The following is a 72,089-nucleotide window of genomic DNA, read 5'->3' on the forward strand; positions in this document are numbered from 1 at the left end:
TTACCTGGACTATGGGACATTTCAGTTTCAATGGAAAGAAGGATGGATGAGTGCCTGTATAAGCCAAAGTTGTGCAGAAAAGGGTATCCTAATTCAATCTTGCTGTATTTGTGGTAGTTCAGAAAGAGAAGTAGTAGGCTTGGCTTCTTTCAACCAAGTCCGTGATATGTCCTTCAAAAAAGATTAATTGTGTTCCAAAAAAAGGATTGTCAGGAGTCCACAGATCTCCCTAATCCACATAAGCCAAAAGACAGATGCAAAAGATGTTTTAATGAACCAGCACTGATCCCCACTGCTGCTAACCTGGTCCTTACTGCTCACGTAAAGATGTAAAACCATGACATCTCTTTGGCTTCTGAAAGTCTCCTCTCCTCTTGAGTAATAATTGTTGTTTGATTGGTGTATTGATTGGAGACCTGTTACGTGGTGGCCCATCATATACTTATCTGCTAATATTATGTAAATAGAGAGTGATTTGGCTTCTTATCCAGTAATCAATAGCTCAATAATGCAGTAGCTGATCTTTTTTAAGCATGCAGTGTTGAATGGAGTTGTACTAATAAACTACACAACTCCAGTCAGTTTTCCAAGGTACTAACCTAGAGTAAAAATACCACACATCAGAAATCATACAGCATGAAATAGGGTGTTCCAGTATATTGAATAATTTCTCAGTACAGCATCAATGACATTTAGAATAGTGAAAAGGCAAGAAAAAATAAATTTTATGCTCCTTTGGCCTGCACACATTGAGTTTGACAGTCTGTTTATATCCCTTTCTGCACTCTATCGAGTTCCTAAAGAAATAGCAACATGTGAAGTACAGACAATGGACAAACAAGCAAAACCAGTTATTTGAGTAGTCTGTTTAAAGATGATTTTAAACTAAATCCAGTTTGGTTTTGTTCATCAGCACAGTTGTGTTCATTTCTTCTACTAAAGATTTAAGCTGCTTTATTGGCAAGACCTGTGAAGAGCAGATTTCAAGAATTCATGGAAGCCAGGTGTTAAACTGTCTGTTTACTACCATGTTGTAAATCAACAATCACTGTGCTATGCTGATTAATTAAGAAAGCCTGGGCCATACAGGGTAGCTGGTTTTTTGGGTAGATGAGGAGGCTGGAGGATGTTGTGAGAACCAGAATCTGTCACATTAAGTAGAAGTGTGCACATATAAGTTCACTCCATGGTGCTGTGGCTGATCTATAGGAACCCTGACTCCCTGCTAAATGCATGCCAAGCACACTGGGCTGGGAGTCAGGTGAGATGGGCTTTGGTACTTGTTTGATGACTATTCTGTGCTGTGGCCTCGTGGGAGTCACTCCACCTTTCTTTTTGATGTGTTATTTATTGCTTTATACCACATAATCTTTACGGCAAAGACCATGTCTTGCATTCAGGAAAGGACTAGGATACCTGAAACACCATATTGCAGAGAAGAAATTCTGGAGGCATCCAGCCTGTCCTGGAGGAAAAACAGGGTCAGTCTCAGAACAGAAATGGAGACTCACTGATAGTACTGCCGTGATCCTGCTCCGTTCTCAGAGCCCATATACTTTGAATTATGTCTCCTGTATTTGTCGGAACCCAGGACATCTCTCTGGATGTCCTGGATGTCCCAAAGCCCTGGCAGGGGCTCAGAGACCCTGGCAGGAAGCCAAAGACACCTGGAAATTCGATCTTAATTCATGGAGCAAATTGCCAACCTGATATGAAGGATTATAGGTCACAAAAGTTTAAGTAGCATAGTAGTAGCAATCACAGGGAGAAGGGAAAACTTTTGGAGCGCTGTACAGGGGGGTTTTGAACCTTGTACAGGGGGGTTTGGAATTCTGTACATGGGGGTCAGGAGTCCCAAGATGGAGGGATTTGGGCGTGCCCTGTCCTTCTTCTTTCTTCTCCTTGGCATCCATGTTCAGGATGATGTTGGCATGTGTGGATTGGTTCATGATGAAGGTCCACTTGCCAACAAGGGTGAAAAGTATTGGAAATTGAAGGTAAATATTTTATACGTAGTTTTCACTATAAAAGAGACAACCCCCCGTGGGCGGGGGAGAGTGCCCTTGGCTGTCTTGCTGATCAGACCTTGGCTGGACAGACAGAAAAAACTTTGTAGATAAGGAACAATAAACTCAACTGAAGACCGAAAAGCAAGAGTCCAGACTCCTTCTTCGAAAGCGCGGCCTGCCCAGAACCACCTTTTCCCGTGTTGGGGCAGAGACAAGTAACAGCCGACCCGGACATGTATTAGCCCAGGAGAAGACACAGACTTTCTGTGAGGTTCTTGCTGTAGGTTTGTGTGCAGACTGGGTCAAAGGAGATCCCAGTCTCAGCAGAGGCCTTGTGTGAATATGGGAACACAGACATCAAGCTGTAGTGGGATTTTTGTCTGATTCCTCAGGGGCTTTAGCAGGAACGAAGTGCTTGACAGCTGCTGAGTCTGGGCCATTTTTAGTCAAGCAGGATGTAGAGACAATTTGGATCAGGAGGCAAGATATCTAATGACTGCAAAACCCTCTAGGGAAGGAAGAGGAAGAATATTTCTGGATGGGGCACTTTTATTTGGATCTAGATTTTCCTCCTGGGGACCTGATTTACAATTCTCCTTAGGTGCCTTTTATATTAACTGTTTTTCTTGACTCAAGATTAATTTAAATTCTGACTTGTCTTTTATTTTAGTTCTGTGTTCTATTTTTGGTTTAAAGACACTGCTTCATAGCTATAACAAAACCTTATGTGCTACAGTTCTCCTGCAGTGATTAAAAAACCAGTATGTTATGTCAGTAAAAGCAAGAGGTAGATGCTGTAAGAAAAAAGTAACAATCTAACAGCAAATATTTAATTGCTCTTTTCTTTTAGACTTTTGAACTTTCAGAAAAAGTATGTTGTGGAATTGAGAAGCTTGGAAATTGACTTCTTGCTATAAGCATAAGGAAGCTTGATATGCCTCCCATGCTCTCAGTCAGGATACACAAAAAATGTTAGGAGAACATTGATTGAGATCCCTTCAGAGAGCTGTAATGGAGTTACTCTTTTGGAAGTCCTGGACTTAGTAGTTGATAGGTTGAGATCAGTGTCAGGTTTGAATTTCAGCTTTTTCAGTTAACCTAAGCAAGCATGTTGGTTTTGTCTGTGATTTCCTGTTACCTTCCACCAGGCAGAAAATTTGGGAAATTAATGTGGTTTTCCATTTTTATGAATAGTTGCAAAATCACCTACAGAGACTTTTTGTCTACATCTCCAAAGGCTGTAGCAAAGGTTATTTCCTATCCAGATTTTCCTGCACAGCTGACCCTTGTTCAGAAAACAATTTAAATATCTTATTTGGTGGGAGTAGAAAAGAGGATGCCAAAGTAATTTATGCTGGACAAAAGGGAAAGAAAATGGAATTATGACAGACAATATAGATAGAAAGAAGGAATTAATAGATCTGTGAATATGTGTGTAATTTTTTTACTTGGCTCTGCCTTTAATTGCTTGTGACATCAGCACAGAGAACTGGATCTGAGGTTCCTTCAGGCAAAGATGGTTCACCTGGCACACTTGTCATCACTAAGATTAGTCTCTCCAAATAAAAGAGCAAAGGTACTGTGCTTGCTTCCATGTGTCGAGCACACCTCTGGGAAGCCCCAAATCTCAGGCTCTATGGAGAGCTGAGCACATTCTTGTTGACTGGAACTGGGGCTGCTAGGAGAGCCTGCTCTGTGCTGAGCCCTGGTATCCCCCAGCTGCCTCCAAGGCAGTTCTGCAGCTGTGCATCCCCAAGTGCTGCAGCTGTGCATCCCCGTGTGCTGCAGCTGTGCATCCCCGAGTGCTGCAGGAAGGAGTGGGGAGCTGCACCATTTCATATGGTTGACAGCTGAGAGCTGCCTAAGCAATCAGGATGAATCTGTTACTCAGGCTACATGTGAATCTGCATTGATTTGTCTGACAGATTTTAATACATTGCTCATGCCTTCATGCACAAACAAATGTACAGGCAAGATTTTCTTTATTTTGTGTTTATATGTCTCTTAATCTCCATTTTTTATTTTGTATTTCCTTTTATGATTTTCTTGTCATAATTACTTTTTAAATGTCTTCTGTTTTACTAAATAATAAAGAAATAAATTTGTTTTCTGAAGAATTCCCTGTGCTGCACCTCCCTGCCACACCCCAAATCCCAGCTTTTGTTAGAAAACTCTCCTTTCAAGGTATTTGCAATACTAAAAGTGTTGTATTACATAAATAAAACTGAAAGAAAGCAGAATCAATACAAGGGGGAGAAAGGTAATCTTAGACAAACAAAATCTCACTTGATGAAATTACTTTCACTGGTCAGGAAGAATGAAGCTTCATTAGGATAGGAAAATATGTACAGGTTCATATTTCATCTTCTGTTTTCATCTTTGGTGTCTTTGTTCTTCCTTTTATGGTTGCATTTCAAGCAGAACACTTTGATTTATATCAGATTTCCTGCACAAGGCTCTTGCCTTTCCTCTTCTTGACCTCTTGGTATACATTTCTGCTATGAGATCTGGAAGGAACCAGAGCTGGTTCCTGACTTCCTGAAGTTGCTGCATGTGAAGAGTGATTTTAATACAATTGTTGTTTGAAGAATGGTTGAAGAAATATTTTTCCTGCTTGCTGGAAAAGATGTCTGATGGGCTGATGTCTGGCATCTTGAGTGCCTCCCTACAAATTTGATAGGAGTGCACAAATCCAATATTATACCCATCATAGATCCTGGATGAGTTGTTACCTTCCAGGGCAGAGAGGATTTTTAAGTCTTCAGCTTCTTCCTCCCCATTTCAGGGCTGACTTCTGCCATCAGCTGAAACCTCCCAGCTTTCACAAGCCCAGCCCCTGAATGTGCTTTTCTGAATGTGCATAGAGTAGAATCACAGAATACTCCGAGCAGGAAGGGACTCAAAAGAGGATCATAGAGTCCAGCTGCTGGTTCTGCACAGGACATGCATTAAACTGGGGGAGGAGAGGCTGCCTTTTACATTGCACTTGAGCACAAGACAGTGTGTTTTGAGCCTGCTGGCTCAAAAGAAGTTCAGCTCAACATTGCTGCAAAGGAGACTTCCCAACTTGAAAATCTAATTTTTAATTTCTATGTTAAATCAAAGAATTATCTTAACAATTATACTGCTCTAATTTCATTATTTGAAATTCTGCATTTCTTGATGCCTGAACATTTTCATCCCTGTATGAAGGATGTAAAAAAAATGTAAAACATGTGTTTTGAATGGATAATTCTTACAGCTGCTGGAGTATGGATTGCCACCTTGTATCCACGATTTACAGTAGAAAAAAAAAAACCTACAAGGCACAGAACAATACAGTAATTAACTGGATGCTCTCCAGAGGCTGTCATACAGTTACACTATCATAGCACATGCCTGTGTGGAAATTAATTTCCTACCAAGCATCAAACACTATTCACTCTATCAGGTAATTTACACAGCCTTTTTACACCTGCATAAAGACCAAGTTTTAGTTACTCTTTTTTCCAGTAGTCACTCCTATCAGAACATATCTTTCACTAAAAGAAGCCATTGGTCAATCATGCCTAACTAGCTTGCCTTACATTCTAGAAGTGACAATTTTTTAGTTGTCATTTTAAAGTGTTAAGTGTTATCAATAAGAATAAATATATTTGCATTACTAAAACATATTTATGAATTAAAGTACTGATACAAACATCAATCACTTATACTGATGAATGAAAACTTTGAAAAGTGTTTCTCAAAGGAAAGGAACTGTGCCCTATGTCTGCCAGCACTCCTTAATGACAATGACCATGCAAAGCATCTGCTTCACTTTATAGCATCTCCATAAAGAAAACTGGAAAGTATTAACATAGAAACATTATTAACACAGAATTTTGTGTGGCCCAGTTACCTAATTTGCATTTTTATCTGCAAATAGCTCTGAAAATCCTCTCTGATAGATGAGTACATTTTTTGCTATTTCTACTACTAAGCTCAAAAAAGGAGGCCATGCTCTGCTTCTTTCATGTCTTGAGTTGCTATCCCCTCATTTTTTATATAATTTTCAAGCCAGAGGCGCAGACAACAGCTGATATGGCTTATCTACAATTATTTTTCCTATTTTAGTATCTTGGAAAAAGCAATTCAGTTCAATCAAGGGATCTCTCTTAATTGTGTTTTCCACAATGAATTAAATTTGCTTTTTCATGGCTTTTATCACATATCAAGAGGTTTTTGGAATGAACTACCACTCTGTCCTCCCCATCCCCCTACTATATACTATGTTTTGCAGCCAGTGCCCATACCATGGTGAGGCCTAAGTTTGTTTGTTTAAGAGATAAGTTTGGTTAGCTTTAGCTCCTCTCAGTGCTTGATGCAGTATCTGCATTGAAGGCACTGAAGACATTTGGTTTCCTGTACTAGTTTAGCTCTCTGTTAGAAATGTCAGATCCAGAACGTTACTAAGATGGTTGCAGGCCACAACGCTCCTTTGAAAAGCTTGTACCAGCCTAACTTAAGTTTGGATAAAAATGAGGATTAAGTTATGAAACAATGTGATCTCTTAGTGTGGGAAAATGATGGTGAAATTTCCTTAGTGTTTCCTACAAAAATAAAATATTTTTACTTGTAATTTCATGTCAGTACAGATTTCATGGCCTTGATACAAGGCCTTGTAGATACAAGACCTTGTAGATTCAAGTTTGAAATGCTGTCCATCTGAGAAATTTGTAACAGTGTTTTGCAGGTGAGGGGGTACTAAATCTCTCACTGTCCATGTGGTTAGCCTGTGCACTTGTGCCTTTACAAACAACACTGTCCAGGGTCTGAGTATCTGAGAAGCAAGCTACTAGCATACCATGAACATACTGTTAAAAAAAAAATACTTCAAATAATAGAAGAAAACTACCTAGAAATGTAAAATATATTTCTCCTCCTCTGGCCACCTTCTTCTCCTTGGGAAAACATCAAAGAAGTTGAAAATATTGCTTTTCAGCCTATATGGCCATGAGGCTTTTCTGTGTTGCTCAAAACTATTACTAATTACAATCACACTGTTCCGTCAAACTAAAAAAAGAATGATCCTTTTCCCTCATGCATAGAGACCTTTTTATTTCTGCTGGTATTTGACTCGCAGTATTTGTATGAAATTGTTGATGAAATTCATAGGAAAGCTGGGAAAGTGAAAGAAAACAAATGTTTTTTTTCATTTCAACTGAACCAAGGGCTGAACAAAGGCTTGAATATTTCTCCTCTGATGTACATGTATGGCTTAACTTAATATGTTGCCAGCCTTGCAGCACCATACTTTCTTTCACAGAAAGCAATAAAGAGTCTGTGCTGTTGGGATTGAGCTGTCAAGGGGTGAAGAGCTATGTCTAAAGACAGAGGAAGGGCTGGGCAGAAGACTCTTGTGCAGCTCATTGCCTAAAGGACACTGCAAGTACTGAAGTAGTGAGTGGTGAGCTCAGTAAAGAGAAATCTGTTTAGTCAGGTAGCTGCAAAGTGAGTCTGGTTTTAGACAGGCATTTACAATACAGAAGAAGGTTTGGGTTGAACAGAACATTTCTATTCTCCCAAGGCATTAATGTTCTTCAGCTATTATCATCAACATTTATTTATCAAAATTATTTTCATCAATAATATTTATTGATGGAAAAAGGGAGTTTACCAGGAGTGGTGCCACTCCTGTATTTTTTTTTTGTTCGTTTTCTTTGAGAATCACCTCTGGAATCAGTGTCATTTAAAACAATGTTTAAATTACCTTTATAACCTCCTGTCTGAAGCTGTGATGATTTTTCTCTAACTGCAGCTCAGGGACTTGGGTTTAAAGTGTCTACTATTTCTAGGGCATGTTGCATGTAACCAGAGCACATAACATTATTAATGTAAAACTTAAGCATGTGTCTAAGTGCTTCTGTGGATGGTGGCCAGAAGAGTCAGCAATTTACATGCACAGTGACCAAGGCCTTAGCAGTGCTCAGTCAGGGCTTTCTTCTACAATCTAAGTAAACCAGAACAGAAAACAAATATCTCATACTTAACATAACCTGTTAGTGATTGCTGTGAACACAAAGCTAAAATTCTGAGCAGATAGAAACCTCCTTACTAGGAATTTTTGGATATGGACCACACTGAAACTGTTGGTCAGCTCATGGCTTCAGGTCTAGGTATAATGTGAAAGACTTCTCTTTCCAGTCTGTCTCTTTTGTCTGAGGGGCTGAATTTTCTATATCCAATGCAATATTTACAATAATTTATAATTATTTCTTTTATCCCCCAACTTATGTAGAAATTCTGGAGGACTTTTTAATACATGCACTTGAACGTTAATGGAAAGTGTAATAAAGCAGAAATAAGGGGATGAATTACTGAATCTGTACTGAATTCTTATTCATCTTTATTCCATCAAGATCTGTCTGGATTTCTGAAACTGCAATTGAAAATTCATCATGATTAAGGATGGTATCCTTCCTTCCTTCCTTCCTTCCTTCCTTCCTTCCTTCCTTCCTTCCTTCCTTCCTTCCTTCCTTCCTTCCTTCCTTCCTTCCTTCCTTCCTTCCTTCCTTCCTTCCTTCCTTCCTTCCTTCCTTCCTTCCTTCCTTCCTTCCTTCCTTCCTTCCTTCCTTCCTTCCTTCCTTCCTTCCTTCCTTCCTTCCTTCCTTCCTTCCTTCCTTCCTTCCTTCCTTCCTTCCTTCCTTCCTTCCTTCCTTCCTTCCTTCCTTCCTTCCTTCCTTCCTTCCTTCCTTCCTTCCTTCCTTCCTTCCTTCCTTCCTTCCTTCCTGCCTTCCTTCCTGCCTTCCTTCCTGCCTTCCTTCCTGCCTGCCTGCCTGCCTGCCTGCCTGCCTTCCTGCCTTCCTTCCTTCCTGCCTTGCCTTCCTCAACAATACATTTGTCATCTTTGCACTGACCTTTTCTCAGGGTCTTTTTTATCTGTTTCCTCATTAGGGAATTTCAATGGTTTTGAGATTCAAATATCTAGATATGTTTTTACAGTCTAGGGCATTGTGTGGTGTAAGATGTCTAAGCCTCATTAAGGAGCCGGTGGAGGTCTAGAGTATCCATAGCTATTTTAGATCTGGGACATCTAAATGTCCCCCATAAGTACTGCTTCATAAGATCCAACACTATGCAATCATTGTGGTTAATCCGATGTGGGTGTTCCATAAGCACACTCTGATATTTAGGTAGCAGATATCTGCACTGTCAATGCCTATATTTAGGTGGCTGAATCTGGATCTGACCCTTGGAATCCCTTTTGTCTCCAGGTACCTCAGCACTGTCATACTTGGGGATGTGGCAGTAGGAGGGATGTATGCCAGAGGATTTCCTGAGTACCCCAGTCATTGGCTTTGGCAGGCTGAGCCTCTCTTGTGACTCCTTCAAAGCTAAAGCAGCGCTGGAAATATATGCATGGTAGAATGTAAGCTTTCCAAAATAATTAAGTAGTTTGAAAACAGAGATTAACTGTGTAAATAGAGACAGCACTGTTGAAAGGAAAAGACAAACACTGTGACCCACATTAGCTGCAAAATTGAAGCCAGTCAGGCTGACAACATGGTTTTAAAACAAAATAATACTCTTTATTTACACAGAAAACAAAACATCTTCATTATCCCATTAATTTTTCTCTAAAAACATTTAAGGGGAACAGAGTCACACCTAGTAAGAAACAGTTCATAATCACAGAGAATCGCTGATTGCTGCTGTTTGGTGCTTTTTTCCCAAGTGTAGCCATACAGTCTACAGCTAATTATCTATATCAGAGTTATTCTAATAGACAGCTTGAAGCATCATTGCATATGGGTGATAGTTAAAACAACAAACTACCCTCAGAACCAATTTACAGTAGAGTGGCATTTCTGCACTGCAATTGTAAACAAGATACGCAGCAAATTAGCACCTTCCATCTTCAGTCTCTGCAACTGAAGTGCAGCTGCAAAGGATGAGCTGCTGAAAAAGCAGGATTGGGGGATGGAGTAAATGGCTGTCACTCACTTTAAAAAAAACAACAAGTGAAGCACAAACTGAGCACTACAGGAAATTGCTGCATATGCTTCAGAGAAACTCAAAGGTCTGACCTTGTAGGGGAATGCCTGCCTGGAGGCTACCTCACCCCTAACTGCTGTTTGCCTTGGCAGAGCATCTCCTGCCTCCACCCTGGTGATGACTCAGTGAATCATGTAGGAATTGCTGCATTTTAGGATAGCTCCAGACTATTGCTACTCAAATATGTTGAATTTCTCACAGAACAAAGTGGCAGAGGAGGAGGTATTCAGCCTCTCCTAAAACCTTCAAGAAAAAGGAGATCTAGAGATTTTGGTATCTTTTCTAGGCCATCAAGACCCCTGTATTCCCTCTGTGGTTGTCCAGCTGCATTTGGTATTATTTTACTGCTCTGCTTGTTAATAGCTGGGGATCCTCCACTGAGGAAGAAAACAGCTATTAGCTGCTGTTTCATATCAACTCACCTTCTTCGACAGTCACTCTAGGTCAGTTCAAAGCTGTTTGAGATGCATATCCTGGAGTCCATCTAACACACAAAGAGGGTGTGGGTCTCTGACCAATCATGTGCTATCTGTGCAAGCCCCAAATGGATGTTTTGGATACCCTGTGGTGCCTCAGAAGTCCCCACCTGCAAATCTGTGTGCATCTGAGACCTAAGATGTTTATATAACACTGGCTTTTTAGTTTCCTTTCCTCCAGAGAGGTTGTAGCCAAAATTCCAGCTAGAATTTAAAAAAAAAAAAAAAAAAACTGAAGAAAAGTATGTTTAATACAAGTCTGTAAAACCGCCAAGTTAGCATTTTGATAAATCACTCACTAATACATGGCTAAAGAACCAGTGAAAATACTTTAAATACTGACTTTACTCATGGCAAACACATAGTTATGTTCTCAAGTCATTCTTGGATCTCTGTAGATGGATGACACAGCTGTAATCTGCATATTCTGAGTTCCACAGAACATCCTTTTGTCAACACCATCCATGGGCTCTGATGCAGCTGGGGTGGACGGAGATCTCTTTCAGCCACAATGCTAACCTCACATGTGTGAGAAACCACTCTTCCAGCTTTTATGGGCCAAAGCATATCTTTCTTGGCACTGTGTGGAGTGACACAGCCTGCAGGATGGTGAAACAGTTAATATCACAGTAGCCAATTCTTTGCCACTCTAACTTGCACATGTAATTGCTCCCCCATCTTTTAGGGGCTCTCCTCATGAACAACAGTAGCTGTTGCATAGCTGATTCAAATCTCTCAGAATCCCATTATCTGCAGTCTCACTGTAACAGCAGAAGTTATTTCCATTCAAGTAATTCTTTTGTTAATGAAATCTAGCATCAATGCACTATAAAATTTGAGCATATACCACTATGTCTCATTCACTGCAATAGCAGTCATCATCTTTAAAGATTACATAGAACAATGTGAGTTTCAATTATAAGGTATTTCAGTAAAAATAGAACAGGTAGCTAAATGCAACTAGTTAGGTGACTGAAAATAGTGTGATTATAGGGAGAAAAGAGTGTGCTCTTTGCCATGTGTTTGTTTCTTTGCCATTCAAATGGCACTCCAGATAGCATATCAAGCAATATGAAGACAACATTTGTCAGTTCTCCTCACAGTCTTACAATCACCATTGTGGACACTCAGCCCTTGCACATGACATGGTCTAATGGAGTACAAAGCCTGTGTTATTCCTTGTTTTTGCTGTGTTCCTTTAGACAATGTAAGGAAAAACCTGAGGCAAATCATGTGAAGTCAATCAAAGTGCTTGTGTAAATGTATTAGTCTTCAGTGTTTATATTGATTTTAACAAATCACTGGTATTTGTTATATAGTCAAATGTATTATTGTTCCATTGGGGGCTCATAGCCATAAACAGCTAAAGGGAATGTATTGTTTCAGGGAGTGCTGGGTTTCTTTGGGGATTAATAAATCCCCAAATATTTCAACATTTTTTTGGAGTGACAAATGCAAATAAATAACAACTATAGTAGCAGCAAACTCCCCTGCACAAATGAAACGCAAATGTCCCCACCCACTAAGGAAGGTTGGTGTCCCTTTCTGGGTCTGGAATTTCAGTCCTGATTTCAAAGCCTCTGATGGGATGAAATAGAGCCATCACTTAGATGCAGCTGGGCTCACCAAAGTTGGTAAGAGATCCACCTCTGTTGGAGGCAAAGTGGGGGTTGGAGCCAGAAGCCATTCCCTGAGCACAACAGCCACGCATGTAGGTAGGTGTGATGGACTCACTGTTTTCATTGAAAATCTAGCAAGTGGCAGTGATGCTATGCTTTACCTAACACATCATAGTTTGACCACTGTCATGGTTTGAGGCTGGCACAACGCCAGTGTCCCCATGAAAATATACTTTCCCTAGTGGCCTCTGTGAGATGTGATCAGGAATAGAGCAAAACAGGCTCCAACTTAGGAGTAAAGGAAACAAATTTTATTAATTACAATATCTAAAAAGGGACAGACACAGCACTAAGAATGAAAACATTCCAAATACATTCCTCCTCCTCCTCCTATTTCTTCCACAGGATGAAATAACACCATAGATTTCCACCCCGTCACCATCTCTCAGATAATCACATTTCAGTCCTTCACCACCCCTTAAATAATCAACCCTCAAGTCCATCAGGGAGACAGAAGTCCCCCCTTGCACCATCAGCTTCCCCCGGAAACACAATTGAAACCTCTCGTGTTTCCATGTCACTTGTGGCACTGCCCAGAGAACATCGGCCCTCGTGACTTCTTCCCTCCATGTCCAGTGCTCTCACCACTGCACATGGGCCAGGACTGCTTTTAGAGTTTCCCATTTAAGGATGCTCCACGCAGTTCCAAAAGCAGCAGTCTCTCAACTTTGGGACACCAGTCCCCCCCAAATTTCACCCCCTGGGGCCAAGGGGCCTCATGAACAGAGATCTTCCTTTCTCTGAAGACAGAGGACATCCCACACTCTCCTCAGCCATCTCTGTTCTCGCCACTGCTTCACTCTTGGCTCCAAGGCATGGCCTCCCCCTAAACGCAGTCTCTGGGTCACAGGAAAAACACGGGTCTGTCTATGGCCATACAAGAAAAGTGTCCAGTCCAAGGTCACTCCATCATCTCCTCCCACCTAGGATTCTTCTCACCTCTTCTGGCATTTCTCACATGCACTCACTTCCATCACACTGGCTCATTTCCTCCTGCTTCATATCTCTCTCCTCATTCTGATTCAGGAGGATCAGTATTTGTAAGGTTTCCATTATTAGAAAGGGGTTAAAATCTTCGCCTCTGTCTGCCCAGAACTCCCACAGTGGCCGGGCACTTTCTCGCGCCGCATCCCCCACTTCTCCTTCTGGCCAGCTGTGCTGCCAGCACAATATCACATTCCAAGCAGCACAGGCACTGGCTCTCTCTCTCTATCTCTCTCCTGGGGCGGGTGGGGGCCCGATGCTTCTCAGGTCTCTTCCACCCTTCCATCTTGCAAGGCCTTCACTCCCCTCCTCTGCCCAAGGCTCCGGCCTACCTCACCCGGCCGCATGGCTTCCCTCCCCCAGCCAGCCCTGGCCAGGCACATGAGCTCTGAGCTCCTTCACCGACCGGGACCAACAGAGTTCTCCTGGGAGTTCTTGCGTTTAACCCCCTGTGTTCTCAGAGGCAGTCCATACCTTCAGTGGCCAAACCAGGTGCCAATATTCAAATCCAAGCACTGATTGGTTTGAGCACAACCTCCCCAAAAACTCACTTCCTTCTTAACCTACAACAACCACATGTGTGCCGAGAGGACAACCTGGTTTTCAGACAGTAAAGTTTTGATTTATTTATGAACAAAATAAATAGCCATGGAAGAAAGACTGACACTAACCTTAAACAAATTACTGTTAACAGAAAACATCCCATATTTTTTCCAATCCCACACTAGGATAAAACCAGACACTTGAAGACAGGCCTCTGTGGCAAAATGAACCATTCTTAACTATTACTATTGTACTTTACAGAGTGCTGAAGATTAAATGCATATGAGGACTGCCACAGCCTAGGCTTCAAAACCAATCATATTGTCATACATGAATTCATCTGGCAATTATACTTAATAGAAGACAGAAAATACTGATGCCATTACATGAAAACAAATATATACAAGACTTAAATCAGTACAGACACTATCCTGCCTGAAACTGGATACTATGAATGCAACAAGCTTGAGCTTCCTCCTGGAGAGCTTGGAGCAGTGATCCCAGCAGTGGTGACCTCACAGTGCTCTAAGCAGGTTGGGCTGTCTGTGGGGTGCAGAGCAATGATCTCTGGAGACACAAAGCTGGGCCAGGAGCAGCAGAGCAGTATTGGATGGATGCTGCAGCCCAGTTAATAAGTCACTCTGCCCTGGCAGCATGCCGAGCTCTATGCTGTGCTGATTTGCACAGTGGAAACAAGATTTTCTTGGTGCTTTTGAAGTCAGTGGGAAAAAGAACATATGAATTAGCTGAGTAGAGACTTTCTGGGCCTGCAATTATTTAAGAGGGAAATCGTTCAAGCAGCTGCAATGTAGCTGTAATGCAAGCAGGCCGAATTAGGATATTATCAATATCAGTCCATGTTACCTGCTGGGCCAGCTTCTGCTCCTGGTCATGCTCATTTGACCCCCATTTGAAAGTGCAGATAGATTTGACATACTTTTTACAAAATGAGTAAAATAACTTAGAACTCAATGGGTTCTGAATAGGATGAATCTGTGCACATAAATAGTCTTTATTTTACATACCTAATGGAGAAAAGATTAGTGAACTCTTTCTAAAGTCTTGGGCTTGTCTTTGGTTACAGGAAAAATTATCTAAGTCTCATTCATCATCAAGTGTTTGACAGCCACATAAACCTGAAATAACTATGTCTTTTGTCATATTATCTCCTATTTATTTCAAAGTAGCTGAGAAAACAGATTTGATTCACATTATTCAAATGGTTTTTTGCTGTACACCCAGCTGTCTGCAATACATATACATATATATATAGATATATCTATATATATAGTGAAAACTGTGTGTTGGGCAACAACTGAAGGTGAATTCTGTGCTGTAAGGGCTAACCTGCTGCCCTGCCAAAAACGTTTGCAGTGGTGTTGCAATCATTTATCTTTCTAGCCATGTGTGCTTTCTGCTTCATCCTTCATCTCTTTCCTTATAAAGTGATTTTTTTCCTCCAGTTCCTGAGGTTAATATCCTTTTACTTTTGATTTTCATACTTGTTGCAGCAAAATTATGCAAACTCCAATCCTCAATATATTTGACTGATTTGGTTTGGTTTCTTCCCAACTGCATTAAAATGGCTTTTTGTGTATCATTAGCACCTGGATTAATTTCTTCTGCTTGCATCACACTGCAGCTGGCTCCTCAATGCAGCTGAAATCCAAGGGGTCAGTAATTTAACACAGAGCTGTAGTCCGTGTTGGAAACCTGTGTGCATAATAAAGTTGTTACACAGGAATCCTCCCCTCTGCTATAAACACTTAAACTCTACCACTGAATTAATAAAAATTTGTCTTTGTGATTTTCTTGGTGTTGCCTCTATCCTAAAGACAGACAGATGCACTGGAGCTCACAGGGTTTGTGTGTCCTTGCACCACAGCCTGGGCATTAGTGGCTATTCTGTTTCTGTCCTGCTGTGTAGATAATCTCATGTGTTCACTCAGTCTCAGAAGCTACAGTAGCTTTAACCCCTTCTCTGTTATTTGGAGGTATTTATCTGTGTCTTATCTCTCACAGAAGCTAAAATCACACATCCTACCATCTCAATAGGAACCTCACAAATTTTGAGTTCCAGATTTCTAGCTGTGATGTATAATTATCCCTTTCAATTTTTTTTTCTTTTTCTTTTTTTTTTTTTTTTTAAATACTGTGAGAATCTCTGTCTTGTTAAAAATGAAATGCAGAAAAGTTTGGTGTATCAGCAACAACTTCACTTCCTTTAATCTGTCCTGATATTTGTTTCATTTGTTGTTCCCCTGGCAAAATTTTTCACATAATATACTAGCTATGTTCTGGGAAATATATTTTACTCCCTTGACATTTTTCTCTTCAATAGGATGGTGAAAGCCATCCAGAAAAAAAAACAAACCAAAAACCCAGACAACAAACCTCTGTGCAAGCTGGTATAACAGCAACAAAATATCTCCATATTTATTATCTTGCCATTATTTCTCATGTTCAGTTGTGTACATATAATTAAGATAATTTTGCACTACTTCTATTCTGTAAAATATTTTATACACATGTGGATTCCACAGGAATCGGCCTCTGTAGGTTGGTTTGCTCTGGTAATGCTGTGTTTACGCCTTTTAATCCCTTCGGTGAGAGTCACTCTAACTGTTCATATTACATTTGAGATATTGCAGATACTTCATGCTGTGCAACATGTGCAGCAGAGGAGAGCATGTTTATAAATATTTGTTCTTTATTAAAAGGTGCTTCAGCAAATTTTGTAGCACTGCATACAGGCTGACTTCTGGGATCCTTCTCAATAGGAGTTCCATGCTGCAAACCATGTTCTCTCTTGTGTCCTACAGATCTTTTAAGATACATCCTGAATTCAGCAAAGTGAAAAGATTTCCAAGAAAGGATGCCAATATATAAAAGAGGAGAGCAAGTGAGGACAACTAAACATAAATTCTTGAGGCTAAGGGTCACATTTGCAGAGTTAGGTCACTCAATACTATAACTTGACTATAGATTTTATTTTTAGGATTTGATGCATTTGTTTCTGGAAAGAATTCTTTTTTATTGTATTTGGATGGTCTAAGGATTACCTGCAAGTTTCTGTAAGAACAGAAAGGGAATAAAAGAAGGCACAGACAGTGTTTAGTGGATGAATTTCTAAACATCTCTTGTGATTGTAGCTTCACTCAAAAATTTACTTGAAGAGTCATGGCTAGGCAAGATATAGTTTTTGTTGATGCAGGAATTTCCCCACTCTCTTGTCAAAGAAAGAGTTGCATGTTATTGTTCCCTGTAATAGCAGGAAGAACAACAACAAGAAACAGAAAATAACACAGAAAATGCACCTTTTTTTCTAGCATTCATTTTTCTGGGCTGTGGTCTGAAATTGAATTTGCAATTGTATCATTGCTGCGAAACTTTCATTTGGGAAACTGTACTGGTGAGCTACTAAAATAACAACTATGGAGCTGCTGCAAGGGGAAAACAAGGTCTGATCAATTGTCCTATGAGTACTCAGTTTATTCTGTGATTCTGTGTGACTGTGATCAAAATTTTAAAATAATCTCAGTGCAGTGCTTGAGCTTATGTCCCAGGTTCAGTTATCAGAGTGACCTTAGAACCTGCTAAGGTCACTGTCTCCTTATAAAAGATGGAAATTTTTCATGGGCTACAGCTAGACCTGAGAATATATATCAAAGGTGAAACCTCTACAATTTTCTCTTTTCTAGTTTCTCTGGAAAATGTCTCACAGGAAGATCAAAGTTCTCATTTCGATCGAGGTTCTTTTTTCAGGAGGAGAAATGATCTCTGATGTGTGTTGCTTGTCACAAGTTGACTGAAATAGTCTAAGGCTTTGAAAAATCTCTCAGGTCTATGGTCTGACTTTTACAGATTGTAAGCATTTGTTTCTTCCAGTTCATTGTCAAAATGTTTCTCATGATGCACAATTCTTTTCGAAGCTAGGCTGTGTAGATGAGAGTTATAAAGCGAGCTGCTCTAAATGACAGGTCTGTCAGTCTCTGAACTTCCCCATCACCACCATCTCTTTGTTGGCTCAGAGATGGTGGCAGAGAGTTGCTCTGCATTGGTTTCTGCAGCCCAGTGACACATCGGTTCTGGTCTTCTGAATGTCTCTTACCACCTTGTGCACAATAGCTGAAGACTTAATCATGAATTTGGCTAGCCAGAGGTCCCAGGAGACTGGATGCTCACCTGCAAGAAGGGTACGAAGGAGGATCTGGGCAACTACAGACCTGTCAGCCTGACCTCAGTGCCAGGGAAGGTCATGGAGCAATTATCCTGAGTGCCTCATGTGGACATGTACAATGACCAGGGGATCGGGCTCAGCCAGCATGGGTTTGTGAAAGGCAGGTTCTGTTTGACAAACCTGATTTCCTTCTGTGACTCAGTGGATGAAGGAAAGGCTGTGGATGTAGAGTCACCAGCAGGACCAGTGATGGTCTCCCTGTACTTGGTGCTGGTGAGGCTGCAGCTCAAATCCTGTGTCCAGTTGACCCCTCACTACAGAAAAGACATTGAGGTGATGGAGTGAGTCCAGAGAAGGGCAAAAAAACGGAGCACAAATCTTACAAGGAATGGAGTTATTCACCTGGGAGAAAAGGTGGCTCAGGGGAGACCTTATTGCTGCTTGAAAGTGTGTTGTAGTGAGGTGGGTCAGTGAGTCAGTCTTTTCTCCCAAACAGCAAGAGATATGACAATAGGAAATGGCCTTAAACTGTGCTAGGGGAGGTTTAGATTGGATGTTAGGAAAAATTCTTTCACCAAAAGTGTTTTCAGGCATTGGAACAGGCTTCTCAAGGGAGTGGTGCAGTCACCAATCCTGGAGGCATTTAAAAGATGTGTAAATGTGATGAACCTGGCAGTGCTGGGCTAATGGCTAGATTCAAGGTTCTTACAGACCTTTTCCAACTTAAACTACTCTATGGTTCCATAAATCCTGCTCTGGCCTCAAATCCAGATCTCTCTCCATCATGGAACCACCAGCAGACCCTTGCCCTCCTGAGGGCAGAGGTGAAGTGTCTTGTAAACACTTAAATCCCCAGCAGAACTGAAAGCATCATACTGAGGCACTCCACAGATCAAAACTGATGGTTTTGACTTCAGCTGATGTAGTTGGTGGCTTGGACTGGATGGTTCTCAAGCACTTTCTTAGTCACCAGTGGAATTTGGCAAATGTTTAATGAAGTGATATTTGCTTCTAAAGTGTTATTAAAATGGCATTGGTATATAAATATGTACCTCTCTAAAGATTTATTATTTATATATATTTTAGGAAATAAATATTTATTATTATTTATTATTTATATATATAAATATATTTTTATATATTTTAGGATATTCTTCTTTCTGTATATGTTTATTTCAATTACTAAAATACTCACTGTGACCATGACTGATGTATGTCATTACTGTTCCAGATAATATAATGGAATATATCAGTGGTTCAGAGGTTTGTTTATATTGTGTGTGGATGACATCAGTGGTATTGAATAAGTCTCCTGCAGTTGCCATAGAAACAGGATTTCCTCAAGTAGCACAGCAGAGTGGCGTGATGTTGAGTGGGGAGTTCGAACATTTAATTTTTAAATTGAACTGCACAGATAACCAGTAGGGAACAACACAACTTCCAATTTAAAATTAAAATGATGATGAACTCCATTTTTCTGTGTTGAATGTCACTTCCATGATACCTGACCTGCAGCTAGCAAGACATTATGAGTTCTCAGTCTGCAAAGATGCGAGCTGACAAATATTTTTCATACATGCAAAGTAACCTATAGATAGATATCTGTGAAAAAGAGACCAGCTTCCCACACAGCAGTACACTAGTACTGCACATTTAGATATGAGCTTATTTCCATAAAAAATGATGTTTTGTGTGTTAGCAACCTAAGTATTTTCAATTAATAATAAAATGTTGCCTGTAGATCAATATGAAGTATTTCTAGAACCTGATGTTAAGGCATATTTCATGTGAATGACAACGGCTTTCAGGGCAAATGGGAGCTGCTTAGTGGATCACCATGGTAACTGCAGTGATAGTATATGCTTGACTACAGTATTAGTTTTCTACAATCTGATCTATGGCCTGGTTTGAAGAATCATTGCATAATCGTTTATTCTTTTAATGAGGAAATAAAATTGATCGGTTCTGCAACTCACTTCTCCAGCACAGCACCAGAGGTTTGCACTGTGCCAGAGAAATTACTAAAAACCAGAGTTCTTAATCTGAATTCAAAATCTCAAGGAATTGAAAAGCAACATCACAGCAGAGCTTTTCTTTCTTCTCAGTTCTAGTGAGTCTGTGCTCCTTTAATCACATTACTATCAGATGTGAATAGCATGAGGACCAATTTGGAGAGAATTACAGAATACATAACTACTTCTTTTTTTTTTTTGCATCCTTTTTTTTTCCCCTTCCCACAGATCTGTTCATTTTACCCTGTAATGAAAACTCTTGACCACTGAATCCAGGTCTTGATCCTTAAGTTCTTACTCCTACCAGTAGCTGGAATATTCATTGTCCATGCTTGATTACTTCTGGGGCTTTAATACATCCTCAAAATGAAATCTGTATAAGGGGACAGCACAGAGTTTTCTGTCCCAGCAAAAATGCGGGTGTTGATTTACGGCTAAATGATGTTTTGAGGTACTTCCTCTATGACACAAATAGTAGAAAAATGGTTTCTCAGGTATAGACTCACATTTGAATGCAAAATCACCTCTGAATCACCAAAAAAACATCAGGGTTTCAAAAGCCATGAAATGAAAATTCAGTCCTGCTGAAACAGTTTAGTGTTTATAGAAAACACAGCGGGTGGAAGACAAACTGTATGTTAAATAGGAAAGCCTAAGCATAATGCAAGCACTGCATTATGTGCATACTGTTCTTCACTTTGGCTGCTCTGCTCAAGAGCTTGCTGGTTAAAAGATTAATCCAACCATGAGGAGGCACCCTTTAATTAAAAAGTTTTGTGAACCATGCTGTTTGTTTCTGCAAACCTTTCTGTGGTGAGGAAAAAACAAGATCGCCATCTGATTCTTACAGAATTGCATATCCCCCTTAAAAGCATGTGCTTGCAATCAGTCATTCCTCTCATTTGAAATCCCTAAGGAAATAGCAAGTTACTGTCACTTACAAGCAACTTGGCGTTGCAATATATCACATGACTTAAGCTCCCACACAGTGCAGATTCCTGCCCCGGGGAAGTAAATAACCCTGGCAGGCTGTGGGCAGGTTGGTGGCTGGGGAGCAGTTCTCTGGGATGTACTGGTGCCCTGGAGCATCAGGAGTCATGCAGGAACCAACAGGTATGAGGTGGCAGGAGCAGAATCCATCCACACAGGGGTGGGATTATCCCCCTCTACTCCACACTTGAGAGACCATGGAGAGATCCAGTGCCTGGGTTTTGCTCCCCTCCATATAGAGATGTGGGCAAACTGCTGTGAGCTCATCAAGGGCTGCAATCCAGATGGGGAGGGCTCAGCCAGGGACTCAGATGGCTCCAGAGGGGCTGGCAGCAGACAGAAACCTAACTGTAAGCAGTGGAGATAAGAAAATTTCCTTGGGTGTCTGAGTGTGAAGCACATGCAAGGAATCATCCAAAAGGCTCTGTCTGGAGCTCACAGGTCTCTTTCAGTTCTACTTTTGCAGGAGAGTCCTGTTCTTGCATTTCTTCCCATGTAGATCTCAGCTGTGCAATAGTGATTTGAACAGGTCTAAGAATAGTTGCAATTTTGGTAAATGTAAGAAAAAACAATTTTATACAAGATTTCACATATTTCTCAGGTTTAGGTAACCTAAAATTGCATAAAATTGTTCCTTTAAGAAATGAATTGTAATTCATTCTGTTACATGGAAAAGAAAAGTACATAAAATTCAGGTTTCCAGAATAAATAAAAATATAGGTACACAAAGTGTAGTTTCTTACTTTTAGTTTTTCAAAAGCACTTCTCTTGAATCATAATTTTATTTCACTGACATACTATTTATCCTAGGGGGATAACACTGAAGTCCCTACTATACACTTTAGTAGTAGTTGCTGAAAGAAATTGTACTGGTGTAGCCAGAATGCTGCTCCAGAAATATTTGCTTTTTTAAACCTTTTATAACATATCTCTCTTGCATTGTACTGGGGACTGCAAATCCCATTCTGAGAGAAGGACAGGTGGCAGCTGTCATTAGAAATTGGGATCAGGTGAAGTCAGCGCAAGCTTCTTATTCACACTGTTACTTTCCTGTTGCTATCTTCCATATCCCATGACAAGTTTCAGCTAGGCTGTCTGCTGACTTCACTTAATTCACAAATTACACCTGACCCAGCTGCCATTTACCTCCACAAAGATCTTTCTACTTTTTTTTTTGTTAATGTCTATAACAGATTTTATAGCTTCCCATATAGCCAGGGAGGAAAAATATATATTATGGTGAATTCAGTCCAGGGAAAACACTCCTTAGTGTAGTTTTAGTACAGGCCTTCTACAGCTGAGCCTGCTAATCCAGTTGAGACCTCATAGTGAGCTTGTCATCAATAATGATTCAGAGAGAAGAAAGCCACAGCGAGAGTAAGCCAGATGGGTGTGTCTTGTAGAGGTCAGCAAAGCCCAGGGCGGATCAGCAGGGGTAGAGGGGAAAGGATGCCCTGGCAAACAGGCAGGGTCTGTTTTGTTGCACGGGCATTTTTGCGAGTCCCCTTTGAAGGCTATCAAAAGATCCCCAGTGGCCTCTGGAGCACACCCAGTGTGTACATGAGGCTAAGAAGGACAAAGGAGTGAGTGACTATTGAACTACTGACCCTTTGACCACTGTGCATATTTTGAGGCATTTCAAGAATGTCTTTGACTGATAATGAATGGAGTTATGAACAGTGTTCTGGCCAAAATGGATGAACTTAGTACTGTGTGTGAGTTGTAGGAAATGTAATAAGTAATAAATAAAAGGAAAATTGAGGTATAAAAAAAATTAGCTCTGCAATTCTTGATGGTCTGATGTGTTTTAACAATATTCATGGCAGACCAAAATATCTAATCATCTTTGGAGCTCCTAGAAATATTAATTGTGCCTTCTAATTGTGTCTGAAAAAATTCAATTATATCAATTATATAAAAAATGCAAGGAATGATAATGTAAATCTCAATTCTTGGGCAAGCAACAAAGAAACTACTCTTATTGATCTATCAATAATCTGTGTTTTGTGCTGCTGCAATTTAAAATGTCAAATGTGTATGAATGGCTCCATTTATATTGCAGAGCTTATCTATTTTAATCCTTCCAAACAAGTTTAAAACAAGTTTTTCATCATTTCAAATGATTCTCTATTTCATCATTCCTCTGTGCCATTCAATTGCCCTTTCTTTACCCAAGGAAATTTAGAGCTGTTTTTGGTCATTGCTGGTGTTTACACGATTCTCTCATACTAATTTCTTTGCTGTAGGTAAAGACAGAGATGACTCTGATTTCCATTCCAGGGAGAAAAGTTTACTCATGTATTTTTTAGTTATTACCATTAAATCATGGGTTTTCAATGTTTGAGACAGAAAAAATAAATACCTTGTTTTAGCTTGACCTATTAAAAATGCTTCAAGTCTCATAAATATTACAGCAGTAGATTTATTTTTAATTATTTATATAATGCACTATCATGTTGTACCTTATACTGTCTTTGCTTTACTGTATTTTAATAGCTTAAAATGTCTTCTGGCACTGAATCCTCCTGTAATATTTTTCTCAACCAGACTAAGGTCTTTCTCTCTTATGCCTGAAGATATTTGCTTCCTTAGTCTCCTTCCCATAGGTAATATATTTAGGGTTTATGTGTAATAATTTAGGGTTTATTTAGTGTCAGGAGACAATTCTTTTAAAAGTTCCCTATTTGAAAAGTTAATTTTAATAACCTATATCTAAGATTACAGATTTACCTTCATTGTAAGTGTTCTTTTTCAGACAACTATGGCTAGTACTGAAAAAAACAGGATTCAGGAATACACAGATATGAAACATCTTTTAATTTCTGACAAAAAATATCCTAGAAAATGGCTCATCCAATAAAAGGCTCTTAGAGCTGAAAAGGTACTTCCTGAAAATATTGGACTAAGAAAATTTTAAGTTAACAATTATGATTGTCCAGTGAGGAAGGAAACTACCAAGATGAGCCGTTTAGAAAATCAGATAAGATCAAATTCAAAATATGGGGTTTTTTTATGATGGGCTTTTGACAGCTGAAGCCTCAAACCAATGAAAATATATTTAGTGGAAAATTTCAGAAGGGGGGAATGACTGCATGGTGGTTAGCTCCTAAATTGAAGAGGAGGTGAAAGTCAATAAGCAAATGACTATAAATAATTTGATCTACAGTTCTTTTGTTAATTTGTGAAAAGAATATAGCTTTGGATTACTTTCAACACACATTGGTGGTTATGATATTTTGTTGGTTGGTGAGTTTTTAAAATTTTTTTTCTGCTTTTTTTTCCCAGTCAGAACCAGACTAGCCAACGAAGCTTCTTAAAAAATTCCAGACATCTATTTTTCTCTCAACTCTTGAGCAAATCTATGGGGACATGTTTTTTACATCAAACCCTGTATGAAATTTTGCATACAAGATGAAATGCAGTATGACAGATGTCCATGTGGACAACGTTAATGAAATGTGATTTTGTCATGAGCAGTAAAAACCTGGACATCAACTGCAGTGCCAGAATAAATGCTAGTGTGCAATAGATAATGTGAACAGATAAGCAGCTGAAATGCAATATGGTAACAAAAAAGGGCAGCAAAACTTTGGTTTATATAGGCAGAGGGATCTTATGATGGATTTGGGAACACAAAATCTTTCTGGGCTGAATATTTTTTCAGTCTGATCATTAAATATCTAATCTAAACTAACAATTAATTCCTTCTCTCTCTTTCAAAGAGAGAATATGTGCTTTATGACTGACTCAATCCTCCAATCTTAGATACCTATCTCTATGAAATATCTTATTGAAATATTAGTATTTCAAAACTAGAGAAGAGCAGAAAATTAGCAGAGTTCATAACATTATCTGTCTAAAAATTTAAAATTAAAATCAAATCCACTTTTGCCTTTGTGCATCGCCAGCATCAGGCCTAATGTAGTTTGCTTTGCATTGCGACTCTGACTTCACATCCACATTTTGGAAAAATTACATTGTTCAGGTGTATAGACATGCATATAAGCACTCATATTTGGGTATTTAGCATCTGAAAGTGTGACAATTTGTTCTCTTTTTTAACTAGCTAAGCAAGGACTGTGAATATGATCATAAAGACATGGATATCCCTTGCTTCTCCAGTGAATCTGTTTTCCACAAAGAGCCGTCAAGGTGGTCGCTGAAAAACTTTGGTTGAGGACAGTCCTTTATTTATACAATTATTCCTTTGCTGTTGAGTTTTCTCACAAATATTTTTTCCCAGATGCTATTTTTCATGCAGTTTTAGAGAAAATGAATACCAACACAGGGATCCTGGATAACACAGAAATTAATCTTGACCTTTTATTTTAAAGGACATTCCAGATATTTTTTTTCAATGTCCTTAATTTTTCTTTAAAGTGTGTGAATTTTTCCAGTTTTTATTCTTCATTGTGTATCGGTGGCTGACTAATAAAGATAATTATTTCTTTATAAATATATATATATGTATATGACATATTAAATCATAACAAATTTTTAAAGTACTCCAAGTACATTTTTGAGCATTAGAAAAAGGTTTTTAATATTTCCAGACTAATGTGAGGCTAGTAGTTATGATTTTAAGCTGAAATATCATATCAGGGGGCATCTTAGTAGGTGTTGGGAGTGTGTTGAAGGAGCAAAGTCGAGGTAAGCTGTGGGTGGAGTCTGTCAAAAATCAGCCTTAAGTGTCATCTTAATTGTGTGTAGTAGCTCAGTGAAAACTGGCACCAGTATTAAAATGAGAAGAGGCCTTAATATGCAGAAAAATATCTCATTTAATAATTTGTATTAAGAACAGTAACTTGTTCTTGTGAGAAAAATGCATCCTCGTGCCATCCTAATTTACAGTAAAACTATCACTTTAAAATGTGCATGGTGGATCCCCATATATTTTATCAGAAATAGTAAAATTCAATGACTTGTTCATCACTGAGCTGGTACTTGGTGCTCTTTGCTGCCTCCATATGATTTCAGATGAGCTGGAAACAGCACCAGTGAAGGGAATGATGATAATGATTCAACATAGTGCAGAGATAGAGCTGTAGCAAAGAACTGTAGCTGACCTGTAGCTAAACGCAACTGCTGTATCCAATTTTCTCAGGTCAGAAGAAAAATTAGTGGCTGATTGATTACTAACTGGCTAAAAGTGACTGACTGATTGAAAACATAGCCTGGTATCAACACTGAATTTTAGCTCTGTGGCACAAAAGGGCCATGGCTGGAGCTGTAACTGTGATAATGGTTGGGACAAAGTAATACAGTAAATACAGATATATTTCAGCATTATTTTTTCAGCTGGCCTGGTAAGATGTCTGATTGTGCACATGTGGTGGTTTGACCAGATGTGCCCACATTACTATACACAATTATGCCTCTGTTATTTTCAAAATTACATTGGGTTATCATTACATCATTTCTTTTGTAAATCCAGCGTAGATATGCCTATAGATTGTTTATGACCCGTGTCATTTTATAGGTTTTATGTGACAAAACACAGCCTGGACCTACATAGTTTTCTGCAGAATAATTACCAGTTGGCATACCAGAACGAATGGTGGGAGGCCATCAAACAGCTCATCCAAGCCTTCCACCCATCTGTCCACTTGCTGTTTGTGGAACATGTAGATTTTTATATTTAATGATTGAACAGTTTTCTGTATACCATGTTTTGAGTTTTCCCAAGCAATGTTTGCATGCAGCACTTAGTGTTCATTTAACGTTCATTTCCCAATGTGTAGCTTTGTGTCTAACTTCAACCGGTTAAAATAAAGTAGGAAACACAATGTAAAATATTTATTTGCTACTTCATTTTCTCCTAATTTTCATCTGCACTGTGCTAAAAGCATCTATGTTTTATATTTATATATATAGGGTTTTTTTTTCCATTAGGAAAAAGCTTCAGTTAAATATTTTTGAGATAATCTTGTTCTGTCTGCATTGATAATAATGTTGCTAAAGAAAAATAAGTTTAGTGTTACTTTCAGGCACATTTTTTTGGGAAATTAGTAATAGATGACTTAAGAATTAACTACTGAGAGAAAAATGTACTTAAATTCTTAGATGAAGTAATTAAATATATTAAAATAGAGCAACATGTATCAGTGTCTGTATCTTTCTCAGTATATTTGCCATTAAATATTTTAATAGTCTGCAGTTGTATTTTCTGTCCTGCAAATAGAGGATGCACAAACCCAGTGGATGCTGTAAATGTTACAAGTTACTTTGAAGTCAAAGTTTTTATTTTTCTTTTTATTTGTTTGGTTTTGTTTTGTTAACCTCAGTGAATTAATAGTCCTGTGCCTTGGAGATGGCTGTCTGATGTAAAGGGTATCACCAAAATGCCTGACAGTTGCCTCTGAGCCCACTGTGTCTGAAGCAGGCATGAAACCTCTCCACTCAGTCTGCTTCCCCATAAAATCTATTTAGCTGCAGTTTATATAGGATATTCTCTGCTCTAAAAGTCAAGCTGCACCAGGCAGAGATCTTTCTACCCTCCCTGTGGGAGGCTGCCACCTCCAGACACTGGCCCTGAGTGCCCAGTCTGCCACTGCACCTGATCCTTACTGCAGGGTGTCATCCTTTTTTTTTTTTTTGTTTTCCTTTTTGGTATCTTCATTGTGCTCAATGGAAGCTGGAATGTTTCTGGTCCCTCTTTTTTCTCTGTTTCCTTGAACTTTCTGATCCTATGTTTTCAAGATGCTGAAGTGAGACATTAGATCTGTGGAAAATTAAGCTGGGTGAGGTCGTGATAAATCATCCATTCTATTCCCTATTTCAAGGTAAGATCAGTATTATGTCTTTCCTGATAGATGTCTCTCCAATTTGTTTTAAAAAATGTCAGTCTATGTATTTGCCTACTTTTAGAAAATGAGCTTTCTTTTCTTTCCAATAGTAAAACTTTATATGTATAGGTGCAATAGGTTAGTCTTGCCCTGGTGGAAAAGGAAATGGTTTCTTCCCCTTGATTTGTACCCTGCTTTGTAATCTTTGCTACCAGGGGTCCCTCAGTCATCTTAGGAAAAAATCCTTCTTTCAGTTGTGTATCATAGTAATCTTCTTAGACTTTGGACCCTTCCTTTTTTTCCACAGTCTCTTCTGCTCACTTATGCCTTCCTTGAACTGTGGTGCTCCAAACTGGGTGATGCACTTGAGAGAAATTCCTAATTCTGTATAGATTGAGACAAACTTTATATCCCTAATTAACTGTGATTCCAAGACTTTAATGTACTAATTGCCATTTGGTCAGCATTTACTAATTTTGTGTTTGCAGTTGATTAAATTTGTTTTTACGGAATTATTCTTGCTTATATCCATGCAAAAGAAAATCTTTAGTAGAGTAGGCCCCAGAAATAGCAGTTGGCTGAGAATCCTACTGTAGATCTGAAAGGTTTATAGCAATGATCTGGATTTCTCCATCACCAGCTCTTCCTGGAAAGCCATTACTTTGTGTCTGCATCTGCATGGTGACTTGATGGTTTACAAAAGCCTGGCTGAACTCAAGCTAAAAGTGAGAGATGAGCAGCTCATACACAGTGGGACCCACAAGCCTACTGTTTGTAGGTGTTTCATATGTGATATGAAACACCTACAAATAAACAGCATGAGGGCATCATCTTCATCTTCTGAACTGTGCTGCATCGAAGGCAATCAAGGTCTTTGAAGCAAAATGCTTGTCACGGGGGTAAAAAGGGCAGCAAACATTTCAGGAGTCAAGTATTAGCCCTCTTCATTTTTTTCTACATATGCTTACTATAGATTGTGGCAAATTTATACCTTTACTGGGATAGGAAAATATATTTGTGTGCACACATGTGATCACACACTTAAGAGAGCAGTTATTATTAGGCAGCATTCCTGCCTAATAATAGTAGTGGTCTACATAGGATAAAGATGGATTTTACATCATGCAGGCCTGTAAAATTAGCATGGAATGCATAAAATATGGATGTTTTATTTGTAATGATCTCAGTAATTTTAAGCTAATGGGAGACTATGAAAAGGGCAAGTAAAACCCCAAAGTTTTGTGCTGGGTGGGAAAAGAGGATTACTTGTTGAAGCTTTCTGCTACAGTAAGTTGGAAAGAATTTTCACAGATAATTCTTTGGCTGGGATTTCCCGGCTGACTTACAGACAGAAGGTGACATGTGCAGCTAGGATTTGCCTGTTAGTCTGAATATGAAAGCAGAGCTCCTCCCAAATTCCACATGGCACTGCTGCAAGCCTCTGGGAATTATGTCTAGCTCTACTATTTTGGGAAATCATTTTGTCCTGATAGCTGCACACTGGCTGTGCACTTCAAGTTTTCTTTACATCCAACGAATTGTTGAAGTTTCTGTAATATTCAGTGAAATCAGAATCAAATGCTTAATTTGAGCTTTATATTAAAATTTATAGCAGAGACAAGTAACTCATGACTCAGGCATTCTTGATCAAATAAATCAGTAAAACAAAAAGTGGCTTGTCTCATTTTGTGAGCAAGCTCTTTTAGAGTTTAAAGGTTCTTTGTCTTATCTGACACTTCAACAAGTCGAATCATTTAGTGAATTAAAGAACGCATGCATTTCCCTTGCAGATTACTTTTAAGTAATGAACTTAGTGTTTGGTCAAAACAATCAGCTTTACTTAATGGTGCTTTGAAACGAAGCCTCTAAGAAGAAGCTGAGTGATTTCTGCATGACTGCATTCCATGTCATCATCTGGTATGAAAAATGCATTATACTCTCACTTCCTTCCTCTCTAAGCAAACTCAATTTCCAACACCTGTGATTTGAATACACTGTACACAGACTCCTGTGAAAGAATTCAACTGTAAAAAGGTTATGGGTTTTTAGAACTACATTTTGAAGTCTTGTATACCCACACTACCCATAGGGAGCATGTGAGGCCAGCAAGCTCTAGGAAAGAAATCTCTCTGTTCATGTAACAGAAGTAACATAGTGAGTTGAAATGCTGCCTTGTGAAGCAAGGCAATGAACCAGAGAAGCAAAGAAAGTGGTCCTAGGCAGGGCTAGCATCTTTCCTCAGCTGGAAGGAAGTCTGGTTGGGATATGTGGTGACAGCTTTGCTGTTGTTCTATCTCCTGCTGGCAGTAGCTAAGCAGTTGTCTACTCCAAGAGGGGGACCTATGGGTCACTCCTTTCAATCATGAAAACAAAGCACTTGAAGTGCTTGCTTGGTTTGACCTTGAGCTGCCTGGTCTCTGAGTACTCTGCCACTCTCACACTGACTCACTTTTGCTCTCTTGTTTTTCTCGTCTTTCACAAGTATTTTCCCTAATATATATTTTTTTTTTGAGTGTGCACTAAACCACATATCATTAGGCTAATATTTACTAAGCTATCAATACTGTACCTTTCGTGATTTGGGTTATTAGTCTTTTCAAGATTGGGTATTTTAGGTACCAGAGTGCCAAAGTTTTGTGGAATGCCTAGTGAGTTCGTCTTTTTCATCGTTGTATTTTGTCTGGTTATCTGATCACATCTGAGTTCATTTTTTGCTATTCTTTTTTGATTTGTACAGTAATTAATGGTAATGATACATATGAATCTTGGAGAGTTTTGAAAACTTGAAACCATTATCTTCTATCAGTGAGGAAAGAATTGATGGCTTGGTATTATAAAAAAATAAGTTAAGGTTTTAATTATCAGCTGATTAAAATTAACATGTCCTTAACACCAATAAAATGCTGATATAATTTTGTTAAAAATCCAGTTATGGCAAGAGTGTAAAAGTGGTTTTAGTGATTTTAACAACCATACTGGCATCTCACACTTGTCATTAAAGAGTTTTTCTGCTTTTGGGCAGTCTTCATTTTCACATTAATATTTTAAACAAAAATCTCAAAAATGTGCACAGAAATATTTCTATGTAAAAGAGATTGCTTACGTCAATTAAATGAATTAATAAAATTAAACATGCCATTTCAAGATATGTTTTCTGCATTTTTGCTGCTTTCAGCATCAATAAGTATTCATCATTGCAGTACCTGGTACAGGGATATAAGTAAGTTAATTCCAAAATATGTGCTACTCATACTATTGTAATTCCTACTATGAAAATTGGATTTCTTACATCTCAGACTTGAATGTTTGGCTTTTTTTTTTTTAATCTCATTGCTTGCATTCTGACATTTTGAGACATTGTACATGGTTATCTTACCCACTGCACTTTAAGAAGGATGGCACACCTTTCTGATCTCCTTCTGTACTTGCCAACAATTATTCCTGCATACCCTGTAATTCCTTTACTACACAGATGAAGTCAAGTTTCAGAAACCAAATATCTTGTGACCTCAGGATCTTGTCATGCTCAAAACAGGCACTATATCTGAAATAATAGCAAGTGGATTGTATTCCCTTCAAATTTGAGTAGACGTTGCTTGTTTGAAAATCAGAATACCTGTGTGAAAAGAAGCAGCTCTCTTCTGTTCGTGGACCAATGGTGCAGTTGGTAACTCATGCTAGAATTAAATGTTTATACACTGTTGCTTTGGAGGGATGCAGTGTTTTAAAACGAAGAGGAAGGAGAATTCTGGCAACAATAAATCAGTCTCACTTTGCTAGCCAACAGAACACCAAAACAAGCAATAAGGAATGCACCTATAACTACTTAGCAGATAATGAGACACTAAATAAATCAACGAGCAACTCAACTAACTGGCCAACCACCAGCAAGATATGATTTGACAAGCATTTCACAAGACAGGATCATGATTAAAAATGATCTTGACAAATGGGAGGAATAATTAGCAATCAACAGTGGGTCAGAGAACAAAAAGCAGTTAGTAGTACAAGACTGATGAAGAAAAGCAAAACTTTTTTTTTCATGTTTTGCTAAAAAGCTATATAAAAAGGTGAGGAAATTTATTATCCAAGATGATGCTTGGAAAGCCTTGATTGGGTACTGCTTCCTGGAAATGCTACCACTGCAGCTGGAAAGGATCTATAGACAAGTGATGGGAATATGAGCTTTGGGAAACAGCTTGCAAGGACTAATTGAAGGAATTAAATTTTTTTAACATCTAGGTAATAGGAGACTAATTAAAAAGTGGGAGATGTGGTAACAGTTTTATGCTGTGTAGGAAGTCATAATGAATAGGGGAGTAGATGTATCTTTTCTGCTGATAGAACTAAAAGAAGTAGCTGTCCTTCAGAAAGATAGAGCTAAGGTTACACTTGTAAAAGTTATGGAACTTCTTCAGAAGGTCATGGAGTTTCCTTCCTAGACAAACATCTGTCAGGGATACTTAGAGTTTATTTCATCTTGTCAGTGTGTGTAGGGATCTGTTCCTGCAAGTTTGGCACCTCTTTGTTCTGTGTGTTGCTGAAAAATCTGTCAATTGCATAGAGGGAAGAGTATCAGCATTGTAATGCCATCAGACCTTGTAGCTAGTGGGGGATGACTTTGCTAACTGGATGAACATCTACCTGGTTTATTTCGACTGAGAAAAAACAGACTCACCTTTATTTTTGTGTAAAATACTATATGCAGTTTTAAAAGGATGTTAATTCATTTTGTTTTGACCTTATCATGTGTGATTACCAGATTCTCTTCTCTTCTTGTCCCTTTCCAAGTTTCTCTGAATTATTCCAATTAAGTAATTAGATTTAGGCTGAAGGATCCTGAGCAGAAGGAATAGTCTTATCCATCAGAGAAGAACTTTCCTTGTAAACTGAACAGTATCATTAATTGGAAATAAGTCTTCATTTATTTATGTGCCAGGAAAAGCAAATGCAGATTGCCTTTTCAGAAGCAGATACCTTCCTGTTGAGAGGGTAGATCACATCTTGTACATTCAATTCTGATTCACAAAAGATTTTGACTATTAATTTGGCTACCATTTTCAAAATCCAAGTTCTAACTCAACATTACAGATGAACAAATGCTCCGATGTTTTTATTGCTTTTATCTGAGATTTCCTCATAGAAGTCTGGGTGCACTTACAAGGTGTGTAGCATGAGGATATGCACATTCATGGTATCTATGATACATTCTGATTCTGTTGGATTTTCTGCCCTGACCAGAGGTACAGGTGCAGCAAATCCTGCACATCTGCAGCTACAGGAACTAATTATGTAAACACTATGTGGTAACTAAAATTTAACCTAACCTGAGACCTATCACATTTGTTTCATTGGGGCAGAGCATTAGCACCTTCTATAAGTAATTGAATTTGTCTAATAAGTCATAGACACTCTTTTGAACATACCCCATGTACTGATATCATGGTCAGAGGCAATGGGTGTACAGACAGATATCCTATACTGGTATCTATTTATTAGCATGTCTTATTACTGTTTTTCATGTAGTCATAATTTGCTTTCTTAGGCCACTACAAATCCAGGCCTGTAGGTTATTTATGAGTTATAGCTGGAACTAATTTTCTAAGAGAAACGGCAAAAGAAATGAGCAAACATAATTTAAAACCAGTGTTCAAAAAGTGCCAACAACCTGAGTGATCTCACAGCTCTAGAGCTGACCTGCTGCCTGGGAGAACCTTTAAATTCTTAAACAGAAAACCAAAAGGGTTTGGTCTTCAAACACATATATGGTAGAAACTAACCAAACAACACTCAGTGACATTCTTCGCACAAAAAACCCCCAAACTTGTAAATTAATCTACATGGAAATGAAGAATGTTTTCCCCTGTAGCCAATATACATCATCTGCACTATTGAGTGGTTTTCTGCTGTGATATGGTAAGATTATGTTTAGAAGCCTTTGCTCGTGAACAGACACAGATGGGAGTTTCTGCCTATTATAATTAGCAGTTTCCAGCATCCGCTATACTAACTTGTGATCTCCAACTATTTGAAAATATGTGCATATCTTTAGCAAAACTCTTTCAACTTCCCTGCAACTTTGAGATGGTTCTTAGTCAATTTCAAATATGAAATACCAAAAGAGACTTTGTTGTCATTAATTAACATAAATAGGTATACACCGCTCCAGGATGAGAAGCATTTTTCTTGTTTATTTGTCAAGTTAAAAACTGGATTGGGAATATGAGCCAAGAATAAGGGTTTTAAAAATAATGAAAGAGATGTCCTAGATTGGTGAAGTGTGAGAATTTTTTGCATTAAAAAACTCTTGTTATTTCTTCAAACACACATGATAGAAGGCATAGGCAGTGTCTTAAATTCCTTTCCTTAGCAATTGCAAATGTTCCTGAAAGAATTTAATCAAGTAATTTAACAGTGCATAGCTTTCAAATGATGATTTTTGTGTAAGACAGAATTAAATTAAGCTCTTCAGGTTTCATGCTGCAGTGTAGACTCCATATTTCCAAACAGGAAGGCATGAAGTTCCAACTGAAGCATACTAAAATGTATTCAAGAGAGAGAAGTTGACCCCCAGCATTGAATTTTGGATAGGTATGGGTGGGGGTGAGGGGCCTTCTTCCTGTTTATTATAAGTGATGAATAAATATTGGCAGTGTAAAATGATCACTAACTCTGAGTGTAGGTCATGCCAACATCTCTGAACCTGTGTGTAACTCTTTTATACCAGAAATGTGGTTCCAAGAACATAGGGAAAATAATAGTTAATAAATATGTCCTCTGCACTCAGCTGGACTGGGCTCTGGTACATGAGTCTAAGGCAATAATTATGGCCTCTTGATAATTTCTGCCATTAGCTTGAATCAAAAAACAAGTACTGGGCAGATTCCCATAAATAAGTGATGAATAAGAAGAGAAGGAGACCAGTTAATGTGGCAGCTATAATATCATGGCCTGGTAATAGGGTAGCAATATAAAAAATTATGGAGATTTGTTATTGGAAAATGGGACAGGAGAAAATAGAAATAAAATAAGAGATAATTATCTTAAAAGTTACAGACAACACTTATTTAAAGGGTCAGTTTCAGGGAAAATTATATAATTTATTTTTTCCAAGTCTAAATTTCCTCCATTATTAGACATACAGCTGAGTTTTAAAAGCTTCTATTTCTTTTCTAAATGACACCTTTCATACATTTCAATACATCTTTATGTTTGCAATGGAAATTAACACATAATTTGAAGCTTAGCTTTAGCACAGATGTCTGTGAATACTGCTTATCATCTATCCAAATCTTTGTATACAAAGAAAATGGTGATTTTAATTGCTGCAGCTCATTAAGTTTGAATGAGACTGAATAAACTTCATATTTAAAAATATTGCACTAAACAATGTGAACTTTAAAAATAATATGATGCTCTAATAAGACTAATATGGCACATACAGATGTCCAAGAGAATTACTCTATTCAGCAGTTGTACTAAACCAGTATATATATGTACTTGTTTTTCATATTTCTAATTTTCTACATATATATTTAATTTTTGTCTCCTAGAAAAAAATGCTGCAATTGTTAAGATTGTGTTTTTATTAAAAATCTCTATTCAGGTAAAAAAATTATTTTAATTTAACCATTGCTAGACCCATTTTGTTATTACCTTCAGCATGTTCAGGCCAGATTTTCTATGTACAAGATTGTTTCAGAGAAATTCTTAGCCTGATTGTGAGAGAAAGAGAAGTGATGTGCAGTCATGGAAGACTTCCTAAAGTTTGGTCTTTATCACCTTTAGTGGGAGATAAACTTCTTGGAGCAAAGTTCAATATTTCCAGATTACGAGGACGAGAAAATATTATATCACCCATGTGACTGAAAACTTTTCATAAGTGAAGAAAAATTATAAAGACATTTGTTATACAGATAAGAACCTAACTATGGAATTTTTCCATATTTGACATGTAATACAGAAAATGAACTGGACATAAATGGTTTTTACCATTTTCAGTTTATTGTGAATATTCCCTCCATGGCAGTGCATATTAGAATACTTCTCAAAGTCATTCCCACAGGTTTTCTTCTTCTTGGTTTAACTTTTCATGCTTCAAACATTACTTGCAAATGAAAGACCTGGAGGGATCTCCCTCTGTGTCAAGAGCTATGACAATCAAGTTAAAAGTGAGATATAAGTATTAAATTGAACATTGCTTGCATTGGAGACACCCATCACCATCCAGAAAACTGTCCATTCCATTTGGGAGATCTGACTTCTCATAGGAACATTAGTTATAAGGGGTGCCAAGGAAGTTACAGGTCTCCCTTGAAACTCCTGCCACATCTTAAACTTAAATGGAGCCCAGTTTTTGTATTGTGTTTCATTACTATGGTGGAAGCTCTTGGACTGCTTGAGACATAGGCAAGTGAGGTTAGATGAAAATTGCCACAAAGATCTGGGAAGATGTCTAGTTAACTTCCAAAGTTATTGAACAATCTCACATTTTGCCACAACTTAAATCCCTATCCTTTCTTAAAATCTCACCAACCAGGAAAACCAAACCCCAAACCAATGCATTTTATATAGCAAGATTTATAGTAAAGCATTTTAGAGGTTTTCTTTCTTGAATGCTATTTTTGAGTGCAAAAAAAAAACAAACCAAAAAACAGGGGGTCAGATCACATTTTAATTAGAAAAGCCTCAAAGTGGAAGCCACATTTCTGATTTTCATGGCAGGTGTGTAATTTAGAGCAATCCATGAATAACACAAAAGGAAACTTTTCTCTTTGAGCTTGACAGGTTTTGCTAAATGATTAGTTTTCTTCAGGCTGAATTCTACTCTGAAAAGAAAATTCAATCAACAATCATGCCGCCTATTGCTATTTAGCAAATGCTTTTTCACTTGTTTGCATCTTTCTTCATTCATGTGAAAAACTAATGGAAAAATTACATACTCATAACCCGAATAGGAATGCTAATTTGTTGCATACAAAGTAAAGAAATAAAGCACAGGTTTCTTAAAATAAAGCAGGACTAGTCAGTTTAGAGGAATAAGATGAGGGAAGTAGTCAATACTGGAGGTTTAGAAACACTAAATGCTTTATTATTTGTTTTCTAACTCATGCAATGTTGGGTGCAGCTTTTAGCATTGAAGAGGGTACATTGAGGCAGGTGAGACATCTCACCTGGTATGACATAAATGAAATCTTTCTTGATCATTAACATTATTTGGTAACTCAAAATTAAAAGCTTTTCCACTTAAAGAACTTAGTTTCCATTTCAGAGATGATATGTGGCAGCAGAGATGGTCTTTTAGTGCAACTGTTCATTCCTTTGCCTAAATCTAGAACTATTTTCAGATGATTTTTTTCTCTGAATATCAGGAAAAAAGTAATAAATGTGCCTCCAAAATGTGTATTAGGTCTGAACAAATGAAATTTAAGTCCAAATGTACTTTAGGTATTCACAGGCTTAAATGATTTATGTTGGCCTAGTTTGTACTTGGGATAGCTCTTAGGACAGGATGGGATCTTCTCAGAATCATAGCCTTAACTTAGAGGGGGACAAAAACCTTTTGAGGATAAATGTAGTGTAGAGCTATGGATATAACAATGGTCTTATAAATAAGAGGGTTTTTTCCCTTCAGTTTTTTTTTACATTTGTAAAGTAGTTTCTTATAACAGATCTCTTCAGAAGACAGAAAAGGAATTCTGAATTGTTCAGCAGACAGAAAAGGTTATCTGTTCTTGAAGTTATTCCAAGAAGGCTTAAACAGATGAGGATAAAAGTTTATACCAGGTCTTCTTTTACCCAAATCATTAGTGGCATCTCTAAATGGTTAAAATAAAAACAAAAAGAATTGTCAAATAATTTAATGGGGTTTTCTCTTACAACTACCACTCCTCCAGCAGGTTTTGTGTAAGAAGTTCTAAACTCTTTTATGTTTAAAAAAAAAAGAAAGATAAAATCCCTTGCTCTTGTCAGTGGAACTTACTAGAATGAGAATTGTCACAAACAAAAGCATATTTCTACAGAGAGTATCTAATGACCAAAGAAAATATGACTCTGGTAGATTAGATTGCTTGTTTTAATTTCAAGTGTGTTTTTTTCAGATAGCTTTTATTAAGAATACATTTCTTGAAGGCCTGGGGCACTGCCTAAATCCCTTGCTTGCTGAATTTCCCATCCCTTTTTGATTTTTTACTCTGCTGCATATTGCCTTGGAAACCCAAAAGGAGCTTTTATATTGCTATGGAAACAAATCAATATAACTATATTTACATTTTGTTTGTAGACCACATAGTGTAAAAACCAAAACACATGCCTGCATGGATTGAATATGATATATAGTTGGGGGGGTTTGTTGTTTTGTTTTTAATTAAGAGAAATATTAGGTGATGCTGAAACAAGTGTCTGTTTTGTTCTGCTGCAGGGGATGAAGAAACCATTCCCACTTTCTGTCATGTGTTATTTTAATTCACAGGTTTTACAGTCAGTCTTTCAAGGATTATGACACTAATCTTAGATTAACACTGACTTTGGTTTTGTAAGTGCTTTAACTGGTATTTCACCAAACCTAAATTATATGCTCCTCTAAATGGCAAGAATGTAGTTATGTTTTCCTATAAACATTGGAGAATTACTGTCTCAATCTGACAGCTAGAAGAGCCTTTCAACCCACACTAAACCACAAACCCATACTGCCACCTTCTTTGCTACCATATTACCTTTCCAGAACAAAAACATTGGCAAAACATTTTACACTCTTGACTTATGAGAGTCTCACAAAACTTCTTCTGAGCTTTTCAAAGACCATAGTCAAAGTAGGGAGCTTTAATTTCTGGTTAAAGTGTGCAAGAAATGACTACATATTTCTTTCTTTTACATTTTACTTTGATAATTTTCTCTTACTGGTCTCTCTATAAAGTAATGAATAAACTATCACTGTTTTATTCTTCTCTGTGCCTTTATACACACCTTTGTATAACTGCAGAATCTTTCAGTAGGACCTGGTCTTGACTTACATCAAATGTGTTCTATAATGAACAAATTACAAGTTACAAAAGCAAATTTACATTTTGCTTTTGCACAATAGTTTGTGCTTTTTGATTAGTGACCAAGTAGAATTTTGAATGCACATACACAAAAAAATACACATGCACAATGTTATCATTCCTATTTGAGGAACTTCACTGATGCAGGAATATCAAACTAAAGTAGCAATATATGGCTTTATCACGAGTATGCAATTTAGCATGTGTTTTCATTGGTTTAAAATTTACGCCTACTGAAAGGCTTCAAATGCATAAAAAGTTTGAGTAGTCATAAGATTTTGTACTATGGCTCAATTTCTGCAATTGCATCTATACAGATGAATCCTAGCTCCTTTGTAAAGCTCTACTGACTTGAAGAAACAAAGCCAGCAGTCAGTGGGACATGACATAAATATCAGGGTCTGACACTTTTTGCATTTCCTCAAGCCGAAACTCCATTTATATTAGCCTGCTTTAAACAAACTGGTTTAAGAGATAATATACAAAGCCAAGTCAGAAGTTATTCTGCCAGGCTGAGCTAAGGCAGACTATTTTCTAATCAAACATTTTGCCCATATCTGTCTCTTTACATGGAAACTGTCAGGTTTCTGTGGCACTCCTTTTTTGTGATTAGAGAAAAATGCTCATTTGAAAGTATTTTGACCCCTATACCATAACTTGTTGAACTGAAGCCAAGAGTGAAAGATAAGAAGAATATTGATGGGTATGGACATGAGTATTTAATTACAATGGTTTTCTGCTTTTTCCTGTAATATCCAGAAGCTAATATGAGTTACATCTGGTGGGAATCTGTATGTTCTCAAAGCATTTGAGGAAAGAAGCACATGTTGGCAGATTTGAGAGATAGGGTTATTTCAGGAGTAAATAAAGCAGTAAGTGGTGAAGCAGATGGTACTTCCCTACCCCATTAGGGTCCTGTTAGAGCCCATGAGTCATGAAAGAGATGAATGCATGTACCTGACATACCTGAAAAGCATACCTGTCCCAGAAGATTCTCCTTTGGAATCATAGGAGGAATTATCCTCAAATTTGGAGAGACAAGGAGCAAAAGTCACTGAAAACTCTATAGCAAGGTTGTGGAAATGGAAGTCCATTACAGAAGTCCACAGCAAGTTGTTAAACTTCTCATTCCTCCACTTTGGGCTCCTATTCCCATTCTACATCATCTAATTGCTCTTTTTAATTAATGCTTTCAGAAGCACCAGACTTGATCACCCATAGAAAGGCACAATTTTTTTGTCTCTGATATTTTGTAGATCAAGGTTAAAATGGATGAAATTCAGGTGAGTAAATAAAGATGAAAATATTCCAAGTCTCCCATTCTCTAAGCATGTGCTCCTTTCAGAAAAGTGAGTATCTCTGTTGAAGTTGCTGAACTGCTCACCTGGGTGCTTTTCCAGAAGTAGGACATTTGGTATTTATTCTGAATTCATACTCTTGGAAGTGAGTGTAAGTTTATGCAACTCAAATCTAATTTAAAATCTTAACTTAAAGTGATTTTAGTTTAATATTTAGAGTTAGATTCCACCATTTGGTTTTCCTGTGTGTTTCCTTAGCCTTTCAGGTTTATCTGTTCTCTTGTTTTCTTGCTGCTGGGTGTTAGGAAATGGAAATGGAAAACAATTACGGAAAATTTCCTCAAGAGAGATCTATGATATCAAATGTCATTTGTTGGTCAAAAGACAGGAATATTTTATTTCCAATGATTGTTAAAACTAAAGCACAGCACTCCTGGAAATAGAAGGTACATCCTCCCAGATATTAATATTCCTCTAATCAGATGAACTTAATTCAGTGATGGTGAGATGTTTAATGGTATTGAGTATTATCAGGTAGACAAAGGGAAAGATGGAAAGAAGCCAACCATACTTTTAGGATTTGCCTTTTTATTTTTTCCTGATCTCTTGATTGCATGTAATTTAACATTCAATCTTGTTTAGTTTAATTTGTGCTGATTTGTTGTGTAGAGTGGTCTATTTTGTGTCCATTTAGCATATGATTCTTCTCTTTCTCTGGGTTGTCTTTATTTATTGGATAGCTTGTTCTGTGAACTTCATCTCATTTAGTTTTCTTGTGAAGTGTGATTTGATAGTTAGGCCTACAAAATCTTTGTTGATATGTTTGTATTTGGCTTTGTGGCTATGTTTGTTTGTTTTTTTTTTTAAACTCTAATTTCTTCCTATCTGAGGATGAGGGGATGGTGAAACATCTTCTGATAGTTGTCTTTTCCGAGCAGACAGGATTTCCTGGCAGTGTTAACTTCCCTCTTTTAAATACCTATGTAGGGTGAAGTTCAATTACTCAGTCAGCTTGTAAAAGGTGTTGCTATGAATGAGAGAAAGATGTGATCCTGGCCACTGAGTTTGTCTAAAACTTGCGAGTTTTCCCAGGTGGGGTTTTGGTTTGGTCTGAGCTTGAGCACAGCCACACATGGAAAGCACATTGATGGATAACTCCTGTGCGTTACACATGCCAGTAAAAATGACCAGACTGTTAAAACTGCCAAAGGTCTTCCTGCCTAGAGGAGGTTAGAGTAGTAATAAATCTTGCCAGCTGGTTTCCTGCAGGCAAGGTACAAATATTTCCACCTAAAAGTGAAGAGCACAAGTCTTTATCATCACTTTGTTTAAGAGAGAACAAAATGTCAAATGACTGAGCAGATCCATGCAGCCTTCTCATTCGATTGCTGTCAAAGGAGGAGTTTGAAACATGGCTTTGACATGCATCCAAAGCAATGACTCCCTTCATGCTTTATGTGGAAGGTGACAATGCAGTTATAAATGTATTCTTTACAATGGAAAGAAAAATTTTCACCTCCTTGCACTCTTTGGCTTTTTGTCCAATGGAAAGGAAAAAAACCCAAGAAATAAGAACATGAAAACTTTGAAACCTGAAAGCCTGACTGCCCTGCACTTAGCTATCAAAATATCTGAAAAGCAATTTTAACAGTTGACAGAGAAAACTAAAATTTGAGCAAATATTTAGAAATTAAAACTGCTCTTGCATCCAAAAGAACAGATGCTTCTTTCTGACAGAGGACAGTCTTTACAGGGGTTATTTGAAAACACTGATACAGTGACATGATATGCAACCCAAAATGAGCTGGAATAACACACACATACACACACACAAAATACAAGCAATAATATGAGAAAAAGACTATATAAGAAATAGACATACTAGAAAATTAAAACCTAAAAGAGTAAAAAACCAATGCTCTTTCATTGTATAATGCTAAGCTTGCATTAATTAGAGTAGAAGTAAGATTTAAGAAGGATCTGTGATTTTCAAGATGAAACTACATCTTTAAATAAAAAAAAGAAATCTTTTCCAATTACTTTCTTGTGCCTTGTTCTTACCCTGACACTAAATTTTTTGCATTTGAACTGTTTCTTCAGGTCAGAAGTGTGTCCTAATTGATGTGGCATAGCAGTGTATGGCTCATTTTCAGCACAGCTTGCAGGAGAATTGAATGACTTTGATCACTATTAATAGGAGTCCCACCCCCTATCTCTGCTCAGTGTGTGCTGAAGATTTGCCCCAATGTCAGGACATATTTGCAACACTAATAAAAGCCTTTGAGAAACAAGCAATGTTTTATGCAGGCTTGGGGGGCAAAGATGGGGGTGGGTAGAAGAGGAAAGAAGCAATTTTCTGTTTGTAAAGGTCACATCTGATGTGGTTTTGAACTCTGTGGTGTTGTAGATAATCAGGTGAGACAACTGTCATGTCCACTGGTGATTCAGCCTGACCCCTGTCTGCTCAGGTTATAGGAACTGTGGGTCTGGCATAACCTCAATTTATTGGAGACCATATCAGTGTCTGTCACTATCTGAAAGGAGGGAGCCAAGAGGATGGAGCCAGGCTCTGCTGGATGGTGTCAAGCGATAGAAAAAGAGACAATGGGAAGAGAATGATGCACAGGAAGTTCCACTTGAACATGCGGAAGAACTTTACTGTGCAGTGACTGTGTGTTAGAATATATTGCCCAGAGAAGCTGTGGAGTCTCCCTCATGGGAGATATTCAAGCACTGTCTGAACACAATCCTTTACCTTATGCTGTGGGATGATCCTGCTTCATCAGGGAGGTTGGGCCCTCTGTGGTCCTTTCCAACCTGATCCATTCTGTGATTCTGTGATTTTTTTCACTGAAGACAAAGATAACTGGCATTTTATCTCTATATTCATCTCTTTTGACTGTTAGTAAACAAAAACTAGAGAGTCCAGTAGAGTAACTCATCTCCTTTATATTTTCATAGGGTTCACTGGCTCCCCCTCCATTTTCCCTCCCTTATCTTTTTCTATAAGATATTATAGAAAAATAATAATTTTCTATACAGATATTATAGCTTGAATGGCATGTTGTTTTCTTTTCTGATTTGTACTCTGATATGGAGAAGTAAAACACAGAAATTACCCTACTCTGATACGGAAAAGTAAAACACAGAAATTACCCTATCAGCAAACAAATTGCATGATCACTCTTGATATCTCTGGTCATCATTTCTATTCCTGTTTCTTACCAGATCCAAGGGCTTTGGATGAACAGCAGTGGGGAAGAACCAACACAGAATGTGGATGTTGACCATGACAAGAGAGCTTTGGGCCTTGAAGCTGTCTGAGGAAGGACTCAAGCTATTTTGTTTTTGTAAGGAAAGGTGCTGAACTGGCATATTTGGTGGAAAATAAAAGAATGTACTGTGGCACAGAAACATTCATACAGCACATCTGCCAGAGAAACCAACAGAAGGTGGCAAGACATTTTTTATTTTTCAACCAAATGTACCTTTTAATTTGAGAATTTGACCCCAAGTCTGTCTTGTCATATGTCACTAAGAAATTTGCTGTACCTGAAACATTGTGATTTGTGTGGATTTTTTTTACATTTTTTTTCCTGAATCACTGAAGCATTATTTTATTCTTGTTTCTGTCAGCAATGATTACATTTGTCATATATTTAGTTTTGGAAAACTGCCATAATTTTTATTTCATCATGCAAACTCATGTCATAGCTGGACATCTATTATTGTCCCTGATGGCCTGAGGGTGGTATCACGCACTATTAGTTTAAAGAATGTGACTTTAAGCCCCTCTAAATGGGAAAGGTTAAACTCTGTAATTAATCCACTACATTGGGTGAGTTACACCACACATGAACATCCACTTGATACTGTGAAGTTCTTTATGTTTTTCTCTCCCTATTTAAAATTACCATGATGGCGTCCTGTTTAATGTAAAAATGTGGGGTCCAAATGTTAGGTTTTCATTTGTTTCCTCCAAGCTATTCCTTCCTTTTTATCTTGTTTTGGGGACACCTATAATTTGTGACTGCTTCTTATTTTTCAGTACTTTATGCAAGAACATTTCAGCTTCAAGCCTTCACACCATTGTAGCCCTGGAAGTGCCAATGCCTTAAGCTCCTATGTAAATACAAAGAGCCTGCATCAGCCTTTCTTATGCTGCCTCAGAGAAACTATTCTAGTCCCAGATTATTCCCGAGGCAGCACAGCTGGAAAAAAAAAAAAAAAAAGAAAGGGGGGAAGTGGTTTCAATTAGATATTTTTACTCAAGAGATAGATGTTTATAGGTACAGTAGCTCCAAATAATAGGAGCTTTGATAAAAGTTGAACTACTTTATGCTAGCAAGTGTGTTGCCATACACTAGAAGAAGCTTTTCAACATTTTTTTTCAAATTAGTTTAGTTCTGCTCATCTGTTGACTCAAAAGAGAAGCCAATGTAGATCAACAAAGGTCAAATAACCCAAAGCCAAAACACAGCCCTGTTCTCCAGATGTTACCATCTGGTCTCTAAGATTCTTTTTACTTATTCATTTCTCTTGAAATCCCTCCTCAAATCCCTTTTCTTTCAACCTGACTGCAGAGTTCCAAGTGGGACAGAGTAGGCAGCGGGCTTTTGTTTTGCTTGGAAAACATTCACACCATCACTTCTTTGAAGAAATGGCTGCATTATGACTGACAGTTTTCAGATTTTTTTTCCCTGCATATGTTTGACAGCAGCCTCCAGTGGCTGCTGCAGCTGGGAGCAGAGGCTTGCTGCAGTCAGAGCCAGCCTGCTGGAACCCAGCAAGACCTTGGAGCACCTGCCCCAGCTACAGCAGATAACACCATGGGATAGGTCTCCTCTGCACACCGAGACCTCCTGCTCTCAGCCATGTGCTGAGTGGAGCTCCTTCTCTTCCACTTCTGATTTCCTGTCTGGTCCTGACACGAAGCATTGCTCTAGTACTCCACAGCTCTCACAGATCTACTTAATCTACAAGCTGAGAGAGGATCTGACACTGCTGCATGCCACAGAGATCTCCCTGTTCTCATTGACAACTCCTCTCCAGGCTTAATATCAACTCTTTTACTTGCTGTGGTTTTTTTCCTCACATTTCTTTCAATTATTGTGTGGTTACACATGGTAAATGAAAACTGCTGTATGCAGAGAATTCTACTTTGCTATCAGTTAAACTCACGCAGCCTGGCCGGCTTTTGAAATAAGCCAGAAGTGGTGGCAGTGATTAGCTTTCTGTTGGAAAATTTTCCCTTCCCTCAGGGAAGTGTGCAGGGAAGTATGTTGGTATGCAGCCATAGGTTCACCATGTAACTCATCTTTGCAAGTCAGTGCTTGCTGCCTCTGACTGCTCACAGCCTTTTACCAAGGTGGTTCAGTATGATCCTACCTGGATCTGTCCCTGAAACCATTTTGCCTTTAGGATACAAATACCAGATAAGAGTCAGCCTTGTCTTTAAGGGGTCTAGTATCTCCAGATCCTAAACATGAAGGACCTGAAATTCCAGTTTGCAGATGAACATTCTTCAAGTGGGAGCAGTTGTGAAATGGGCACAAGCTACAAATTCTGTTGAGAAGCGTGAAAGCCAAATTTTTCTCAGACACTATATGAGTCCTTGAGGAGTTGTGCTGTAGTTTGTCAGCTGTCATACTAAAAATGCCTAACCACCAGAGATTTTTGTCAGCAATGTAGACAGTCTTTCCTCTTTTTTTTTTTTTTTTTTTAAGAAGGAAGGCAATGTTTATCTCTTGATGTTCTTTCCCATTCCATTGCAGCAGAGAACAATGATACTGCAGCCCAGTTACTGTTCAATTTGACTAGTACTAAGAGAGAGGCATTAGTATTGTAGAATAAAAATCTGCCAGTTTCCTGACTTTCTGTGCCTGCATGTTCCATTAGGGATCCAAACAGTTAAAGATCCATGAAGTAAAACTGGATCTTGCACTGCTTTGGGGCAAAACAAGACTAGCAGAGCTGTTTGAAGGTGATGGGATATCTCTCTGCCAGTGGAATGGGAGCAGAAGGATGGCTTTAGGGCCCATGTGAAACCCATTGCACTAAGTAGAGATTTTTGTTTCCAGCAAGGGCATTTAATCATGTCTGAAATGCCTGTCTAAAGGGATCTGTAGTCCTGAGATTATCTCTGTAAATTCCTGCAATAATAAAAATGGCTCCTCTCCAGCAATGTAGGCCCCTGTGATATAAATCACAAACCACTATAGAATAGCAGTTAATCTGCTAGCAAACCTGACTTGTTTTAGAAAAAGCAACACAAGCCCATTCTGTCTTCACAGAGCCCCAAACACTTTCAAACTTGGCTCTTTGCATCATTATTCAGCAAGTATGAATAAAATTGTGTCTTACATGGCACTAAACCTTTTGATGCTTTGACATAGGAGGAAAGGATTCACCCTAGATTTTGTCTTTTACTACACTGTAATGGTTCTCCGTGGCAATAGCACCTAGGTGTTACTATGACATGAATTGTTGCACAAGGGGAGGTTCAAATATCTTAGTTAACCTGAGTAGGCGAATTAAATCAAATTTCAGCCTTTCAGAAAGTCAAAGAAGAATTTCAGTTTGATTTTCCAAAAATATAACCTGGCTCCAGATATCCATCTTGCCTATTGGATTTAAAAAGTGAAGGGTCCTCCTGACCAGTTAGGTGGGGCATTTAATCAGACAACAGGACTCCAGAAAAAGGAACTCCCACAAGTTTTTCCATCATGATTTGATACAAGCTGCCAAAAATTATTTATTTCAGAATGTGTGAAATTTGCTTTTGGCCTAAGAGATGTTGGTTTTCATAATGTCACCGTGGAAACTGTTGACAGAACTGGCAGGAAGTGATCCACTTATCCCACAAAATTCAACAAAAAGCTGTGCAACACACAGTCCATGCTATTCAGGGTTGGCATACAACAAGACTAAATTCTAGGGGTTATGAACACTAGTTAGCCCTCATGTTGCAGCTTTTAACAGTCAGAGTAGTAATCAATTATACATATCTCCTTTAAAACTGTATGAAATCTATGCAGACAAAATTATTTGTAATTGTGAACAAACTGAAAAAAATATCTCTAATAAAGGTAATAAAGACTGATAAAGGCATTATGACACTTTACACTAAAACATCATAATTTATTACATTAAGATTGATATGTTGTTACGTGTTGTTAAATATTGAACACAGTTATCAGCTGACTCATTTTTTGCTAGGTTAAAGATGGCTGATCTCAGGAAACAGAAGCTCTAATTGTGACCTCTTCATTTATTTATTTAATAACTTTCACAAATAAATGATGAAAACTCATTTTGACGAAACGGTCATCTCAGCACATCCCTGGAGTGGTAAATATGAAAACCATCAGGAGTTCAGCGCTTTAGCTGAGCCACCATTCAAGTTGCATCAAAGTTTTTTCTAAGTGGGTGATAGCAGAACTCTCTCAGCAACAGGAGTAGCTTAAATGTAATTGGTGCCAAATATTTCAAGACAGCATGATTACCTGTGCACTCAAATGCATGGTGAAAGACACCCATAGTATATAGGAGGTATGATCCAGCAACATTATTTCAAGGCCTAAACAATATCCCCTGCAAAGAGGGATTTAAATACACCTTGGACACAGTCTCCTCTCACAATCCTGGACTTCAAGCAAGTCCTTCACACTGCTCTTTTTTAGCACATCACTTCTGAAAATTGGCAAATGTTATCTCGTTTTAGTTTTGCTAAATTAGAAGATCACTGATCACTGAAAATGCCTAACTTCTTAGTATATTTTTCTTATCATCTAATAATGACTGAATCCAAATTAATAGTTTCCTTTTTTTTTTCTCTAGTCAAAATATGTAATTTTTACCACAGGTAACTCACAAACCTTATTTTTAGGGAAAAAAAACCAAACTGAAACAACCGAAAAAACTGAAAAACCCTTTTGATGATGTCAGGTATTCTTTTAGTAATACACTTCATCTGATCAAGAATCTCCTTATTTCAATTTGACAGTGTTTTTTCCAGGGGAGATTAGCAGCGTTCCATACACACTGTAAATTAATTGGAAGTTCACCTGGATTAGGTGTTTCCATGCAGTGCACCAAAATAATAGAAGCAAAAGGGAAGGGTGATAGGTCCCAAGTTTTCTGTTTGTTGGAGCCCAAGTTACAGCAGTGGTTAGATGCAGACATTACAGTCAAGTATCAGTGGTTGTATGGTTAATTAAACTGCCACTCTGTTAGGAGCCATGTCCTGTTTTGTTGTCTGGAAGGTATTAAAGAAATAAAAGCAGATATGAAGACGTTCTTCAACATATGGCAACATTTTTTCTGCAAACCACATTCCAGAGTTGACAATGTGAAAAGCATTTGTATGCTTCTTACCACCAGCTCATCTGTCTTTTAACCCTCTGGGGAATTGAATGGAAAATCCCTGTTAGAAGAAGGTTAAGGGTGAGCTTTTGTAGTATAAAAGGCAGGAAATTCAGAATTAAGAGTCTATTGTAACTTCGTAATAAGTTCCTTCGCTATGACCCAAGGAAGGTTGATGAGGTACCTAAGCACAAGGTAACCTTTAATCTTAAACTTGGGTGCCTTGCTTAAACATACTGCTGAAACAGGACCCATGTGATCCTCTTGATCTATTATCATCTTTGGAAAAGAACCAGGATAATACTTAGCCTGAAATATGTTTCATAGGAACTTGCTGAACACAAATTGTGAGAGTGTGTTGCTATTAACCATGGGTTACAAAAGTCTGTTGGGTGTTGCTAGCTCTTATCTGGTGATATTGCTAATTTCTGTCACCTTCTAGATATCTGCTAAGACATAGTCACAAGAATGTAACTGACAGAGAAATCCCAGTTATTGGAAAGTGAGTGAAAAAATTGAAATTTTTTTGACAGGGAGATTTGTCTTTGAGAGACTTGTGGTTGGAAGTGGCCACATTTTATTGCAAGAATATAACAAGTATTTGCTAACAACAGCTCTTAACATTGGCACAATTATAGTAACGACTTGAAAGGTAGAAAAAATTTGCAAGAAATCTAGAAGTTTTCATCATCACTACAGTGATGATGACAAAAGTAGTTTCCAAATGGCAAAATGACCAATGGAGCCCTGGAGAAATGTATTTGCAATCTTCACTGATATACTATACAACTGAAGAATTATAATTTTATGGAAACAAACCACTTTGTTTCAGTGACGGTTCTACATATTTATTGTAAATGTTTAAAAGATTTTGGAGGGAAAATTCCCTCTTTTTTTTTTAAAGGGGAAAATTCTACTTCCACATTCCCTCCCTTTTCCTCTTTTATGAAGTGGGAAAAGCTAGAGAAAAGTAGAGTTATTGTTTCTTCCTCAGCACAGTCAATCAATATCCTGGGCACCATGGGCTGTATCCTTTAAGAGGTGACATTGATGAGACACATCAGGTATGTCTTGGGTGAAATGCAGGTTATTAACCAGGAACGTGCACAAGTGCCTATTGCATTCATCATGGAAGAAAAATGTCAACAGCAAAGCAATCTCTTAGTCCAAGTACCCAATTTTCTCTAGCAAAGTATTGGATCTTTTAAGACCTCAGATTCTGGTTTCCCCTGGACCTGTTCAACATCAGCAGCTTGGTGTGTTCCTGCCTGATAATTTCTTCTGTCTCTTACAGCAATGGAGGCACATGCTGCACCAAGCAGCAAACCCCTTTGCTCCCCAGGGAAAGTATTTTCACCAGATTTCTCTCCAGAAACTACTGAGACCCCTTGCCAAGGACAACAGCTGCCATTTTCTGTAGTGTTCCTTCTCTATGAATGGAGAGTATTTGAATCTTCCATTGGTGTGGGCTTTGGTTTTTGAACACATCAAGGTACATTAAGAAAAACTGTCATTACAACAATGAAAACCTACTAGGAGACTGTCATAATCTTTCACTATAATAGCATGAAAGAAAAGGTTCTCTTTACATTGTAACATTTCTTTCACTCCATCCTTACTAGTGTGGATTTGTGAAAGTTAAAAAGGTTCGGTCCTCAAAAAAAAAAAAAAAAAAAAAAAAAAAAAAAAAAAAAAAAAAAAGTAAAATGACCTATTCATCCTTGAATATTTAGAATATTTCAAGAGAAAAATCAATAAGTTTTCAATTTCATTTAAAAAACCCCAAACAATGACAACACAAAATCAAAATACCCCAAACCAAAACTTTTAAACCTTACTGGACAATGTCTTATTTTTAAGTTTTAGTCCTTTGGAAGTTTAAAAATTATATTTATATGTTTTCAATGTATGCTAATTTGAGTGACACTTTAAAACATTCTGCTATTTATGACATGTATTATAAACAAATAGGTGAATTATCATAATATTACATTTCAAACCTAGTGATATGAAAAAAAAAATAATATTACTGCTTTTAAAATGTAGGTTAATGCAATTATAAAAAAGAAAATCACAGAAAACGTGAGAAAACAAATAAATAAATATAGTTTTTTAAAAATAATATATTTTTTTGGAAATAGCTTAAAGAAAATTCCTGGAGAGTGTTATTTTTTCTCCAAATCTAGAAATCAACTAGCTTTTCAGTTAGGGAATAATTGAGAAGTGTGCTTAGATTGAGGGGTGATTGAATCTTCAGAGAAAAGACTGCAGGCATCTGTTGTTTGTAGACAAATTCCAAAGAAGGCTGGGAAGGAGAAACCTCATTTAAACAATCCTGAAGGATAGATTTTTGTTGAATTTCTTGCTTTTGACACCTCTGCTGGGTAAGCCCTCAATACAAGACTGGGTGATTTGTCTCAGAGCACACAGTGTAGGCTGATACAAAGACTTCTCAGACCACATGATACCAGTTTTGAAAAGTACCTAGAAGCTCACTCTCCAGAAAACTCACATCATTGATTTTTATTACTTGTTAGTCATTATGACTGTTTATGACTCAAGGTTTTCAAAAGATTGTCAATACAAAGGTAACAAAGAAAATAACTTTTCCATTTGGGTTGGTATTTCCCTCATTTCTGAAACTCACAAAACCCCAAACTACTGTTTTCTCTGGTTAGAGAGGCTATGACATTAGAATAGAGAGTTGCTCTGTTAGCAGGCCATTAGCAGTTCTCCTGTGCTTAATTTGCACAAAGCTTAGAGCATTGTCTCTAACCTCCAATTTAATTAGTAGATAGAGTCTGTTAGAGGTTATAAAGCAATCACTGGAAAACTAAGACTGCTGCAATCTCTGAAACAATGAGATGACAAAGGTGAGAAGTGCAGAATGGAGTTTCATCTGTCCCCAAACAAGGGCCCGAACACCACTGCAAAACAGCACAAAGTTCTCAACTATATTTCCCTAGCTGTAAATAGAGCAAAGATCTCATCATACACTATCCTCTATTTACTCATCTTCACACACAAAAGGTCTTTTAAAACTTCATTGTACCTATAAAAGCAGATTATTCTCTGTGGAGTATCAGAAGATGACTTTGTTAGTTAAAAGAGTTTTCCAACAAACCGAGGAGTCAGTGAGTCTCAGGGAATGTTAATCTGGACACTGAGTTTAAATGCATGAAACCACATCAACACAGAGATTATTTCAGTTGGAAGGGACCTATGATTATTGTGAAGCCCAGCTCACGGAAAAGATTATGCTAAGCAGATGACCTGAACTCTGAAGATGCATAAACAATGTAAAACCAAGGGACAGCAGCAAGACTTGCTTTTTTGTCCATGGTCTGAAGCCATCTAGAAGATCAGCAGCTGAAACATCTTTTAGTTGTATAAGGAGTAGTAGACATCTTCACCTTCTTGTTCAGATGTTCCAATTAAAAGTACAAGTTTTCTGCCTCATTAAAAAAGCTCCCAAAACCAAAACCCAAACATTTAGTTTAGTAGGAAAGTGAGCTGGAATATGCCACCATATGCCTTTCATGATCTCTAACACTAGTTACACACTTGATTAAAAATTTGGAAAACAACAAATGGATGTGTCTGTTGATAACTGATACCTGAGCATTAACTGAGTTGCAATTAAACACTCAGAACTTCTTTGAGCATTTTAGTAGACTTGCAACTTAATCTTCATGTGGATGCCGGAATAAGAAAAATTCAGCAGACTTTTTTAGTGTTTGTCTTCATTAAGTGTCCTCAGCAGCTTTCAGCTAAATCCTCTTCATGAAGTATAAACTATGACTTCCATAATTAGTTTTCAATAGCCTTCTGATAAAAAGAATGCAGAAATCTCAAATGCAAAGGGGTTTAGAAAGGTTGTTTTCTTAAAGACAAATCTGTATTTCCTGATGTTGCAAAAGCTACAGCATTGTGTGGCAGGAAAGAAGAGTGCAGAAAAGTGAGCTTATGTTTCTACTTTCTTTCCTGCTAAATGTTCCAGTCTTGATTAAAAAGAAATCTGACTCTGATGAGGCAGAGCAACTGTCTGATGCATGCCTAAGTCATCATCAAACACAAGGCTTTCTTCATGGACCATGATATTTAGCAGGGTACAAAAACCCTACTGGAAGTACTGTACACTGTGGAGATGATTAACACATTTACACCAGCATTCATACTTTTGGATGGCATGAAGCTCTGGGAGTGAAATGCTATATTTGTGTGAATTAATTGATTTCACTTCTTTGTGAAAGAATACACAGCACAATGGAATCTCCTTGTTCTATTTCTTCCTTAACATAGGGCTTGCTTGATACAACTTCCAATGCTACATTGTCAAAGTTATTTTCTGAGAAAACATTGCTTTTCATAGAATTCCTTTTCTTGGACCAAGCAGGGGAAGTTGTGAAAGAGAATCTGCCCTGTGTACTGAGGAAGTGTGGGATTGATGACTTGGTTATAAGACAGTCTATGAAATGGACTGGGTTGTCTGGAGCAGCAGTAGCAGTTTGATGCAGTGTCCCCATTGTGATCATAGAATAGTTTGTGTTGGAAAGGACCTTAAAGATAATCTAGTTCCAGTCTCTCTGGAGGGACACTTTCCACTAGATCAGTGCTCAAAGCCTCATCCCACCTGGCCTTCAATGCTTCCAAGGTTGGGGCATCCTCACCTGCTCAGGTCAACCTATTGCAGTGCCTCACCAGTCTCCTAGCAAAAAATTCCTTCCTAATATTTAATCTAAACCTACTCTCTTAGTTTTAAAGCTTTCCTCCTTTGTCCTGTCACTTCATGCTTTTGTAAAAAGTCCTTCTCCATCCATCTTGTGGGCTCTCTTCAGGTACAAGGCTGTAAATAGGTCACTCCTGAACCATCTGTTTTGCAGGTGGAACAAACACAATTCTTTCAGCCTTTCCTAGGAGGAAAGGAGAGCTGTTCTGTCCCTCTAATAGTCTTGGTGTCCCTCCTCTGGACTTGCTCCGACAGGTCCATGTCCTTCCTGTGCTAGGACCCAGGGCTGGCTGGGTGGTCTCACCAGGGCAGAGGGTCAGAATCCCCTCCCTTACCCTGCTGGCCAATCTGATTTGGATGCAGCCCAGGACACATTTGGCTTTCTGGGCTGTGAGTGAACGAACATTGCTGGCTCCTGTCCAGCCTCTCATCCAGCAGCCCAAAGGCCTTTTGGGAGGACTGCTCTTGATCTCTTCATCCTCCAGCCTGGACTGATGCAGGAGTCACCTCAACACAGGTGCAGCACTTTGCACTTGGCCTTGTTAATCCTCATGAGATTTCTGTGGGCCAAAATCTCCAGCTTGGCCAGGTTTCTCTGGATGGCATTTCATTCTTCAGGTGTGTAAGGCCCCCAAAAAACTTACCTATCAAGGCTTTTAAAAGGGCTTATTATTGTTCTTGTACTCTGAGTTAGACACACAGGAGAAACACCAACCAGACATTTTCAAAGGGTGAAAACAACAAGAAAAGACTTTACTGGTGACTTTAGAAAATCAGAGAACTTTGGCAAAAGGTTTAGTGCAACATTCAATCAATGTAAAATGCTTTTCAAAGCATTTTACTGCATTGAAATCTTACCCCATTTAAAGTAGCACACTCTAAGCCCATCTGATTTTAAGTTGCTCAAAAATTTTGAGAAGAGATAATTAGAAGAAAAAAAAAGACAAAAAAGACATGGAAAATGACACATAGAGATATCAGCTCTGGGGTTCCAGGGGTGTTCAGCTGGTAGAAACCCCCAGAGAAAGGAGGATTAACACATGTGCTTGTTTCGTGTTCAGCCTTAAATAACCCTTGGCCTTCCTGGGCCTGTCCTCCAGGTGGTATTTCCAGTCATTTGGCCAATTAGGAGCTGAGTTAGGGGCTCCAGGGATAGGTGTGGAGCACTGCCTCAAATGTGCCAATTATTGGCAGCCAGTACCAGGCTCTAGAGGTGGGAGTGTAGGGAAGGGCACTGACACACCAAGGCAGATTCTACCTGCCCCTTCCTCCCTTTATGTGCACTCAAAATGTCTTGAGACATCAGTCTCTCACACAGGTGTGTCACTGCACCACACAACTTGGTGCCATCAGCTAATGACAGGATAGTGCACTCGATCCCTTCATCCACATAGTTAATGAAGATATTAAATAACTCTGGTCCCAAAACAGACCCCTGAAGGAACACCACTGGTCAAGTGATGTTCATCACGACTCTGAGCCGCTGATCACTACCCTCTGGGTACTGCCACCCAACCATTTTCTTTTATGGGACCTAGAATAAAAAGTGGAGCCCTGAGTTATTCCCTGTCAGTTTAGACAGGTAGCACTGTTAAAGCATACAGACAGCAGTTAAGGGGATTGGTTCAAAGAGGTGTAAGTTTTAATTCCAAATGGAGGCTTTTCAGTGACCCAGCCTGCTCTCCCCAGCAATATTCTTCATTCAAATCTGCATTCTTGAGAGCAGAGGTTTTCTCTCAATGCCAGTACCTTTCAGTGTTCCCATTGCACACAAAAATGCAAGCTTCAGCACAAAAGGAATCTTTAGCTGATGTGACTATTCCTCCATTCTCTTGTTTTCATTATGTATTTCTGTGTGCTTAGCAGTGAGCTACAGCCCATACAGATTGTATGTGTTGATGTACCCAGAGATTCACATGAACAGTCATTTCTTATCTATTTTATGTGAGGAAAGGAGAGGTTTACCTCAAAGGTTTCACCTGGTAGAGAGTTTTTAATAAGATAGCAAAATTGGTGCTCTGTGTGTCTTAAGCAGAATTCTCTTGACATCAGCAGTTATTCTCCTGGTAGAGCTATTATGTTTTTATAGTATATGGAAGTCATTTACTATAGGGAAGGTTGTTTATGACCAAGGAATTTACTACAATGATGCAACTGGATGGGAAAAGTTCTGATGTTACTTCAGGGACTGAGTTTATTTGTTAAAAAAATAAAATCAAAACTCACCCCCAAAAAGCCTTATATAGCAACATGTCACCTAAGAGGTCTATGACTCCCTGTTGCTTTTATTGTGTTCCCACAGGCATAGGCTAAACTAGACAAACTCACAGATATTTTCTCTTGCACACATTTGTGCTGCAGAGGAAGAGTGAGGAATACACCAGGAGCAGACAGCATTTTACCTTCTGCCTACTTTCCTTGTTTAAACTGGAAATATGTGCAGTCCAGTTTAGCATATACTAGCTACATAACTCCACAAAAAGATAAAGTGACAAGTTGTGTGGGATTTATGGCTCAGTATGCATGTTTTCAATGCAGTAAATAACATATTGACTTCAGGGTTTTAAAAATATGATTGCAAGTTTGGGTATTCAATAGTGATATCTTCCAGGTGGCTTTGATAAAGACTGGCTCAAATCATCCCCTAAGGATATTTTATTTTGAAGATGTTTACACTGCTGCTGAATACTGATGCTAAAAGCTGTCTCAAGTTTTTTAGGTTATTTCTTACTTATTGTCAGGAATAGGTGGTTGTTATAGATAAACTTTGTCAATTTTTTATTTTCTATGTAAATAATATTAGTAGCAAAATGCTTAGCAAAAATACTGTGCTCCTTTTCCCCCTGAATATTTAGAGGAATAAATGTTTCTCTACTGTATATTAATGCATCTCTATTAAGTGATATGAAAATATCCACATCAGAAAAAAAATAAATTTCTAGTAGTATTATTCTGCTTTTGTATCCATTTATTGTGTAAGTATAAATGTCTAATGATCCATCCAGCTAACTAATAAGCAACTACAATGAAATATTTTTCAACATTTAAGGATATGTAATGTTCCAACACCTATGACTGGCAAAAAAACCCAACTTTAAATCTTATTTCTGGCCTCATGATGTGGTTCAGGAGCTATAGATCTTAAACAGTTTTTTATTCTTTGATGGCTCTGATAATGTATCACTTTATTGCATCATATGTGAGATCACACAGAAGATCTCTGTAACACTGTGAGGCATCTCTGGAATCCTGCTCGGTGCTCTGCTAACAAAGCTAATAGCCTTGTTGTCTGGGAGACTTATTTTTATGTGAAATGGCTATCTTTCACACTTAGGGTTACTATATGTGAAAGCTATCAGTTAATTTTGAATCCATCAGTCTTTGTAGGTGATAATTTTTGCCAGTTTATTCTATTTGTGGTGATAGAAGCCATCTGTCTCTCTCTGCTTTGCACATGCTCAGATTAGTTCTTGCATATTAAGGAAACTTTTTCCCCTTCACTGTTCATGTGCAGTTGCCATTTTGATAGTAATTATAACACTATCCCTTAAGAGATTCTTTTGAACTCCACCCTTTTGAAAATATCTGCCTTAATGGGCTGTTTATTTCTAGCTAGAAGCATGATTGAAATGTTTCATATTTCTCCGAGCTGCGAGTATTAAATAATTGACAGTTGGGAACAAATTCCTAAGCTGCAACTTAATCACTAATTTCTCAAGCTACCATTTGTATTGGCCCAAAACCTGAAGCACAGCTTTTTATTTAATTAGGCCACATAATGTATTTTTTGCAGAACAATTGCAATCTTTCTCCTTCTCAGGAGGCCCTTATCCCAGAGGTTTGCCTTATTAATGGCTGAAATGCAGCACCCATGAGAAAAATCTGCCAAAGCTTGCCTTTGGGAAGGAGGAAGCACATATATTGTGTTGGCTTTTCCTTTCTCTGCCTCACTCTGGCCTCTTGTTGATGAGAACCTTGCTTCATGCACAGCAAGCTCACTCCCACCCTTCTGCAGCTCAGACCTGATGCATCCCACAAGGGTGGAGTGCTCCAAGCTGTAACAATATGAGGTTGCTGGCGCTCTGCAGGTCACTGTTTTCTTTGGAGGCAGATGGTTATTGTACTTTCCAATAGAGCAATGGAGTCTCTCACTGAACAGCATGACCCTGGCTGCTGGGACTTCCAAAGTACTGTCAAAATTATTTTCTGTTGTTGCTGATGCTGCAGAAAGATACAAATCATAGCTGAGTAAATGCAATGAAATAACATCAGGACAGATATCAGTGGTTACTCACACCTCAAAACTTTCAGAGCTCAAACCAGGAAAAGTTTGGACACTTAATCTGACACACTTCATGGATGCTTTTTCTTATTTCTTGCAATGCCCCAAGGGGTTTCCTGAGAGATTTCTTACATTTACGACCTCAAAATTTAATAAAAACAGTCCTTATACTATTCTACATAGAATCCAATATTTCTAAGAAATGCAAACGCAGAAACAACTTTCTAAAGACATTTTCTTTTGTTTTGTGTGTTTAACTTGCTTTAGTTGAATCAGACATCATAGCTGTGTATCTAAAGAAAATCATAGCTATGTATCTAAAGAAAATCAGCATTCTTGTATAACTTCCATATAAAAAGAGGTAATTTATATTAGAAAATTGGAACCACCTATATTTATTTTGGAATAGAACAACCTACATTTGCAACACTGGAATAAACTTTATTGCAATGGGTTGTGGAAGTAAGGGAAACATATCCAGCAGTATCCTTGAAAAGTCTTGCCAGGGAGCTTCAGGTATGTGTTGTGGGTTAACCAAAGCACACATGGGCCCCTAAATTTGCTGATAGGAAAGTGGGTGTTGTGAGCAATTCACTCTTGAAATCTGTAGAAGGAGCTTTTGCCTCTGAGAAAGAAGTGTGTCCTATTCCTGCTGACTCTGGGAAGCACTGAGGAGATACTGAAATAGAAGATCTTGTCAGGAATCCCCATGCACTCACAGAGCTGTAACAAAAATATGATGCCAGCACAGATATTAATCTGAAACATCACAACAAGGTAATAATGCAAGAACATGAGCCTGAGATATACTGAATTCATTTAAATTCGATCTCCACAGAATGTGACACCCCTGTGTTTTCATCTGTAAAACTCACGTGTCTTTAGGATCAGCACAAAGTCCTTCAAAGCATATGTTTCATGTCTGCTAAATAAAGAGTCAGCAGTTGATACACCATAGGAATCTGCTCAGATGTGCATGCACCAAGGTTACCTTAGCAGGCTTGAGCAGTAGACTTTAACCTAATTCAAATAATGCAGAGACACAGAGGTATAAATATTCCCCTGTATTTTGTTTTGATCTATTAAAGAAAAAAAAAGAAAAAAAAGAGTGTCCTACATTCCTAATTTTTGTATGAATGTCTGGATGCAATGTAGGAACATGGTATGGATTACCCTGGTGTAGGTTGATGGAGGGCCTGCATGGCTCTTAAAAGGACATTATTGGTTGGACTACATTGTCTCTAGTTCAGCAGCAATGTTGGCTGTAATCTATAAATGCCCCTTGTGACTGGGATAAATTAAAAAACTTATGCACCCACTTTGAAAAAAAAGTTTATGGTGGGGAATATACTTATTTTGGGGTGTGAAATGCTGGCAGAACAATATTCCTAATTAGACCAACTGGGAAAAAAAAAAGTCTTTCTCTGTTAGTGGGAAAAAGGAGTCAATTAAATATGGAATAGATCATCAGGTGTTGCTTGATAATTTTGGCCTGTCATGGTAAGGTTATACCTACAAAAACTATTTCTGATTAACCAATGTCTTGGTTCCACATAACTTAAACTCCTTGGGTCTCTGAAAGTTCATCTTAAGTTCTTGGTACATAAAAGGAAATAGATGGTTTCTTAAAGGAGTATTCCATGCACAGCATGATACTTCTTTGACTAAGTACACACTTTGCAAAAAGAATATGACAATCTGTTTAAGCCTCCTTGGAGTGGAAACGTGGAAAGTCTCATGCTGAAGTCAGAAATGCAGACTACTCTTGTGTTACTCAGGTGAGCCACATTCCATACATTTCTATACATTTTCCAGTGGCACAGACAGCTCTTATCTGTTGTCACATGTAGATTGTCTAGTATCCTTTTTCTGCTACTGCAGAAGGAGTTCTTTTGGTGCCTGCCTTTTTTTCACAATTCTCTTTGGAATAGGACTGGTCATCATTGGTGAGCAAAGTTTAGAGCACCAGTCAGTGAGAGGAAGAAATTATGACCTGAATGGGGAAACAGGACACTCTCTTATTCCTCACAAGGGTGTGGTTGGGGGGAGGCACATCTGCTGACCTTCAACTGTGTAATGTGAATGGGAAGGAGCAAAATGATTCTATTTATATTCAGAAGTCTGGTGGCCTTCCAACAAATGTCAACTCAGATCAGTACTTAACATAAGGGAAGGAATTTTCTTTACCCTGAAGTTCAAAACAAGCAGCAGATAGAGGATAGGTTTGGCTGAGTCCTCCAGTCTCCTGATATCCCAGGTAGGTTCAGCTCCTGCTTGGCTGGGGTTAAACCACAACACCATGCTAACCCTTCCCAGCCACTCTCAGGTCTCTGTTTTGGAGAGAAGGATGCTGGTTCTTCAGCAGGTGCTGCTGCTGCCTCTGGAAAAACAAACAACATCCCACTGTGGACTGCAGTTGTTTGTTCTCCTGCCACCCCCAAGGCATCCTACCTTGAACATGTTGGGACAGACCACAGCTTTCTGCACTGCTCTGTCAGATGCCTCAGCCTCCTCCATGGGAACGTGCTGCTGACATGCAAGACGATGTGTTATTAATTGGTTTGCCTTTGTCCCACTAATCTAAAAATACTTAGATAATGCTACAGAGGTTTGCATAATTTGCCAACACATTTGGCTGAAACAAAAAGTATCTGCTAGTGAGAACTAAGCCTTGGGAACAACTTTTCCATTGGGATCAATTAGAAGAATCCCATAGAATATTTTATAAGAATACTGTTATGGAAATGGAGTATTTGAGTTCTAAAAAAGCCTTTGAAATTGGGTTCAGTTTGGGGCATTCTGCTTCTGCCCAGGGTGAGCCAAGCATATTATTTTACTGCCTAAGAACAGCCTGGGAGGAAAATTCTTACCTACAAATACAATTGCCCTTTAAAAATCACTTCACTCAAGGAAAGTTATGTTGTAGGAGGTCACTGTATTGTGTCTTATATATTACTCTGCACCTATTCCATTGCAGTCTGGTTTAAATGATGGAGAGAAGTCTTGGATGAAAACAGGAAGATATGGGAGATACCAGGAGGGAGAAATACCTGAATCCATCCAGAATGCATCAGTCCTTATTGCACTTCTGTATATTGCATGCCACCATCTGCCCATATTTTGTTTTAGATTTTCTAGATGTACATAGAAAAGTTTACTTTGCAACTCACGTGGTGTATTAAGGGACTGTAAGTTTATTCAACTTGCTTCAGAGTTATTATGTGTTGTGCTATGGATCTCAACATGTGTTGTTTCAATTTGTCAGAACTATTGCCAGATGTCCAGAAAGCTCTGTTGGATGTCCAAGTGTGAGGGAAGGGGAGAATGGAGGGGTGGGATTTGTTCATTCTTCGATTCCCAGTGCACTGCCTGTCATGGGAGATTGCAAAATACAAAGAGAAGGGAATGTCACATCGTTTCACACTGTAAAGTTTTTTACAGTACCCAAATCACTTTGCATCATCCTCTTACAGACCTTACCAGATCTGAAAAGATATTACCTGGAAATCCTAGTACACCAATGTTCTTAACAACACAGGACTGATAGCAGCAATATTTTAAAACAAGCAAAACTTGGGCCCTCAGCCCAGTGGCCTTGCCACTGCCACAAGCACAGAGCTTTGATAAAATAATGGATGCCATATGTTGTTTCTTAGAAATGTCATGCAGTTTGAGTAGGAGAATAATTTTCTAGTCCAAGAAAGCTCATGGGGAGCAGAAAAGTCAACAAAAAGCTCCTTAAGAAAACAGTAACAACTCCTTACCACTAAGCCCTTGACTTATTTTGCATTTTATTGAAAATTACTTGTAAAAGGCATTATCTGATGACCAAACTCTGTAACTTCCTCAGTCAATTCTGATTGCAAAAATCTCTGTCTGCTTCTGGTTTTTATTTGCCATTTCTGCAAAGTTCATGGATTAACATATTATCTGGGTCATCACGACTGATAAAAGTTTGCAAATGACTGGAGTACAGCTTCAGCATTGATTTAAACTGCCAAATATTTTCTTTATTCAGTTTGAAAATATGAACTGGATGTAGAAACCATCTATTGTGTTTTTCATGAAGTACTGTTTTTCTCATTAAATGCTTCTCAGGTAAAAATATTTTGTGAAAAGAACACTACGAGTGGTATAGTGGTATAGGATCATGGGATTATGGCCATTTTGTACTGACATTTTTTGTCATTCTTAAAACCAATATGATCAGTGCTATGTAAACAGTACAGAAAAGAACAGCCTTGGATGTTAGACTAGAACCAGGCAAAGGAAAAAAAAAAAATCACTGTTCTTTTCCTAGAATCTAGAAACATTTTTAATCTCTTGAGAATGAATACAGCCTTGAAATGTCCTTTTTTTTTTTTTTTTCCACAATGCTCTTCATATCTTTTGTGTTGTTTTGCACGCCCATGGGAGTTCTTTGTTGTAGGTAAGAGTGCTTGAAAACACTTCAGAAAGAAAATGAAGTGTTTAGTTTTGTATGGTTGAGAAACTTCTTGCTCAGATAGCAACATCCCTGCTAATTTAGATGTAGTGACAAATCCCTAAAACTCTCTTCAGTCAAATGGATAGCAATTTTGATCAGGATTTCTCAGAAATTCAGGATTAAGATATAGTTAAATAACACCATTCTTTAGCATGCCGAAGGCAGTGGAGATAAAGAAAGTGATAGTAGCAGATACTGTAGGACATTCCTTCACAGCTCTTTTCTCTTTAATGTTGAATTTACTGTTTAGGAATCTTTGTGTGTGTACTTCTGCGCTAGTATTTATGATACAAATGGGATTTTTCTTTTTTAATTTTGTATTTCTGCAGCTGAATACAAAAATCCCACAAATAACTTACAAACAAGATGAAAGATTTTACAATTCCTTAGTAGAGCATAACTGGAAACACTTGCCTGTTTCCCTGTTTCTCTTATCACTTAAACTTGTATAAAAATATCATATGCAGGAGAGTACAGAGAAAGATGTAGAGAAAAACAGCTCTTTTTTTGAGTAGGGATGGCAGCAAATATCATATTAAGGCCATAGTTGGCTTGATTTTCACACATTAGTTTGGCCATTATGTGTATATATAGGAACATATGGGAGATTTACTGCTTAGGGCAGATGGGTCATGTTCCTCTGGGACCCTGTGCATGCAGAGGGCTCTCTTTTAGATCATCTAAGACTGCAGCAGACATCATGGATGTCTTTGAAAAGGTTTGTCTCCTCTAGTGCCTTTGCCCATGTGATTTGGTTGTGTATGGGATTATATCTTCAAGCTGTCTGCAACTGGGCCATTCTTATTTGATAGTCTTGGTAATAAATGGCATATGCATTTTTAATATGGGTCTAGCATAGTGAAGGCATATATTTTCTTCACACCAACTGGGAGTTGTGTCTCTACACATCTCTTCCTGAACTGTGTTTTGAAGACTGTAGTTCTAAATTGCTCATTCCATACGAAAGACAAATCAGGTACCTTTACATTTAGAAAATTAATGTATTTTATTCCCTTATGTGTCAGGGAAAACTTTGAATAGTTTGTAAGAATTGAGTTACAATAGTTCAAAAGGGTATTTTTAAAAATTTATGTGTATTAGCAAGGCAGAAAAGGTGGAAAATATGCCTGTTAATCTCTTTCTTCCATAATAGTTTAGAGGAAAAGTCTTAATGCCTAAATAACCATCAGGTGCCATTTGTTTGACTGTCCTATTTATGTGCTGCCTGGGTGAGTTCCTTGATAGGATCATAGCAGTTGTTACAAAGGGTAGGAGAGTCTAAGGTTAAGGCTGTCAGACATATGGGTCCAACAAATTTTTCGATTTAAATATGTTGAAAAGCCATAAACCCTTATATTAATTAGGGAGAACTTGTGCATGGTCTAGGTCCTGGAGAATAAAATTGACTTTACAGACTCTTAACGTGGTGTGGAGCATCACTCTTGAAAACCCATTCTGAAACACATGGTGCAAGCTACAGGGAAGCATATTGTGTTTCACTGCTGAATGGCCACTGGTTAATGGTTTACTGCTGCTTCTGCCCCTCTAATTTGCTTATTAAATCTTGTGACAAGTTTCTGGCAGAACGTCTGTGAACTGGACTTTGGAAACTATTCCAGATTCAGCCTTTATGAGCACAGCTATGTTCCACCAGATTCCAAACATACATGCGTTTTATAGACAATAGGTGACAAAAGAAAATAGTGATGCTTGCGTGAAAATTCAGGCTGGAAGGGACCTCTGGAATTTTATCAATTTATATGATGACACTAAAATTTAGAGAAAGAATAAAATGATAAAAAAACCTAAGGATAAAGTCTTGGCAGGTAAATGGTTTAATGGTTCCTTCACTGAAAAAGAAGTTTGTTTCTTAGTTGATTTATAATTGGATTTGAAAATTATTTAGGCTGATGATCTCTAGTAGAACTTGACCACCAAGTAGCTTTGTCCAGGTTCAAAGAGGGTTATAGAAAAATAGAGGCAGGAAGGGATTCCAAGAAGCTTTGCACAGCCAGATCTGGAAAACTTATAAGGACAGGGATTGGACAACAACTTTGGGCAGCCTGTTCCAGTGCCTACTGTTCTTATTGACAAAATGACTTTTCTGATATCTAGTCTCATTGTCTCATTTCAACTCATGCTTGCAGTTCCTCACCCTATTGCCCTGCACAGCTGAAGAGCCTGGCTCCTTCTCAGCTGCCTTCCTGTAGGGACTTTAGGCTGCTGTTGGGCTTGTGTAGAGCCATCTTTCTCCAGGATGAGCCAGGCTGGATCTCTCAATCTCTCCTGGCAGGGCAACTGCTCCAGCCCAAATCAGCTTGGGGGTCCGTCACTTAGCTCCTGCCAATTCATGAATGTCTGCTCTATACAGAAGGGCACAAAGCTTCACACTGCATGCTAGATGTGTTTGAAAGTACTGAGGGGAGGGGATTAATTCTGGTACTAAAATATTTATGTGTTCATGTTCTTCATCTAGAGGTTGTATTTTTTATTTTTATTTTTTGATTTAAGAAAATGTTTTTTCATCTGCTATGGATTCCCGGTGTTTCAACAATAAGCCACTGTTCTATATATTGACATTCTCATTAAATACGTACTAATGGCACTTCTGAATAGTTGAAATCACATTGTGTGATTTCTCTGGTTGAAACTCATTAAAAGATTCCAATAATTAGTGTTTCATGACCTTATCTATTTTAAAGAATGAAAAAGATACATTGCTGCTTTTTGTACTTGCTCCATTCAGTGATTAGCTAGCCAAAAATGTCTACTGTCTGCATATGTCAATTATTAGATAAGAATTTGAAGATACTCTACAGGATTTATTTGTGAAGCTGATTTTGCTTCATTTATTTTTAGAGACATACTCCCATTTAAACAGACTCAAAAGCCAAATATATGATTATCTTAATGGATAACTAATTATATATTAATTGAAATCTTATTTCTGCCAGTAGTGGCAAACTGTAATATGAGACATTTCCTTTTCTATCAAGAATGTTATCTATCAAGAATATTTTCTAACACTTATTACCATCAGAAGACATTATCCTTCTGTTTAATTCCTTTTTATTACACATTACTTCTGCTAGGAAACTGAGCAGTCAGGCATGAACTAACTTAGGTAAAATAAGAACTGATCTGTATTCCAGTTGGAAGTAATAAGCTATTGAATCATGGTTGCTTTAGATCTTGGAAATTTCTATTATCTTAGATGCTGAAAAACCTCAAAACAATGAATTAAAATGAAAATATTTTTGTGTTCATTAAAGCTGCTAGATTGACAGTTTTGCCAAATTAAGTCTTACTTTTTTCAAAGGGGAAATGGTTATAACCCACACAATGATGATACAAACTTATACACAGCATCTGCTAATATGCTTCAAGCCTCACCTCAAGGAGGAAGAAATAATTCTGTTTACATGCTATCCTGTCCCTATCATACACTGAGAAAAGCAGCTAGTCTTGCTGGCAATTTTTATAATCCACTAAGAGATTCATTAACTCAAAGTGAGAGAATAATTGATTTTCTTTTTTGTTTCAGTGGCAAAAAAGGAGAAAAATATTTATTTTTAATAGCAATAAAGCCATTTTAGTTATTTTCATCAGCCATTTTCTTTTAACCTCAGGGAAAAAAAAAAGGTATTCTCTTTTGCAACTGGTAATAAATGACAGAGAAATTAAGATCCACATTCATAATGTCTATAACTTCTGCACTACTTTTATGATTAGCCAATTCTCTAATGGAGAGACATAAGTTCAGATTTTCCTCTGCAAAATGTGAGTGAGGTCCTGTGTTCAGGAAAGTTTTCCATTTCCTTCTGTGGCTCATGGAGTAAGTAAGTTGGAATTCAATTTCCCATGATGTTTCAGGGATTTTACCCTTTAGAGTAATGGATTAATGAATGGCAATAGTCCACAGGAGACACCTCAGTGTTCTCTGCACTGTGGCACTGGCACTGACAGTATCTAGGAGGAGAAAACAACATGAGAAAAGTACTCTGCAGCCAGAGTTAAACCCTCAGTTTAGCTTCTGAGACTCAGGCTGATCAAGCTGCATTGCTCTTGGCTAAATAAATCTCTAGCTGGCAATATGTGTGAATGCAGCTCTTCATTTGCTCAGCTCTTATTACAAGTGAATAGAAATAAAATATTTCTGAATTACTGAGTCAATTTATCTCAGAAGGGCTGGAGTTTCACCATTTTCCTTTTGGCTGCTACTGCTAGGTTAAACTGTATAATTTTGGTATCAGTGGGAAGCATTTTTACACACACACTTACACACATGCACACATGCATACATTTTGGGAGAAACTACCATGCTGTTTCATATGTACCATTAATGCAATACAGTCTAAATTTGTGGAGAAGAAGAAAATATGAGACATATTTTAAGTCATATACCTTATATACTTCTGTTGTTTGAGATTTGAAGGCAGAGAGTGCAACCACACACATCCCAGACTCCAATTCTGCTGGTCAAAAGAAGTATACACAGACACTCTGAGTTCACCTATATGAGCACTGCAAGAAAATGATTAATTCACCTGAATGTAAAGTGTTGCTCACCTCTGGAATGATATCCTACTTTGAACATTTAGACTCAAATGCCAGAATTTAAAAATTGACACTGAGTCAGATCAGCATTTACTTCAGAAATTTAAGGGATTTTGAACCATGGGTACTATGCAGCAGGAATCAATGACTCTCTAGAGAGTAACAGAGCTGCACTTTTCAGAAAAATCCAGTATACTGGGGATCCAATATGCTTGTCAGTGCCAAAATGGTCCATTTCATAGCAAATTTATGTCATCAAACTACTTTTTCTACATTATGTATAATATCCATACTGTTTAATGACAGAATATCTCTGAATAGCCAATTTGAAACTCTGCTTACTAATATTACTCACATCTTCAGGTTTATATATTATGTTTGTGTATATAAACATTGGCATTTCCAAGGTAATCAAGGGTCTTGAAACAAGGATTTTAATAATCTTTGGAGAAATTTTTTTATAAATATCTCTTACATGATTCCTACAATGGATATGATTCATACACTTAATTTTCACAAACCTCATTTGGATAACTTTTCTAACAAATTAACTTTTAGAATGGCATGCAAAAAGTACAGGTAGTAATTTTATTTATCTTTCTCTAATAGTTGTAAAAACTCTGAAGAAAATTCTAGATATTTTATTAGATAAGTAATTTAGCAATGATCTGAACACAAACAGCAAATTATATTTTACATCCTAACTTCTGTGCTTTTCCAACTATTTCCAGCTCTTCATTTTTTAACCTGAAAACCTTTCTTAAAACTTGAATTTCTGGAAGGATGTGGGTAGGTAAGGTCATAGCTTTTATGATGATTGTAACTTCTTAAAATGTTCCAGCTATACCTTCAAATCATGCCTGGCTTTTCGAGTCTTTTCACATTGCCAAAATCATATCAAGGGAATTTGCCTGGCAGCAGATACCCACAGCTGTGCGTAAGCTTTACTTATGGTCTCATCTCAGAGGAGAGTGTGTGTGCAGTGTCCCTGGGGAGCCCAGGTTATGTAGTTGGCACCATGCCCTCTGTCTTGAGAGTTTTTGAGTTCCATTCCTGGCACAAAACCTTGCATAACCACTGTCATCAGATGAAAACAACACAGACACTACCTTGTCCTGTCCCCAGTGCTGTGGGAATCAGAGATCTCATGGTTGCTCAATACTCTTATGCAAAAATACTGTAAGTAGGTGTCTTATAGTTCAGCTGCCCAATCATAACAGCCTTCAAAATTTGTCTTAGGATTTTTTAAAAAGGGAGGAAATATAGTGATTGTGTTGTTCATTATTTAGATATAAAACTATGTTTATATTCTCTAAATGAGAGAAGCTGAGAAGACAGGATGATGCGTGTGGTGTTACTGAAACCGTATTGTTCCCTTGCCACTTTCCCTCCCTTTTATACAAAAGTATTGGAACTGATTTCAATTTCGTAGTTTCAAAAGTTTCAAAATTGGAACTAATTTGTATTTCTCAGAATGGTAAATAGTATTGAAAAAGAACACACTGGAGGGCCAAAAAGTCTTCTCATTGAAGATGGGAGGCAGAACATAGATGAGACTTAGAAACAAACTGTAGAAATAATTTCTTTCCAGGCAAGAGTGAACAGATTTCCAGTGGGGGGACAGATTTTATATGGGGGACACTCTGACAGTGTGTCACCTCAACTATTCAGAGTGCCTCGTGCTGTCATTTGGGAGGTGACACGAGTTGCACCATTAGCAGAGCCTCCAAGTGACTAAGGCATTGTGGTAATGAATATAGATCCCAGCTGCAGTCAGGATCAAATGGAAGATAAATGGGCTTCTGTTATGCTTAGCCCATTTTCCAGGAAGCACACTCCACTCAAGTTTGACGTGCACTTTGATGAGAGGGAGGTTTTGTTTCTTCTTCACAATATGCTGGTACATACCATATGTCTGTCTCAGACTCCCTGGGAGAAGAAAAGAGGGAATACAGTGCTTCCAGGCAGACTGGACCTGGTGTCCCAAGGGGGATTTGCAATGTACCAGCTTTTCTCCTTCTGAAGGGCTAATAACAAAGTAATGTCTCCTATAAAAATGCTTTTGTGGGCACATACAAATTGACAAATGCAATGTTAACATTTAACAGCTTGTAGAAAAAAAAATCTATTACTTCTTAGGAGCAGAGCTGACTTGTTAATTTTATATGTAAAGTTGAATAAATGATCAAAAATAGTCCCCTCTTTATCCTTAGTGAAAAGCTGATAAATTAAATGAATAAAAGATTCTTTTGGAACAAGAATTCTGCTTTGCCTTGTTATATTCTCTACTTATAACAAGCCATATTTAAATTTAGTTTTCTGAGTAATAGGCAATCTTTCCAACAGAGAGTGCAAGTCAGCAAAGCAGGGTTTGATTTTGCCACTTCAACCTCTGTATTATTTAAAGATTAACAAAATCATCTATCCCAAGGCTTTCACCTGTAAGAAAATATGTCTAGTTTGAAAGGAAAACAAAACATTTATAGAAATATTGCAAAATTTCTATGTGCTTCAAAGCATAAACAGAATCCCCACAGGCTGATAAAAAGAAGGTGCCTCTTGCCTGCCATACAAATGGAAACTTCAGTTCATAAAGCTGTTATGCACAATTTCCATGGATGTTCCATAAATGCCTGCTTGGGAGCAACATAGAGGAAAAATTAATTACCCACTTTTAATATTCATTAAGTGTTTTTCCCCCTCTGAACACATGTTGCAGCTTCAACAGTACATTTCCAAAACTGCATAGACCCAAGAACAACATCTAGGTGAGGATTATGTATCATTGCAGAAGGACAGTAAAGGAATATTTCCTCCAGCTCAGCTCCTGCCTTTGGGCTTGTGTGTGGCAGAGAGGGTAAGGCAGCTGCAATCATTTCACTCTCTGCATACTCCCTGGTGTATGGGAAGGGACACCATTCTCTTGTTGCTGCTTTTAAGGAAAGAAATGTGATCCCTTGTTCCTATAGGTCAAAAGAGCTCCTTCCTACCCTTCCAGAAGCAATAATTTTGAGATAGTGGTGCTAAAGAAGGTTTGCAAAAAGTATGTTTTAATCCAATGACACCAAAAATATCACTCCTTCTTCCTGATTTCCCTTCACAGAACATGTGGCTTTGTGCAGAGTGATGAAACAGCCCACCTAGACATGGGACCTAAGGTAGTTTGTAAACACGACATTTACAGGAGAGTTTATTTTTAATCCCTACTCTGAACAAATAGGAAATACACACCTTGTAACCTGCTTTCATCATGTAAGCAGAAATACTGCAAATTGTGTTATACCTCTCCTGAAATTAGGAACAAACCACACTTTGGGATGAGAAATCAGGAAGTGGGAAGAGTGTGCTAAAGACTTTTAACAAGATACAAAAGGAATATTGCTGTAAAACTAGCAAAAGATTAGATGGTTGCCAGAACAACTTCAGATTCAATTTCTGGGCCTGCTAAAAGCTTCCTGGATAAACTTAGGCATGCCACTTAATCTTTTTGTGCCTTAGTTCCCAATCTGCAATATGAAGATAACACTGTTTTCTTCCCTTCAGACTTTATCTTTTTGAAAGTTCATTGAAGCTTTGGGCAGCTCTGTGGCTGGCTATTAATTGGTGATAGATTTATATGCAGTGATGCTGAGAAGAACAGGAAGAGAATGTGGGTTAGATTTTGAACTGCAAAGACATCTAAATTTTTTGCTTTGCAAACATATAGAAATATTTTTATTCCTGACTCAGGACATAAAGTTTAAAACTGAAATTCTTCTATAGATAAATTACCATATGTTGAATCATTTCAGCACCTACCTCCTAGCAGGTGCTATTTCTCTTACTTAGCAGAGAAACAATTTTGTATCTTAGGATTTGCCCTCCGTTGATAGAATCCATTCCATTGGGCAGAGTGGAGAGAACCTGAATTAGAGTTGTCACAGGGCAATGTGAGTGTCAGAGGGTACCACATGGACAAACGAAAGGCAGAAGAACTGACAAAAGACAACAGCTGGCAGCTCCTTTGGTGAACACTGTTCTGCCCTAAGCAATGACTGAATAAGGCAGGATACTGTAAATGTTGGCAATGGTGTAAACAAAGACTAAAACATAGTGCTTGTAGTCAAGGTGTCCAAATTAAAGCATCTGTCATTCCCTGACTCGGGGAAAAGTGTTTACTACATTATCATTTTCCAAATAATCTCTAACTTTTATGCCACTTCTTCCTGCCTTTAGAGAGAAGAAAATATTACAAAGGCTTGGTTTTTTAATCCTTTCCTAGCAAAAGCTAATTTATTTCTACAAAGTTCATTAAGGGATTCCTCCTTCAATGACTGCATTCTTTAAATTCTTCTTTAACGTCTTAGCAAATTTTAAAATGTAATTACTTTTATACTAATACCTAAAGATATGTAAAAATAATTAATTCACAATCCATCATCAGCTGAGAATAGTGAGACCTTTTCCTTGATCCCATTGAGCTCATATAGCTATTACTTCTGCAAATGCTACTATTATTTATTATGTTTATAATTTCTTTTTTGGTGTTATTGTGGTGCTTTTAAGATAAAATGGACTAAATGAAATCTCTCTCTACATCATCCTGACTCAGAGAGACCAGGTTTATAAAGTATGAAATATAATGAGATTTGTGGAAAAATGGTGAGAACTTGCAATATTATACAGAATATCTATTTACATGGTATTACTTGGCTTGTAGTAGTCATCCTTAACTTTAGGATAGAAGATAGCCTTTGGATTTTTTGCATGATTTAGACAGAGGTTTAATCTGCTTTGAAAAATAAATTTAATAATAATCATACTTGTGAATTGTACCGTTCTTTATTGCCTATACAGTAGCTTACAAATTTTCTATTAAAATTTCAAATTAAAACAAACATGGGGAGATTTTGATGCTATCTTTCATTTCGGTAATGCACAGCTTAATTCTTCAGAGACCCCTCAACCAGTTGGTCTTCCTTGAAAGAAAAACTGGTTGCTTTTACCTTTGTCTGAGTCAAATCTTTCTAAACAGAAAGTCGAATCTGTTTCTAAACAGAAAGTGAGGGCTTAGTGATTTGTTCAGTTTCTTATAAGCTCCCAGCAGCAACTCATCTAATGAATTCACTCCAGAAAATGTGTGCAACCACTTTCCTTCTGGGGCATAGGTAGGATGTCCTTTTTCCCTTTATGTCTACTTGCTAGTCTTGTTTGGTAATAGAAGTGACCTTCACTTCCATCTGAAAACAGGTAAAAAGGAATGTGAACTATGCATGACTGCTAGGTGCTTATTGAAAGTGTACCAACCTTTCAGAGACCTTCTTCAACTTGACCTTGATGTGCTTCATACAAGTGCTGAAAACTCAGCACCTTCAATTCAAAACAATAATGTGTATCCTTTTGAGCTCACAGGAGATTTGGGTTGTTTGGAATTTTTAGTTGAATATAAAAGACCAGAATGTTCAGAAATAGATCCGATTCTAACAGGCTTGAAAAAATATGAGGAACCATATTTAGTAAGTCAGTCTTCTGGGAAGGTGGGGGGGAGAATAGAAGTCTTTTATGTTGAGCACCCTTTTTATTTTCTTTCATTTCCAGTCATGCTAGAGACAAAGAATTTCAAGTAGTCCCATAATTACTTATTTCTGGACATGGCAAGAGCCAGAAAAAATAGTAAT

At 38.0% G+C, this 72,089-nt stretch overlaps 2 long non-coding RNA genes across 2 annotated transcripts; one reads left to right on the plus strand and one right to left on the minus strand.

Moving 5' to 3' along the window:
- The first annotated feature begins 3,518 nt into the window (after nucleotides 1–3,518).
- LOC135298063 (uncharacterized) lies at nucleotides 3,519–43,514 on the plus strand. The gene is made up of 3 exons (XR_010360032.1): nucleotides 3,519–3,585; nucleotides 9,245–9,399; nucleotides 43,243–43,514. It is a non-coding gene; the product is annotated as an uncharacterized LOC135298063 (long non-coding RNA).
- Nucleotides 10,829–14,284, minus strand: LOC135298062 (uncharacterized). Its single transcript, XR_010360031.1, has 2 exons — nucleotides 14,133–14,284; nucleotides 10,829–11,100 (listed from the first exon to the last, which is right to left on the minus strand). It is a non-coding gene; the product is annotated as an uncharacterized LOC135298062 (long non-coding RNA).
- Nucleotides 43,515–72,089: the final 28,575 nt, after the last annotated feature.

The sequence above is a fragment of the Passer domesticus genome, chromosome 3 (assembly GCF_036417665.1).
Source record: "Passer domesticus isolate bPasDom1 chromosome 3, bPasDom1.hap1, whole genome shotgun sequence".
Classification (NCBI taxonomy): domain Eukaryota; kingdom Metazoa; phylum Chordata; class Aves; order Passeriformes; family Passeridae; genus Passer; species Passer domesticus.